This window comes from Rana temporaria, chromosome 3 (assembly GCF_905171775.1).
Source record: "Rana temporaria chromosome 3, aRanTem1.1, whole genome shotgun sequence".
Lineage (NCBI taxonomy): Eukaryota > Metazoa > Chordata > Amphibia > Anura > Ranidae > Rana > Rana temporaria.
In genome coordinates, this window is record NC_053491.1 from 492,599,513 (window position 1) to 492,669,863 (window position 70,351).

General features: G+C 48.7%; 1 long non-coding RNA gene and 1 pseudogene across 1 annotated transcript; both read left to right on the top strand.

Annotated features, from left to right (window-relative positions):
• Positions 1-431: 431 nt before the first annotated feature.
• On the top strand, positions 432-2,352 carry LOC120933809 (annotated as a pseudogene).
• A 24,184-nt stretch (positions 2,353-26,536) lies between these two features.
• LOC120933811 lies at positions 26,537-30,904 on the top strand. The gene is made up of 2 exons (XR_005748128.1): positions 26,537-26,825; positions 30,526-30,904. It is a non-coding gene; the product is annotated as an uncharacterized LOC120933811 (long non-coding RNA).
• Positions 30,905-70,351: the final 39,447 nt, after the last annotated feature.

The window sequence follows — 70,351 nt, forward strand, 5'->3', positions numbered from 1 at the left end:
CATGTGCTGTGGGTTTTTGGCTGGAGAGCGGGGTCCCGGAGGGAGGGGACGGCTGCCCCTTTTCTGTACGGTCTGCCATGTGGCCTTAGTAAGTGAGTGAGTAACTTGTATAGCGAAACAAATGCGAACTTAATCGCCTCAAGGCGCTTGCATCCAGGTAGTTGATCCGAGGGCCTGAATCCGAGTAAAGCTGCAACCCAGATGTCCTGCAGAGCTGACTGGAGCGCACCAAGAAAGATCTGTCTCTGCTTACCGTACAGACCAGTGCCCAGGGCATGTCCTGTGAGGGCTATCCCTTCAAGCTAGGAGAGTTAGTGGATGGGTGTCAGCCAAATGGGATGTTAGTGAGTGTCCTGAAGATAAAATTGTTGCATCAATTCTGCTGCCAGTACAAGCAAAGGACTTATTTCTCGGGCTCCTGTGTCAGTATGCAAGCAGCTAGAACCATGGCAAAATCCCGCCTGGGCCTAGTTCAGCTCTTTGTGTCTCCTGTAAAAGCAGATAATCTGAAGAAGGCATCCGAGCTGGTAAAACAGGCGGCCCAGCAAGGAGCTCAGATTGTAGCTCTGCCCGCTCTATACCAGAGGAGGATTCTGGGAAATTGTACAACACCTGCACTGTGTATGGTCCTGATGGAACATTGCTGGTAAAGCACAGAAAGGTGCACCTCTTTAACCACTTCCATACCGGGGGGCACGTATACACCTTCCCGCCCAGACCAATTTTTAGCTTTCAGCGCTGTTGCACTTTGAATGACAATTGCGCGGTCATGCTACACTGTACCCAAACTACATTTTTATCATTTTGTACCCACAAATAGAGCTTTATTTTGGTGGTATTTGATCACCTCTGGGATATTTATTTTCTGCAAAAAAAATAAAAAAATTACCGAAAATTTAGAAAAAAAAAAGTATTTTTTTGTTTCTGTTATAAAACATTGTAAATAAGTACGTTTTCTCCTTCACTGATGGGCACTGATGGTACTGCACTGACAGGCACTGATAAGGCGGCACTGATGGGCACCGATGAGGTGGCACTGATGTGGTGGCGTTGATGGGCACTAATATGCGGCACTGACGGGCGGCACGGATGGGCACTGATAGGCGGCACGGATGGGCTTGGATAGGCGGCACGGATAGGTGGCACAGATGGGCACGGATAGGCGGCATGGACGGGCACGGATAGGCGGCATGGATGGGCACTGATAGGCGGCATGGATGGGCACTGATAGGTGGCACGGATGGGCATAGATGGGCACTATTGTATGTGTTGTACTAATGGATGCCAATCAGTGCCAAACAATGCCTGCCAATCAGTGATGCCCATTGTGGGCACTGAATGGCATCCATTGCGGCACTGATTGGCATCCATTTTGTGTGTCCTCCTCATCCCTGGTGGTCTAGGGTGGCATCCTTTTTTTTTTTTAACTGGTGGTCTATATGGCCATCCCTGGTGGTCCAGTGGGCATCCCTGGTGGTCCAGTGGGCATCCTCGGGGGGGCTGTGCTGATAATCGATCAGCACAAACCCCCCCCTGTCACAGGAGCAGCCGATCGTCTCTCCTCTACTCGCATCTGACAGACGCGAGTAAGGAAAAGCCGATTACCGGCTTTTCCTGTTTACATCGTGATCAGCCGTGATTGGACAAGGCTGATCACATGGTAAAGAGTCTCCGTGAGAGACTCTTTACCTTGATCGGTGTTGCAGGGTGTCAGACTGACACCCTGCAACAACGATCGCCGCGATGCGCGCCCCCGGGGGCGCGCAGCGGCTCAGGATCCTGAGGACGTCATATGACGTCCAGTCAGGATTCTACAACCACTTTGCCGACGTCAATATGTCATTGGCGGGCGGCAAGTGGTTAATATTGATGTTCCAGGGAAGATTCGATTCCAAGAATCAGAAACACTAACCCCTGGGGAAAGCTTTTCTGCGTTTGACACACCCTATTGCAAGATTGGAGTGGGCATCTGTTATGACATCAGGTTTGCTGAACTCGCCCAGATATACACAAAGAAAGGCTGTCAGTTATTGGTATATCCCGGAGCATGACAACAGGACCTGCACATTGGGAGCTGTTGCAGAGAGCACGGGCTTTGGACAACCAAGTCTATGTTGCCACCGTGTCTCCAGCCAGAGAGGAAAAAGCCTCCTATATAGCTTGGGGACACAGCACTGTGGTCAGTCCATGGGGGGAAGTCATTGCTAAGGCTGGGGCAGATGAAACCATCATTTCCACAGATATAGACTTGCAATACCTCGCTCATATCCGTCAGCAAATACCAATTCATAGCCAACGTCGCCATGATCTCTACAGTGTGGAAGAGAAGCCCAAATAAACTCCTTAGATGTCTTTTTTTCTTTACACAAATTGTATTCCTGATCAGAACAGTGATTATTTATAAGGACTTAATAAGGAGTATATAGGTTGTTGGAAAATATATCTGTAATTAAATGTAAATTCTCTCACCGAGTAAAGAGGAGCTCCAGAGTTTCCATACTTGCAGTTCCTTGATCATCCAGAGGAGGGCTACGATCATAATGCATCAGTGGTGGAAGATATCCAAATTCATCACTGTAATGTAGACTTCAGTTCGTTTATCGTGATTCGTAATGAGTCGTAATTTCGTAAGACGTTAGTTATCGTATTCGTACTCTTTAGTATTTTCGTAACACTCTTTTTTCCATTTCCGTTTTTTTCTGTTAGTTTATTTTTCGTTGAATCGAGATTAGTATTTTCGTTATATTCTGTATTCTGCCGCGTTCGTATTTTTAAAATGATTTTATTCGTTCCTTCGTTTTTACGTTAGTTTAATATTCGTTGTTTTGCTATTCGTATTTATATTCTATTTTCCATCATGACGCGTTCGTATTTTCGTAAGAAATATATTTTCGTTGCTTTATGATCATTCGTATTTTCGTGTCTAATTTCCTTTGATTGTAAAAACGTAATTTTGTAGATTTTATTTCATTCGTAATTCTGTTAGAATACATTTTACGTTTATTCGACACACTACTTCTGAATTTTGTAATTCGTACTTTACTGTGATTGACTTGACTGTCTAAGGCTGCATTCACACCTAGGCGATTTGCGGCGTTTTTTACCGCGATTTGCCGCGACAAATTGCAGCGTTTTTTACCGCGATTTGCCGTGACAAAACGCAGCGTTTTTTACCGCGATTTTCACTGGAGGGGTGATTACACAGTATATATTTTCCCTACTGTATGTGTGGTGCCCTTGATGTAAATGTTCAGAGAACTAAATCTACCACTAGATGGCAGCCTACAACTAGTCGGCCTTACAACAGTCTGTAGCTCCTCAACATTCTACAAACAGCTTACACAGCATATGGCTGCATACAGGGGCGGACTGACAACTCATAGGGCCCCCGGGCAATAGAAGATTATGGGGCCCCCGGGCTTACAGATGGCCACCACGCCAGGAGGCAGTGCAGAGGCGGGGCAGCTAAAATCTCAGGATTTTCACATCAAAAGCATGTCGGTTTTGGACATATCAGGGACATACTGTTCCTGGTTTTATTGAGCCTGGCAACCCTGATGGGGCCCCTAGTGGCATGGGGCCCTCGGGCAGTGCCCGAGAGTCCCAATGGTCAGTCCGCCCCTGGCTGCATATGACTTTTTTTGTATTGTTTTATTTCTATTACTATGTGCCGGTAATAGTGCTATAGTGTTCTTATTGGACGTGTGTTTGTAATGCTGGGTAATGAGATCTCAAACCAGCCCCATACTAACATGACCAAACCAGCCCCATACTAACATGACCAAACCAGCCCCATACTAACATGACCAAACCAGCCCCATACTAACATGACCAAACCAGCCCCATACTAACATGACCAAACCAGCCCCATACTAACATGACCAAACCAGCCCCGTACTAACATGGCCAAACCAGCCCCATACTAACATGACCAAACCAGCCCCATACTAACATGACCAAACCAGCCCCATACTAACATGACCAAACCAGCCCGATACTAACATGACCAAACCAGCCCCATACTAACATGACCAAACCAGCCCCATACTAACATGACCAAACCAGCCCCATACTAACATGACCAAACCAGCCCCATACTAACATGACCAAACCAGCCCCATACTAACATGACCAAACCAGCCCCATACTAACATGACCAAACCAGCCCCATACTAACATGACCAAACCAGCCCCGTACTAACATGGCCAAACCAGCCCCGTACTAACATGACCAAACCAGCCCCATACTAACATGACCAAACCAGCCCCATACTAACATGACCAAACCAGCCCCTTACTAACATGACCAAACCAGCCCCATACTAACATGACCAAACCAGCCCGATACTAACATGACCAAACCAGCCCCATACTAACATGACCAAACCAGCCCCATACTAACATGACCAAACCAGCCCCGTACTAACATGACCAAACCAGCCCCATACTAACATGGCCAAACCAGCCCCATACTAACATGACCAAACCAGCCCCGTACTAACATGACCAAACCAGCCCCATACTAACATGACCAAACCAGCCCCGTACTAACATGACCAAACCAGCCCCATACTAACATGACCAAACCAGCCCCGTACTAACATGACCAAACCAGCCCCATACTAACATGACCAAACCAGCCCGATACTAACATGACCAAACCAGCCCCATACTAACATGGCCAAACCAGCCCCATACTAACATGACCAAACCAGCCCCATACTAACATGACCAAACCAGCCCCATACTAACATGACCAAACCAGCCCCATACTAACATGACCAAACCAGCCCCATACTAACATGACCAAACCAGCCCCATACTAACATGACCAAACCAGCCCCATACTAACATGACCAAACCAGCCCCGTACTAACATGACCAAACCAGCCCCGTACTAACATGACCAAACCAGCCCCATACTAACATGACCAAACCAGCCCCATACTTACATGACCAAACCAGCCCCATACTAACATGGCCAAACCAGCCCCATACTAACATGACCAAACCAGCCCCATACTAACATGACCAAACCAGCCCCATACTAACATGGCCAAACCAGCCCCATACTAACATGACCAAACCAGCCCCATACTAACATGACCAAACCAGCCCCATACTAACATGACCAAACCAGCCCCATACTAACATGACCAAACCAACCCCCATACTAACATGTCCAAACCAGCCCGATACTAACATGACCAAACCAGCCCCATACTAACATGACCAAACCAGTCCCATAATAACATGACCTTACCGCAGCCTGAAAAAGGAGTACACATTCTCTGAACCCTCCCCCCCACTTCCGGTGACGTCACACTGACTGAAAAGCGATCACTATACTGAATCTGAGCCCTCAAATCCAAATTCAAGCCGAGAACCAGAATGGGGAAAGAATTGGGATTAAAGTGATTGGGCTGGTCTGAGTATTTCTGGGATTTTCTGGGATTTTCACACACAATCATCTCTCGGGGGTTTACAGAGATTGGTGGGGAAAAAGAGAAAATATCCAGTGAGCGGAGGTTGTGTGAAGGAAAATGACTCGTTGATGTCAGAGGAGAATGGGCAGATGATAGAAAGACAAGAGTAACTCAAATAACCCCTCGTTACATCCAAGGTATGTAGAATACCATCTCTGAATGCACAACACACCCAACCTTGAAGCACATGGGCTACAGCAGCAGAAGACCACACCGGGTGCCACTCCTGTCAGCTAAGAACAGGAAGCTGAGGCTACAATTGGCACAGGATCACCAAAATGTGACAATAGTGTAGCACCCTCTACCGTAGGTAGGTGCTAGAGTAGGATTTTTGCTAGGGCAACTGTCAGAGAAAGTAAATTTAGACAGGCCTATGCTTCAGGCTAGGCCTGCTTGTTTTGATCTGGGGGGCAGGGAGTGGCTAGTGTAGCAGTGGGTGTGACCACCTGTGCTCTAGTTCTGAGGCACCTCCCCTGCTTCCAGAGAGAATGTTCTGGAAGAGAGGCAGGGCCAAGGACTGGAGTGGCAGGCAGCTCATGTCAGGAGCCCTGACCAATCCCCACTTGGTATTGGCAAGGGACAGGCCTCCCATATAAGCTGAGGTCACATGCCATTCGGGAGAAGTTGTCGGCCGGGAGACTGGAGCATTAGACAGCAGCAGGAGGCCATCCCCATCTGGGGGGGGGGCTGCGCCAATAGCGGAGGAGCCCAGGAGAGCTGGGAGGGAGCTACATCTTTACACGGTCATGGATGGAGTGTCCTGGAACAGAGGGGCTGGAGAAGCTGTCGGAACATATGTCCAGTCAAAGTTCTTCATCATGGACTCGGGGCAGGAGAAGGTCCGTGAGTGTAACACAGTGGAGTTCTGGATAAGGCATGCCAGGGGAGCTGGGTGCAAGGCCAGAGGAGAGACTGTGGGGAGTGTGCAGGATTTGCAGACCGGACTAGCTGGGAGCAGTATTCCACCAACCAGCACATGCTATTAAATTACTAGGCTGCCGGGGGGAGGTACTGCAGACCTCTGGCTTAGTAACAGCATCTGGGATGTGGTGGAATGGGATGCCACGAAGAATGAAGGCAAAAGGGGGTCCAACCCGATACTAGCAAGGTGTACCTAATAAAGTGGGTCCAACCCGATACTAGCAAGGTGTACCTAATAAAGTGGGTCCAACCCGCTACTAGCAAGGTTCACCCAATAAAGTGGCCAGTGAGTGAATATTTTACTTTACTCAACTTACTACACTCAGATAGCGCTGTTGCGTCTCTCTGCCAACCGACATTTTTACTATGATGGTGCAGTGAACACGAGTGATATAATGTGAGGTGGATTAGGGGCCTGCTGTTCTTGCACCAAAGGGGTTTATTGCCCAAAGAGCTAGCACTCAGAATTAAAGTGCTGCTTCCTAACTGACCCTCATCTGTGGTTCTACCCCTCCATCTAAAATCTAATCTTATTTTCATACTGTCCTTTACTCCACAACTCAGGTTTAGTTTCACTTTCTGGTGATGGAAGAATGAGTCAGAGTTATGTTATCTGTCCATCTACAGAAATACCATACAGACGATGTACCAGGAAATGTTTATTTGAGGCCTCAGATCTCTGAAAGTATTTTCTGGTGATTATTGTATGATTTTCCCCTCTGTACACCCTTTACTTCTGCCAGATCGCCTCCAGACGAGGTTATAGAACATCATTGGTATGTGTTTGCCACCATTCCTATACATATCTGACATTCGTATCTCCCCTCTCATCATTCCGTGCGAGATAGGAAGGTGCGAGGCGGCTCTAACAACCAGTGGCCGGGAGTAGACTCAAGAGGTGGAGGAGGAGCCGGAGACAGCAATACTGGGGCTCGGTCTATACCTGTCCCCTGAATTCCCAGTGTCCATTTTTTTTAAATTGGGGTGGCACATGGGGGGAACAGTATAATGTTGGGGGGGCATGGCCCCCTCTGGCCCTTCCCTAGTGACACCACTGTTCTTCACTGTTGTTGGAGGTTTCCACGGAATTCTTTTCTGTCTGTTTACCGTCCTCCGTCGCCGGCCAAGGACCCTTTGTACACACTCAACCAGATTCCTTGGAGTTGCCCCCGAGTCAGTGTCAGGATGTCCTTGTTCCTGCCTTTAACCTTTCTTTTCTTCCTCCTTCCTCTCCAGTTTTTTAGTTATTTCATTCCACAATGAGAGTTCCTTGTTCCTATGACCCCTGTACAGACCTGTGACCCCCACAGCCTCCAGTGTACCCCAGCAAGTGCCCACAGCATCCCTGTACACATGTATCTTCACCATACCCTAGATCTTTAGTGACTCCTGTGCCATCCAGTGGCCCAGAGCATCTTGGTTCACCCAGTGACCCTAGTATTTTCTGTGGCATGTGGTGTTCGGGTTTCTTTCTCTCTGGTTATCAACCATGTTTTAGTATCTGACCTTGCTTGTTCACTGCCCACCCTGACCTCAGGTCTGTCTCCATTTACAAGATTGGCTATCAATTCTGTACTACACCCTGGTTCTTTTCTAGGTCAACTGCCACTTGCATGGGTGTTTCCAAGATCCGCAACCTGGAAACCATCCTACAGTAAAGTCCATCACCCCTTGTGGTGTGTGTCCGAGGGCTTCAACCTAGGAGTAGCCCTGCAGTAAAGCCCATCACCCCATGTGGTGTGTGTCTGAGGCCTTTAACCTAGGAGCAGCCCTGCAATAAAGCCCATCACTCCTTGCATGATTTTTTTCTGAGGGCTGCAATCTCGGAGCTGACCTGCAGTAAAGCCCATCGTCCCATGCAAGGTGTGTCTGAGGGCTGCAACCTGGGAGCTGCCCTGCAGTAAAGCCCAGCACCCTTTGTGGGGTGTGTTTGAAGGCTGCAACCTGGAAGCTGCCCTGCAGTAAAGCCCAGCACCCCTTGTAGGGTGTGTCCAAAGTCTGCAACCAGGGAACTGCCCTGCAGTAAAGCCTGTCACCCCTTGTAGGGTGTGTCCAAAGGCTGCAACCTTGGAACTGCCCAAAGGCTGCAACCCGGGAGCTGCCCTGCAGTAAAGCCCATCACTCCTTGTAGGGTGTGTCCAAAGGCTGCAACCTTGGAGCTGCCCTGCAGTAAAGCCTGTCACCCCTTGTAGGGTGTGTCCAAAGTCTGCAACCAGGGAGCTGCCCTGCAGTAAAGCCTGTCACCCCTTGTAGGGTGTGTCCAAAGGCTGCAACTTTGGAACTGCCCAAAGGCTGCAACCCGGGAGCTGCCCTGCAGTAAAGCCCATCACCACTTGCAGGATGCTCTGGTAAATACAAGGTTGTTCTTTAGACTCTGCTCCATGTCTCCTCCACCGACCATGCATATGGCACAGATGGTCCACCATAAACGGGTCCACAAGCAAACAAAGATAAGCTGGGTTCAAAGAATTGGATCAGAGACCAATGTCCCACAAAAAACAGGGGACGCTATCTGTCCTGGGTCAGTTCTAGAAGACAAAACTCCCCATACACATTACAGTATGACCTTTCAATGTCTGCTACAACCTGGGAGCCATCTGGCAGCAAAGCCCAACACCCCATGCATGCGTGGGGTGGAGCTGGTGAACACCAGGCAGCTCCTTAGACTCTGTGCCTTAGTTCATACATCCACCAAATATGCGGATGGCACAGGGGGTCTCAAATCCCTGCCCATACATGACAAGTACAGGTAGCAAACACACAAAGATAAGCCAGGGTCGGAGATTTGGAGAAGACAAGCAATGGAGTCACAAAATACCACGAGGAACCTCTTTGTTTTTGGTCTGTTCCAGAAGACTAAGGTTCACCATGCACGTTACAATCTGACCTTGCAGACAACCTTTAGATTTACCACAACTGTGTAATATGAAGCCCTACCAAAACAATCCCATCAATCTGTATCCAGTCCGGCAAATCCTTGCACTACATACTTGTTGGGAGAAGAATGCAGTCAGATTAGTATGTATGTGGTGAGCCTAAGTAGAAGTAACCGCCTGCCATCGTCTACAGAGGAGATGGAAAAAACATCTGTTCCCCGATCTCCTCTCTGATGAATAAGGCCAGAACGACGGGTTTTGTCACTTACGGTTTCAGAGCTGTCATTCCCTGGCTGGTACAGCCAATCTGTGCTTGGTTAGCTTTTTGGAGGGCAAGGGAGGCATCAGGGGTCTGATAGATCCCTGATGTCTCCATGGAGAGCTCCCAAAGTTATGGTTCTTGGCCCTCCCATTCCTTAGGCCCCGTACACACGAGAGGATCGATCCGCTGAAATTGATCCGCGGATCGGTTTCAGCGGATAGATCCGCTGGTGTGTACGATCCAGCGGATATTTATCCGCGGATATATTTCGGGCCGACCGATTTCCAGCGGATAAAAATTTCTTAGCATGCTAAGAAATCTATCCGCTGGAATCGGCTCCAGCGGATCGATCCGGTGGTCTGTACAGACTCACCGGATCGATCCGTCCGAACACATCCCTCGCATGCATCGTAATGATTCGACGCATGCGTGGATATCCTTATATGACAGCGTCGCGCACGTCGCCGCTTCATCACCGCGGCGACGGCGCGACACGTCACCGCGGACGGAATTCCGCAGGGATTTTGATCTCCTGGTTAGTACAACCAGGAGATCAAAATCCGCCAGAGGATTTATCCGCGAATACGGTCCGGAGGACCGTTTCCGCGGATAAATCCTCTTGTGTGTACCCGGCATTAGGGGTGCTGGGACTGCTGGAAACTGCTTCCATGTGAACACAGGAGGGAATTGGGGAATATCCTTTCCTCTCCTATGGCTAAAAATCCTGGAAACAATGTGTGGCATGTCACTTCTGGGGTCACAGCTGTCATTCCTAGGCTAGCATAGCTGAGTATGCAGCTATACAAGCACGATCTGTGCTTAAATATCTGCATTGGAGGGCAGGGGCGAGATTTGGGCATCTAATAAACCACATGATTGATCAATTATGCTATATCACCCAATAATATGATCAATAAAGCTGTATCACCCAATAATGTGATCAATGAAGCCATATCACCCAATAATGTCATCAACAAAGCCATATCACCCAATAATGTCATCAATGAAGCCGTATCACCTAATAATGTGATCAATGAAGCCGTATCACCCAATAAGGTCATTAACAAAGCCATATCACCCAATAATGTCATCAATGAAGCCGCATCACCCAATAATGTGATCAATGAAGCCTAATCACGTAATAATGTCATCAATGAAGCTGTATCACCCAATAATCTTCTGTAGAAGAGTGGTGGTGACGTGTTGAAGAACATTTCTCTGGAATCTTGGCTGAGATGTTGTGACTGAAAGTGGCTTCATTCCAGGAGATCAGAGACCTCCGAATAAAACAGGCAGGAACGAGGGCAGCCTCTTGTATTTGTGTTTCTCGTTAATACTTATAATAAAGAAAACTTAGATAACATAGAAAACACATGATAACATCTCCCAATAATGTCATCAATGAAGCCGTATCTCCCAATAATTTGATCAATGAAGCCGTATCTCCCAATAATGTGATCAATGATGCTGTATCTCCCAATAATGTCATCAATGAAGCCGTATCTCCCAATAATGTCATCAATGATGCCGTATCTCCCAATAATGTGATCAGTGAAGCCGTATCTCCCAATAATGTGATCAGTGAAGCCGTATATCCCAATAATGTGATCAGTGAAGCCGTATCTCCCAATAATGTGATCAGTGAAGCCGTATCTCCCAATAATGTGATCAATGAAGCCGTATCTCCCAATAATGTGATCAGTGAAGCCGTATCACCCAATAAAGTCATCAATGAAGCCGTATCACCCAATAATGTGATCAATGAAGTGAGTGAGTGAGTAACTTGTATAGCGCTACAAATGCAAACTAAATCGCCTCAAGGCGCTTTGTATCCAATGTCGTCGTCCAGCCACGCTTCAGAAGAGATGGGTCATACGTTTTTTTCTGAAGGCCCGATTGTTTTCTTCCCTCCGAATGTCTCTAGGTAGAGAGTTTCATAGCCACGGTCCTTGGATTGCGAATCTTCGTTCTCCCTTCGATTTGTAGCGGGACTTGAGGATGTGGAGGAGGTTCTGATTAGTTAATCGTAGAGCCCGATTAGGGGTGTAGTGCTTTATTTTCTCGCATAAGTATTGAGGCGCGTTTCCTTGTGTGCATTTGTGGGTGAGGCAGAGTTTCTTGAATGTCACCCGATCCTTTACGGCTAGCCAATGGAGAGTCCAAAAGACCGGGGAGATTGGTTCCCACAGTTACCAGTCTGGCTGCAGTGTTCTGGACGACTTGTAGACAAGAAATCTGGTATTTCGGTAGTCCTAGGTAGAGGGAGTTTGTATAGTCGAGTCTGGAATTGATGATTGTTCCAACTACTACTGCTGTGTCTTCTTCCGGGATGAAGGGGATAAGTCTACGCAGCAAGCGGAGAAGATAGTGAGATCCGCTGACTACTGATCCTATTTGTGTGTCCATAGACATGTCTGAGTCAAAGATGACTCTGAGGCTTTTTACTTTAGTGCTTGGGGTGATGGTTTGTCCAAAGATGGTGGGAGGAGTCCATGTCGTCCTACATTTTGTCTTCCGGTTTGCGTGAAGAAAGAGAAGTTCTGTTTTGGATCCATTGAGTTTGAGGGAGCTCTCTGTCATCCAATTATCTATCAATGTCGGGCATTTTTCTAATCCATGATATTGGTCTTTTTTGTTGGTAAGGCGAAGGTAAAGTTCAGTGTCGTAAAGATAAAGTTCAGTGTCATCTGCGTAGGAGTGGTAGAGCAGGTCTTGTTTGCTAATGATTGTGAGGAGTGCGTGGAGGTAGATGTTGAAGAGCACGGGCGACCGGGGGTGATCCTTGCGGGACTCCGCATGTGACGTGCAAGCCTCTGACGTAAGGGCTACTAGTTTCACTGTCTGGGATCGATTCTCTAGGAAGGATGCGAACCAGGGTAGATCTGAGTCTGCGACTCCACCTACTTCTGTGAGACGAGTGAGAAGAATTTTGTGGTCTACTGTGTCGAAAGCTGCACTTAGGTCCAGCAGCACCAGAAGACACGATTCTCCTTCGTCCACTGATTGGAGAGCATCATCCCATATTTTGAGAAGTGCCGTTTCTATCCCGTATCCTGGGCGGAAACCCGATTGTAGTGGGTCCAGGAGTTTGTGGGAGTCCAGATGGGGTTGTAGCTGTTGTACTACTGCTTTCTCCATGATCTTGGAGATGGTGCTAAGGCTTGTTATCGGTCTGCGGCAATTTGGGTCTTTGGGGTCGAGGTTGGGTTTCTTTAGGAGGGGTTTGATTATGCCTTGCTTGAGAGAAATTGGAACAATACCTGAATAACTGATTTATGAGATGTGTTATGGAGGGTGCCACGATTTCGTAACATTCTTTCAAGAGTTTTGTAGAAATGATGTCGTTTGGTGCTGTAGTGTCTCGGAGATTTTTGATGATGCTTTTGGTGGTGTCGATGGTAATTGGTAGCAGCGTGAATAGCATTGATTGAGGAATATTTATATTGATGTTTTTTTCTTGCTTTGGCTGGATGAGGTCGGTTTTTTGTTTTTTTTGTCAATAATGTCATCAATGAAGCCGTATCACCCAATAATGTCATCAATGAAGCCGTATCACCTCATAATGTGATCAATGAAGCCGTATCACCCAATAATGTGATCAATGAAGCCGTATCACCTCATAATGTGATCAATGAAGCCGTATCACCCAATAATGTCATCAATGAAGCCGTATCACCTCATAATGTGATCAATGAAGCCGTATCACCCAATAATGTGATCAATGAAGCCGTATCACCCAATAATGTCATCAATGAAGCCGTATCACCCAATAATGTCATCAATGAAGCCGTATCTCCCAATAATGTCATCAATGAAGCCGTATCACCTCATAATGTCATCAATGAAGCCGTATCTCCCAATAATGTCATCAATGAAGCCGTATCTCCCAATAATGTGATCAATGAAGCCGTATCACCTCATAATGTCATCAATGAAGCCGTATCTCCCAATAATGTGATCTATGAAGCCGTATCTCCCAATAATCTTCTGTAGAAGAGTGGTGGTGGTGACGTGTTGAAGAACATTTCTCTGGAATCTTGGCTGAGATGTTGTGACTGAAGGTGGCTTCATTCCAGGAGATCAGAGGGCAACCTCTTGTATTTGTGTTTCTTGTTAATAATAAAAGAAAACACAGGAGGAGCCACTTATTTAATGAGGAAGTCACTAAGGAAATATTTTTAGCAAATATTGCATGAGTTTTTTTACTTTGATGTTTATTTAGGTGGAGATAAGGAAATAGAGGTTGGAAGGTTACATGGAAGGGGTCAGACAGAATTCCTGATGCTACAATTTTAGCACTAGGGAACAGGGCTGGACTGGGACAAAAATTTGGCCCTGGACTTCATCCAGACTGGCCCACTTTGACAGGTGACAGGTCTCTCCCATGCCGGCCGGACAAAGCTTCCCCCCCCCCATGCTGCTCTGGTCCCCTATATGCTCCTCTCTTCTCTCCCAATGCTGCTCTGTCCCCCCATATGCTCCTCACTCCCCCAGGCTTCTCTGGTCCTCCATGCTGCTCTGGTCCCCCATATGCTCTTCCCCCTAGGATTCTCTGGTCCCCTATGTGCTCATCTCCCCCCTCCATGCTGCTCTGGTTCCCCATATGCTTCTCTCTTCCCCTCCAATGCTGCTCTGGTCCACCATGTGCTCATCTCCCCCTCATGCTGCTCTGGTCCCCCATATGCTAATCCCTGTTATTTTGCACATTGTCTTTGTTTGCACCTTTACTGACCACCGTGGTGGTGCTCACCTCTACTGACCACCGTGGTGGTGCTCACCTCTACTGACCACCGTGGTGGTGCTCACCTCTACTAACCACCGTGATGGTGCTCACCTCTACTGACCACCATGGTGGTGCACATTTCTACTGACCATCATGATGGTGCTCACCTCTACTGACCACCATGGTGGTGCACACCTCCACTGACCACCATGATGGTGCTCACCTTCACTGACCACCATGATGGTGTTCACCTCTACTGACCACCGTGATGGTGCTCACCTCTACTGACCACCATGGTGATGCTCACCTCTACTGACCACCATGATGGTGCTCACCTCTACTGACCACCATGATGGTGCTCACCTCTACTGACCACCATGATGGTGCTCGCCTCTACTGACCACCATGGTGGTGCACATTTCTACTGACCATCATGATGGTGCTCACCTCTACTGACCACCATGGTGGTGCACACCTCCACTGACCACCATGATGGTGCTCACCTTCACTGACCACCATGATGGTGTTCACCTCTACTGACCACCGCGATGGTGCTCACCTCTACTGACCACCATGGTGATGCTCACCTCTACTGACCACCATGATGGTGCTCATCTCTACTGACCACCATGATGGTGCTCACCTCTACTGACCACCATGATGGTGCTCACCTCTACTGACCACCATGCACAAGCCTCATCTGGAAGCTCCTCGCTAACTGAGATGGGCCATTCCAGAGTCTCAAATACTTCCCCCCAACCTCAGTCATTGTCCATCACCCAAAAGTTTGCCACCAGTTCTTCACATAGACTGTAGTTACTTCGTCGCTTTGTTCTGCAAAATATAGAAGAGTTATAGACTGGTGAAGTGAATGTCTTTGTTTGCACTTCATGTATTGATTATAGTGAAAGGTTTCTTTTTAAAAGGACAGGGCACAATTTTTTTGGAGGAAAGTAGACAGAGATAGTAGGTAAGTGTTGGGATTGCTGCAAGGCACCATGAAGGATCAACCAGGCATAACACAAATCACATGGTCTACTGAAAATCCTCAAATCGGCCAATCTGGATCAAATCTTCACCACCATGATGGTGCTCACCTCTACTGACCATCACGATGGTGCTCACCTCTACTGACCACCACGATGGTGCTCACTTCCACTGACCACCACGATGGTGCTCACCTCTACTGACCACCATGATGGTGCTCACCTCCACTGACCACACGATGGTGCTCACCTCCACTGACCACACAATGGTTCTCACCTCTACTGACCACCACGATGGTGCTCACCTCTACTGATCACCACGATGGTGCTCACCTCTACTGACCACCACGATGGTGCTCACCTCCACTGACCACCACGATGGTGCTCACCTCTACTGATCACCACAATGGTGCTCACCTCTACTGACCACCACAATGGTGCTCACCTCCACTGACCACCAAGATGGTGCTCACCTCTACTGACCACCACGGTGGTGCTCACCTCTACTGACCACCACGATGGTGCTCACCTCTACTGATCACCACAATGGTGCTCACCTCTACTGACCACCACGATGGTGCTCACCTCTACTGACCACCACGATGGTGCTTACCTCTACTGACTACCATGATGGTGCTCACCTCTACTGACCACCACAATGGTGCTCACCTCCACTGACCACCAAGATGGTGCTCACCTCCACTGACCACCACGATGGTGCTCACCTCCACTGACCACCACGATGGTTCTCACCTCTACTGATCACCACAATGGTGCTCACCTCTACTGACCACCACGATGGTGCTCACCTCTACTGACCACCACGATGGTGCTCACCTCTACTGACCACCAAGGTGGTGCTCACCTCTACTGACCACCACGATGGTGCTCACCTCTACTGACCACCGCGGTGGTGCTCACTTCTACTGACCACCACGGTGGTGCTCACCTCCACTGACCACCACGATGGTGCTCACCTCTACTGACCACCACGGTGGTGCTCACCTCTACTGACCACCACGGAGGTGCTCACCTCTACTGATCACCACGCACAAGCCTCATCTGGAATCTCCTCACTAACTGAGATGGGCCATTTGAGAGTGTCAAATACTTCCCCCCAACCTCAGTCATTGTCTATCACCCAAAAGTTTGCCACCAGACTGTAATGACTTCATCGCTTTGTTCTGCAAAATATAGAAGTGAATAGACTGTTAAAGTGAATTTCTCCGGAAACTTGGCTGACTTGCTACCTGATGATGGACTTTCTCCAGGAGATCAAAAAATAATCCGCCGTAATTACACCGCAGACAAGTATGAGTGATGGAGCTTCTCGTCCTTCTGTGATAAACACACAAGGAGCCCGTGAGGAGCCGCACGAGTACACGACCTTATTTATCTGGAAACTCCCCAAGGACACCTTATCAGTGACCTTTATATTTCTCTTATCATTATTATTATTATTTTGAAATAGTTGAAAGTATTTTGTGAAGTAACTTTTTTGTGTTTTTTATTTCTTTTACTTTCATATTTACACAATTATATTTCATATGGAGTATCTAACAAGAATACGAACAGCTTAGAAGTCCTTAGATGTGGTGGCTGCATTCGTTTTTTTTTAGGCTTTTCTCCCCTTTTATTTTCACCTGGCGATCCCGCCAGAAGCACACTTCCTGTTTTAGAATGACAACGCTCAATCACTTAGTTTATAGTATATATGGAGGAGTAGCATTGCCACCCAGGGCTTAGAGTTGCCACTTGCCCGGGATTCACCCGGACAATTCAGGTTTGGAATCATGTGTTTCAGGCAGACTGAAACCCGGACACATTATTCAGACCGGGCTGTGTCTCCCCTTATGTAACCAAGATAGTCACACACACATCTGTTGCTGTCCAGGAGTGGTGGGCGACTGTCTGGGGGTAGGTTCGGCATCACTGGGGGGCAGGGGGATGAAGTCAGCAAGAGCCATTTGGCCACACCTACTGTGATAGACAGAGATAGTAGGTAAGGGTACAATGATAGTAGACAGAGATAGTAGGTAAGAGTACAATGATAGTAGACAGAGTGTCAGGGCACTGCCCTTTACGGTAACATTCCCCAGTTGGCTCTGGGTGGGATTGAACCTAGGACCTATCCATTACAAGTCCAGCTCTTTGCTTTTGAGCCACTGCTCAAGTGTTACTTTGCTTGCTGTCCGTTGGAGCCTGGTGCTGAACCTATGTTACTTTGGACCAATCAGTGGCCTGAGCGGCCTATTTAAGCCAGCCCCTTCCTCCTTGCTAATTGCTGGTTCGTTGTCAGCTTTACCTGAAGTACCTTGGAAGATTACCTGTATCCTGACCTGTTTTGACCCGGATTTGGACTTGACTACTCTTTGCCTTCTCCTACGCTTTGACCTCCTGGCTTGTTTACTGGACCCGCTTCCGTCTCCATTCCTTTGATCCCTGGCTTCCCGTTTTGGACTCTCTACCTTCTGGAACCCCTGACCATTCCGCTTGTTTCCTGGACTTCCTGCTTGACCTGATCAGGCTCTCAAACCCGTGGACTCTGACTTGCACCGGCATCTTCACCTCATCTGCTACAGCTCCCTTGGTGTCTCCGAATCATAGCTTCAGTGACTTCCAGCTAATCATCTTCCGCTGCCGGCAGCCGGTGCCTCTTTGTGCCCCTCCTTGCTGTCTCCATCTCCAGAGGGTGAGGTGCACAGAGTCGCAAAGGTAGCCACCCTCGGCATCTCGGTCTCGGTGAGTACTTAACTTAACGGTCCTGACACAGAGATAGTAGGTAAGAGTACAATGATAGGAGACAGTGAGAGTAGGTAAGAGTACAATGATAGTAGACAGAGATAGTAGGTAAGAGTACAAAGAGAAGACAGTGAGAGTAGGTAAGTGTACAATGATAGTAGACAGAGATAGAAGGTAAGTGTACAATGATAGTAGATAGAGATAGTAGGTAAGAGTACAATGATAGTAGACAGTGAGAGTAGGTAAGAGTACAATGAGAGTAGAGACAGTAGGTAAGGGTACAATAATGAAAGACAGGGATACTGCAATAGGTAAAGGTATAATGATAAGTAGAAGGAGATCATAGAAGTCAGAGGTAGTAGGTAATGATAGTAGACAGATATTATTGTAGAATGCTGTACACAGAGCCCAGATTCCGCCTCCATCACTGCTCACCCCTCCCTTCCATAAAAAGAGGAGTTGTGTCAGCAGTCCTATCACACCTGTCCTACCTGCAGCTGCTACATCCCTAGCACACTGCACTCACCTCTACCTGCAGGGCATCGGTGTCACAAGGCTTCCCTGGATAGAAGGAACATTGGTACAGAGGCACTGAGAAGAGCTCATGTAACCTTGGAGGATCTGAAAGAAAACCAGGAGGACACCTTCCGTCGTCTCTTTGAATCTGGACCTTCTGAATGGTAAGTTTGTGTTTTCTTTTAGACAAAGTGGTGTCAAAATTACTATAGACTGTGCGTTATGGAGCTTCATGTTCAGCATTTCACCTTTTTTTTTTTTTTGTTTAAATATTTTTTTACTATACTTTTAACTATTCATTCTTTCCTTAATATGTTTACTGACATTATTCACACATGGGGAACTGCACCAAATTATTTTACCATATTATTGTATGTGGTCTCTTACTATTTCCCTCCGTGATCTCCTCTATAACAGAAGTTACACTTGTAGAGCTGTAGATATTGGGTGAAGACTTTGAATTTCTTTAAAACATAGGCAGCACAGATGTTAACATTCATTGGTACCAAGCCAGTCATTTCTGGGTCTTTAAAAATTAGAAACAATAGCTTTGATATAACTCAACTCAACTCTTTTAGGACTCTTGGGTGAAAGCCATCCGTTCCAGGTGCTTTATTCACATTTTTTTTGTGTTGTTGTTTCTGGTAAATAATAGATGTTGAGCCAGAAAGCCACATAGGTTCCTTGTGTTAATACATTTCCCATATTGTACATCAGCACCACCACTACACTATATAACTGAACTCAACTCTTTTAGGACTGGGTGAAAGCCATCTGGTCCAGGTGCTTTATTCACATTTTTGTTTTGTTTCTAGAACATATACATGGTGAGCCATTGAGCCACGGAGGTTCCTTGTGTTAATACTGTTCCCATATTGTACATAAGCACCACCACTACACTATATGACTGAAATAATCTTTTTTAGGACTCATGGGTGAAAGCCATTCGTTCCAGGTGCTTTATTCAATTTTTTTTGTTTCTGGAACATGTACATGGTGAGCCATTGAGCCACGGAGGTTCCTTGTGTTAATACCGTTCCCATATTGTACATCAGCACCACCACTACACTATATAACTGAACTCAACTATTTTAGGACTTATGGATGAAAGCCATCTGGTCCAGGTGCTTTATTCACATTTTTTTTATTTCTGGAACATATACATGGTGAGCAAATGAGCCACGGAAGTTCCTTGTGTTTATATGGTCCCCATATTGTACATCAGCACCACCACTTTCCCCTTGTAGCTCTATATAGTGTTACAGAACATGTGACTTCTATGGAAATGTGAGGAAAATATAACACCAGCTCACTCCTTCCATTATATTCAATCTCATAAATGTCTATTGCTCACTTCCCCCTGTCCTTCCCCATTGGAGATTGGAGCCTGGAGCATGAAGGTTTCGAAGTGTCTTGGTTGGGAAGGAACTTTCAAACCTGTGTCTGTGTTTTGCTGAATGCCTGCAGCCTGTGTGAGTACACAGGTGTATAGGGTCCTTATATGTCAGGTCTGATGAGAGCTCAGTTACTGGAATTCGTAGACACAGCCTTTGTGTGAAGATAGTGATGTGCTTCAGCCAGCAGGGGGTGACTTACTCGGGAGACGAGACCTCATGTTGGGGAGACTTCTTGCCCACAGAACTAGGAAAGTCAGGACAGCTACATGGGTCCGGAGAGACTGGGAAACCTGAGGTGACTAGGTGAGTCCAGGGGGGCTGGAGGGATTCTGAGTTTCTGAAAAGTGTCAGAGAATCTGGACTTGAAGAGACTGTGTCCACTCGGCGGCGGCCCGAGAAAGATGTGGAGAAACCCGCTACATGTAGAAACACAAATGTGGTGGGGAACAGCATAATGTTGGGGGGGTCAGGGCCCCCTCTGGCTCCCCCTTAGTGACGCCATTGATCTGGAGGCCAATAGTGTGCCTGTTCAGTAAGGTGCTGTGATAAAAGGTTAAATGAGCCTAAAGAACCCATCGTCTGGGAGACCAGTGCTAATAGCATTGTAGCTAGGTGGGCTAGCATTTCTTCATTATGCATGGCAGCTGGAGAAGAACCCATGCGTGGGCAACCAGTTTGAACTGAATTTTGTGTTGGACTTTGTGCTTCTATAAATGTGGATCACTGAGCCCCTAATTAGAGTTCCTTTCTTACGTGGGCTCACAGGTTACAGGTGTCACCCATATTGATCCTACCACATGGTCTGAGCCACAAAGACCGCACCACGTGACCTACACCGCTCTTCAGCAGCAATGCATCACATGTTTCTTGGTCATCCTCACTTACATCTTCCACTAATGTCTCTGCTCTTTACTACCAGTCCAGTGGTCAAATCCAATCATTCACTGAACCACCAATGTGATCTTAAAAAAAATAATAATATACAATACAATTTCGAACAAGAGCGTTTCAGGAGAAGGCCACCATAATCCACACCATTCATCATCTCCACCCAAACCATGAAATTTATGAGAGTCGTAGCTGAAAGCAACTCAGAAGAGACTAAACATTGCATTATTTTCTGCTTTTCTTTTTTTTTTAGATGTTTGTAGTAAGAAGACAAGACATCGATACACCATTTTATCAAGACTCAATGAATTCATCACCCTCTTCCCTGACTCCCACTTTCCTATCAGCTTCTACTTTATCGCCCTTTTCCACATCCCCTCTTTCCACATCCCCCCTTTCCACATCCCCTTCTACTATGTCACCTATTTCCACATGGCCCTCTGCCCTATCTCCTGCTTCCAAACCACCCTTAATCTCCATTTCACCAATTAGTCCTCGGGAAGACAGTGACTGCTCTCTGAAGTGTCTGATCAATGACCAAGACCTGAACCTATGGGAGCGTCTGGGGGGCGGTTTCTTTGGGGTGGTCAGGAGAGGAGAATGGAGGATTCCCAATGGAAGAACAGTGAGTATTCCCTTCATTTATCTTTTTCGGTTCTCTGAGTTCTGTGCCCTCCTATCATGTTCTGTCTCAATCATCTACTACATCTTTGCAGGTGAGTGTTGCTGTGAAAACCCTCCATGCGGATGCCAACTGTAATCCTGAAGCCCTTCAGGATTTTCTGCAGGAAGTGAATGCGATGTACTCCTTGGATCACCCACATCTCATCCGACTCTACGGCGTTGTTTTTACACAGCCAATGAAAATGGTAAGTGGCTTGCACTTGCCTAACTGGGAAAGACTTATGCCCTGTACACACGAGTGGAATTCCCCTCGGGAAAAAACTTGGATGGTTTTTCCGACGAAATTCCGCTCAAGCCTGCCTTGCATACACACGGTCACACAAGAGTTCGGTGAACTTTTGACTGCCAAGAACAAAGTGACGTAAAAGACTGCGACAAGCCCAGAAAATGAAGTTCTATGCTTCCGAGCATGCGTCGATTTGTTTCTGAGCATGCGTCGGAATTTGGCGTGTCGGGATTTGTACACACGATTGGAACCTGCTCTCTATCTTTTTCCCGCAGTTTTTCCGTTGGAAAAAGTCAGATGGAGCATACACACGGTCAAGATTACCGACCAAAAGCTCTCATTGGACGTTTTCCGATGGGAAAACAGATCATGTGTATGCTACACAAGAGGGCAAAGTGGCAGAAGGAAGCACCTCCTTCTGCAGGGTGACACAGAAGAAGGCTATGAGTTTGTCTTACCTTTGGGTTGGTTACAGAGGTATGATGTGTGTGACATTATAATAAAGACCTTTTGTCTTTCTTTCTTGTATCTCAGGTTACAGAGTTGGCACCTCTTGGATCCTTACTCAGTCATCTGCACTCCTATAACGGCGTGTATTCTCTGCAGCTTTTGTGGTCATATTCCATCCAGATCGCCTCTGGGATGAGATACCTTGAGAACCAAAAGTTCATCCACAGGGACCTGGCAACTCGGAATGTTTTGGTGATCAGTGAAAAGACGGTAAAGATCGGGGATTTTGGATTATCAAGGCTTTTGGCGACAAATGATGATCATTACACCATGTCTCCTCACCGAAAGATACCCTTTGCATGGTGAGGGTGGAATTCAGCACATTTTTGGGCCATAGAATGAAGGATCTATCCTTCATTGTAAGGAGTGAGATGCCAACCAAATCGAAGGTTGGGTTATGTTTGGAAAGTCTTAACCACTAATGACTCCATTATTTTCCCTCTGTGTTGTAGGTGTGCTCCAGAGAGCTTAAAGTTTGGCAACTTTTCACACTCAGGTGATGTCTGGATGTTCGGGGTCACCATGTGGGAGATGTTTACTTATGGACAGGACCCTTGGCTTGGCCTGACTGGGAGACAGGTAATGTATAGATCCTGTAGAGCAGGCCTCTCCATATTCTTTCGCTTGCCTTCATTCGACCCTTAGGGCACAATTCCTCCTACTGACACCAACAGTGACAGCATTAGGACTAGTCCTTCCACTAATGCCATTGATAGGTCTTTATTCTTCCTCCTGCTGACCACAAGTGTTATGTAATTTTATTTTTAATTTTTACTCCCACTGATTACCAAGCCTGAGACAAGTTTGGAGACCAAATACCTTCCCAGTCCTGAGATTTGTAACTGTCTTCATTTCTCCAGATTTTAGCTGCAATTGAAAGAGGTGCTGAACGGTTGGAGTGCCCCGAAGATTGTCCTCCTGCTTTGTACAATGTGATGATGAAATGTTGGGCATACATACCGAAAGAGCGACCAAATTTTACCTCTATCATCAGCCTTCTTCAAGAGGTGAGTGATCTGACAACTGTACCAAAGAGATCCATCTCACATATTGTCTTCTAATTATGATAGGACTGTCTCCAATATTGTCCTCTAGAGTGCCCTTTAATGGATCCAGGAGGAGCCTCTTTTTGAATTCAGGACATCCATCCCTGATATTGCCCTCTACCCTAATGTGCAAAGGACTAGGAAGACCGTGGGCAGGTGTAGTCTATGCTCCCCAATGTAGGTGGCATTCGACTGAAGTGGCAATGCAGAAGGGGAAGGAAGTTGTAAGGAACTTGGTTCCTCTATAAATTCCTGTGGTCACCAGGACAACAGCTGTCCGATTGGTCGCTGCTAGTCCTCATGAAATCCGTAGGGCCATCTTCGGTGGCAGGAGAGTATATTTTAGCCTCTGACCCCCTGACTTAGTGCACTTACTGATTGTCAGAGAGGTACTCACTGAGGCCAAGATGCTGAGAGCGGTTCTCTCTTGTGACTAAATGCACTCCACCCCTGGTGGTGGTACACAGGGTGAAGGGCACAAAGAGGCACAAACCACCAGCAGGATGGGCAGGTCTTGCTTGAAGGTCACAGAGAAGCTGGTAGCTGTGCAGTGACTGGTAGACACCGGAGCCCAATGGGGTAGATGAAAGTCAGAGTCCAAAAGCAGGCTGAGGGTCAAACACAGGTGACTGGTAGCAAGTCTTTACACAGGCTGAGGGTCACACACAGGAGACTGATAACAAGTCCATAAACAGGTTGGGGGTCAAGTAAAGGTGACTGGTAGCAAAGTCCATTAGCAGGCTGAGGGTCAAGCAAAGGAGATTGGTAACAGGTCCCTAAACAGGCTAAGGGTCAAGTACAGGAGACTGGTAGCAAAGGTCAGAAGGCAAGCCGAGGGTCTGGTGCAGGAGGAGATAAGAGCAGGTCAAGGTCAATCCGGGTCAAAACGGGTAATCACAAGGCAGGATACAGAGGCAAGGAACACAGGAAGCTGAGAGATAAACCAGCAACTTGAACATGGAGCTAAGCAGCCTTTTATAGGCCGGCTTCACGTGTACCAGTGCATATGCACCGTTCCGTTGAATTGCGTACACCTATGTGCAAAAGCACTGCGCTGCCGTGCATGCATGCAGGAAAGCGGTGATACTGGCAAGGCTGGTTCCTATTTCTTCCCTGACACTGATAGTGGTTAGTGTAGAGAGAGGTTCCAGAGGAGTAGGGAAAGCACAAGGACTACACCACCTCACCTTGGAAGTCTCCCAGTTGGGTTGGACGGGCCAGGCCATATTCCCACTCCTCATTATATCAGCATTGTTTCAAGCTACAGAACCACTGCTACTGACTCTGTAAGTGGTCCCCATGGTTGTGCTCACCTGCCGGGCTTAGTTGTGACCTGTTAAATCATTCTACAATATAGCGTCAATTTAATTCATCCTCTGTGTGTTTTCTGCAGCCCGCATGCCACACTGCACCTTGCTTACAAGACTATTGCCATTTTTGCCCTCTACTCTTATCTTTCTCGGATCCTGGAGGTCTGTCATCAACTTTGACCCCCACTTTGATATAAATGAATGTGGGACATCTATCTCCTATATCGCCATCTAATTTGGTCTGTAATGGATCTAGGAAGTGATTTCCTAGATCCTGGTGGTCTTTCTTCTCTAAAATACATCCAGGAGATCTATTTTTGATGTTTCTGTAAAACCAATCTCAAATGAGTCTGGGATATTTCTAACCTCTTTCTCTGTTCTAATTTGGGAGGTACATATATCTCAATATTACCTTTTATACTATAATACTTTCAGGAGATTTTATCACCAGTATTTCCTCATATTCAGATTTTTTAGGAAGAGACTTTGTCAGGAACTTGGTAGAATGCCGAGATGCTAGGAGGGCTCCCCTTGTGGCCGAGCGCAGCACACCACTAAAGGTGATACAGCAGGTGTGGTGCCCACAGAAGCATGGGTGTCAGGAAGCTGGAACTGTAGACTGATGTGCTTGGGTGGTCCAGGAAGCAGGAACCGGAGGGCAGACTACATAGCGGAGTAGGGAGCCAAGCCAGGGGTCAACACAGGAAATCAGTCCAGAATCAGAGTCAAGTTCAGGGAGCAAGATAAACGAGTCCAGTAGCCAGGCCAGGATCAGATGCAGGAAGCAGGCAGAGAGAAGTCAGGTGCAAGCCAAGGATCAAGCCAGAAGGTCAGAAGGATCAGGTCAGGGCAAGCCGGGTTGGTACACAGATCAGGAATAGCAGATACACAGAACTCGGGAATGCAGGACAAGCTGAAGATACACCAGCGATGCGCCAGTGTCAGTAGCGGGTTTAAATAGGCCGGGCAATCATCACGCCGGGCGTGCGCCATTTCGCACACGCGTGCGCCTATTCATGACATGCCGCATCCTTGTGCACTCATGTGCATCAGTGCGTCTATTTCCCTGATAGACTTTTTACTAAACATGATAATGTGAGATGTTGCTTACTATTGAAATAGATCAGACCAATCGTCTGGTGAGTATATGCCCCCGTCCAGTGAGGCACGGAGCCAACTGCAAGTAAGCGTAGGGCCGGCATGACAGGGTTAACAGAACCCTGGTAGCTGGGGGGGAGGAGGAGCAGGAGCGGTGGGAGGGGAGTTTACATATATCTCCCACCAGCCAGTTTCCCGGGCAGACAGGCGTGGGGGAGCAAAGTTGGGGGAGCAAAGTTGCAAGGTCTGTACAGCCTGCAACTGAGATTTTTCTGCACAGCAAGCGTTGGGACACAGGTAGGGGCGGCGAGATGGCAGGGATTGAAGCCCTGTTTGCACAGCTTAGGGCTGAGGCGGCGGTGCGGGGGGAGGACTGGCTGCAGCGTCAGCTGGGGACACTTCTCCCTCAGAACGGGGCAGCAAGCGGCGCGGCGCCGTCGGGGCCTAATCACACGGGCCAGGACATTATTCAGAGCGGTGGGGAAGCAGCGCTATCGGGGCCCAGTCACACCGGCCGGGGGACCGCGCGGTCGCGCTCGTCGCGCCCCCCCGCAGATATTCACCCAGCCCATCCCCTTGTCAGCAGCGGTCGGAAGGCGGCAGGAACAGGGCCCCATCGGGCCCCCCCGCAAAGCGTGCGGCGGCGGCGGCTACGGGGGTCATTGAGGGCCCGGCAGGGGGGACCAGAAGCACCCAAGGACAGAGGGGGGGACGGCCGGGGGGCTCAGGTACGGCGGCCGTGCCCGCCCGACGTGTGGAGCAGGTGGAGACGGGCCCGGTCAGCAGGCCTCGGCGAGAGGGATCCCAGATTACGGTGGCTAGCCCCTCAGCTGCTACGGCTAGCCACTTGCAGGAGGCCCAGACGGCGAGGGGGAGCAGGCAAGAGGAAGACCGCAGCAGAGTTACGCCTGGCAGGAAAGCGCCGGCAAAATCCGCTCACGGGTCCAGGGCCCGCAGGGAGAGCGAATCCGGCCCTGGGCCTTCGGCCGCTGGGACCGAGCTGCCCGGGGGGTCATCATCGGGGGAAGAGGGGTTGTGCGAGGACCAGTCGGATGGGGAGCTGTCCGGTTCGGAGGAGGAGGTCGTGCCCAGGACGGTGCCTACAGCGAGGGATTCCAGACGATCGGCTGATGGGATTGCTTCCACGCAGCCCGGTAAGTCCTTTTCCACATATGTTTCAAATTTACGGTGTGATGATGTGGTTGTGGGGGACCGGGTGGGGGGGGCCCGGGATAGGTTGGTGGTGCCCGCGGTGGCTGGGGGCAGTGCGACATCTTCCCAGGTTACGGACGCACAGGTGGGGAATCCTGGGGTGGATGCGGGGTTGCAGAGATTTTTGTCGGGGCTAGAGGCGTTGGTTAGCCAGCTAAAAGGGGGGGACAGACCCCCCGCGGGCCCGACCGCGGCTTGGGGGCCGGGAGGGGGGGCTGCGGCGGCTGCGGCAGCTGCCCCAACGGCGGTAGTGGTGACTGAGAAGGAGGCGAATGGGGGTGGCTTGGGGTCAGGACCGGCGGCGCAGACGGCTGGGACTGCCGAGCCGGCAGGGGCCGCAGGCAAGAAGCGGGATTTGGTGCGGTTAGCGGATGAAGCAAAGGGGCAAGTGTACACTTGTTATGATGCGCCGCTGGGGGCACATTTGAAACAAGAGGTTCGGGAAAAAATCTGGAAGAGCGAATATGTGGAGATATTCGCTTTGTTACCGTTGGAGAAATTCAACTTGGATAGGGTGAAGCCAGAGGACTCCAAAAAGGAGGACGAGGAAAAGCGGAGGTATCGGCTCATACCTCGCACGTTTGCAAATTGGTCGCAGGCTTATTCTATTTTGGCCAGCGTGATTGGCGAGAAGAACCCCGAACACTGTTCGGCGCTCTTCAGCTACCAGGAGGCGATTAGCGAGGCCTATCGTTGTTATGGGGGCACGGGTTGGCTTCGTTATGACGAGCAATTTAGGCAACGTCGGGCGATTAGGCCGGACATTCGGTGGGACGCGAAGGACATTAGCCTTTGGATGCGGCTTATGACGGCTCCGAGGACGTCGGCGCCGTTTTTTCAGGGGGGGGGGCGGCGGGGCCTCTTCCCTGGGACAGTCGGCCGGAAAGAAAAAGGGGGTTTGTTGGCAGTTCAACGAGGGAAACTGCAAATTCGGAGGGTCGTGCCGGTACAAGCATGAGTGCTCCGGGTGTGGGGGTAATCACCCCTCTTCCCGCTGCTTCAAGCAGGGCAAGGGCCGTTCCGGAGATCCTTCAGGCAAGAGGGAGCACGCCGGTGATGGTGAAAAGGATGCTGCCGTTTCTCGGTAGGTATCCGGACAGGGCGGCTGCCCAGCTCCTGGAGGAGGGTTTTACAGTTGGTTTTCGTATCCCTGCTAATTTGACCGTGATTCCGCCAATGTCCGAAAATTTACGTTCAGCTAGGCAACACTCGGAAGTGGTTTCCGAGAAGCTCCGTAAGGAGGTCGGGCTGGGCCGAATGGGTGGCCCGTTTGAGTCCCCTCCGTTAGCAGGCCTGGTGGTTTCCCCGTTGGGGGTGGTACCGAAGAAAGAACCAAACAAGTTCAGGCTCATACACCACCTCTCCTTCCCAAAAGGGGGGTCGGTGAACGATGCGATTAATGCGGAGGATTGTTCAGTGTGCTACACTTCGTTCGACGCGGCGGTGAGTTGGGTTAGGCGGTACGGCCGGGGGGCGTTGATGGCCAAGTCGGACATCGAGGCGGCTTTCCGGCTGTTGCCGGTGCACCCGGACAGCTTTCGGTTGTTGGGGTGTCACTGGGAGGGCGAATTCTATGTGGACAAGTGCCTGCCCATGGGTTGCTCAGTGTCCTGCGCATTATTCGAACAGTTCAGTTCTTTCTTGGAGTGGGTGGTACGAGACGTGGCGGGGGTGGATTCGGTTATCCATTATCTGGATGACTTTCTCTGCATTGGACCGGCGGGGTCAAAGGTGTGCGCGGTTTTGTTGGCCACGCTGGAGCACATAGCTGAGCGTTTTGGGGTGCCACTGGCGCCCGACAAAACGGAGGGGCCTAGGTCGGTCATTCAGTTCTTGGGCATAGTTATCGATTCCGAGGCTATGGAATGCAGGCTGCCGGCGGACAAGTTGGAAGGCCTCAAGGCGGAGGTCAGGGGGATGATTGGCATGCGTAAGGTACAACTGAGAGCGCTGCAGTCGCTCTTGGGGAAGCTCAACTTTGCCTGCAGGATCCTCCCGATGGGGAGAATTTTTTGTCGGCGTCTGTCGGCCAGCACGGCGGGGGTTAGGTTGCCTAATCACTATGTAAGGCTGGTGAAGGAACACAGGGAGGACCTGTGGGTCTGGCACTCTTTTTTAGAGGCCTTTAACGGAAGGGCCTTGTGGATGTCGGGCCCGGTCAGCAATTTTGACCTAGAGCTGTACACAGACGCGGCCGGGGGATCAGGCTTTGGGGCCTTTTTTCAAGGACAGTGGAGTGCGGGCCCCTGGCCTCAGTCCTGGCTGTCTGCGGGTTTTACAAAAAATTTGGTGCTGCTGGAGCTGTTTCCAGTGGTGCTGGCGGTTGAGTTGTGGGGCACGTCTTTCCGGGATCGGAAGGTGCGCTTCCATGGGGATAACCTGGGGGTCGTGCAGGTGATAAATCGCGTGACCGCGTCTTCTCCCCCAGTGATTCGGCTCCTGAGACACTTGGTACTTCGGTGTCTGCAGCTGAATGTGTTTGTTTATGCGGTGCATTTACCGGGGGTTGAAAATGTCGTGGCTGATGCTTTGTCTCGGTTCCAGTGGGACAGGTTCCGGGAGTTGGTGCCGGAAGCAGAGGAGCGAGGGGTCCCCTGTCCGGAGTGGCTGTGGCAGATTCCATTGGAATCATCTCCACCTGGATTAAAAAATCGGTGAGTGCGGGTACTTGGGCGGCCTATGAAAAAGTATGGGTAGAATGGAGTAGCTTGGTAATGGAATCTGAGGTGCACCTTTCGGGACCGGAGGTGAGGACATTGGTGTGGTACTTTTTGTCCAGAAATATCGAGGCAGGAGTGTCTCAGTCGGTATTGGATAAGAAGTTGGCCGGTTTGGCGTTTTTATTCAAGTGGCAGGGGTTGCCAGATTTTACAAAGGATTTCTGGGTGCGCCAGGCTCTGAAAGGGTACAGGAAGCAAGGGCGGCGGCTGGACACGCGCCGCCCGGTGTCTTTCGACATTTTAAAAGGGTTGATGGATAGGATGGGTACAGTGGGGTCGTCCGGTTTTGAAGTTACGTTGTTTCGTGCGGCATTCGCGCTGGCATTTTTCGGGGCGTTTAGGATAGGCGAGCTGGTGAGCCCGTCGAAAATGGTCCAAGGGGGCATGGGGGCATCGGACGTTAGTTGGGCCCCGGAGGGGGTCACGTTGTGGCTCAGAAGGTCCAAAACGGACCAGAGTGGCAAGGGCAGAGCGGTCCATGTGTTCCCGATCGAAGGATCGGAACTTTGCCCAGTGGGGCTGGTCCGGAAATATCTGGACATCCGCCCGGCGGTTGGGGGCACTTTTTTGGTACACGAAAATGGGGCCCCGCTGTCGAGATATCAGTTTGTGGCGGTGTTTAGGAGGTGTTTGGGGGAATTGGGCCTGGTTGCAAGGGAGTTCTCGGCTCATTCATTTAGGATTGGGGCTGCTACGGAGGTGGCAAGGAATGGACTAGGGGAGGACGCAATAAAGAGGATAGGAAGGTGGGAATCGAGGAGGTTTCGTTCATATGTTAGGCCGCAGCTGGTGGCAAATTTGTGTTGAGGGATTGGGAGATGATGTTGGGATAAGGGGAAATGAGTTGGATGACTGTTTTGAAACGTGGGTGTCGCTGTATTGGGGGATGTGTTAGTTATTGTTGTTGCTTACTGTCTTTCAGGTACTGGACCTTTGTTGGTCTGGATTTTGGGCCACTCTTACGTGGTTCGGGGGGAAAAACGGGCGGAGGCGCGCCCGTCCGGTCGGCAACTGGGGATTTCGAGACAGGAGGCGAGGGTACGGTGGTTGGGGGTCCCCGGGATGTTATGGAGCAGAGTTGTGCCGGAGGTACACAAATGGGCACGTTTGGACAGACCTCCGGAGGTGCTAGTGATTCATGCTGGGGGCAATGATCTTGGGGTGAGATCTATGCTGGAGATAGCGCGGGATATTAAATTCGATTTTCAGCGGCTCCGGTTGTCTTTCCCGGAGACGGTAGTGGTGTGGTCGGACATGGTGGCTAGGACATCGTGGAGGATGGCGAGGTCGGTAGACGCGGTGAATCGTGCGCGCAGGAAGCTCAACAGGAATGTGGGGCGTTTTGTGCTAAGGAACGGGGGGCTGGTGGTTCGGCACCCGGAATTGGAGGTTGACCCTTGGCGTTACCTCAGGAGTGATGGTGTTCACCTCACGGACGTGGGGATTGACATGTGGGCGTTGCGCCTAGAGGAGGTGGTACAACAAGCAATGAGGGTGTGGAGGTGCGCCCGAAGGTAAGGTGTTACCTTCGGGTGCTGGTGGCGGGTGTTTTTCGGACTTTGCAGGAGAAGATATTACCCCAAAGATGGACACCAGTACCCAGTGGTGGATGGTTTCTGAAGGGGTTTCTAGTTCCCAGTCTACTAATGTAGCTGGAAGGTTGGTGAATTGGGGGCACTGCGGTCAACGGACGTCTTTTAGCCAGTTTCGGCTTGAGGCCTATGACCAGAGGTTAGGACACCGCAGTGCCAAATAAAGAGTTACAAGTTTAAAAAGTTAAAGTGTGAACAAGTTTAGTGGTTAGTGGGTCCTGCAAAGTCCAACACCATTTAGGAGAGGTATTATCTCAGGAATTTTACGTGTTTGTTGTTATGTTATTGGTTATTTATTATTTAAAGAGTATTTAAAATAAAGGAGGCTGCTACGGCCAGTTTTTACTCCAACATTAAGTGGTGGTCTCATTATTTATTAAGGGGGGTTAATGTGGGGTATTAACTGTAAAAGGGTCTTAGCGGTCAGGGTGTATTCTGGTATACCATAGTCATGATTAAGCCTATATAATTTAGTGCACGCGCAAGAAGAACCACACTGAGGCCGTGCTCAGATAGATGATACTTCCTTTATTGCTACTGGGTGCATGGGCTTACATAGGCGAACGGCTAGTGTCTTGGGCAAGTGCGTCATAAGCATAGTGTCATTTGGATACTTGTAAGCGTCTGATTGGTCATGTCCATGTAAAGGTAAAACTTCCTCTGGGATCTAGGTGTCATCATCTTGGGTGTAGTCCCGATTCGAGGCACCATCTTAGTTACACGCGCTTCACTTGATGGGAGGGGGAGCTGCTAGCGGCCATTTTAAATAAGGAATGAAAGCATATTGACACGTACACATATACATAGAAAAATAGGCATTTTACCTAATCCATCACATGATAAAGTCTCAGTTACTGTCATTTCCTTGGGTGCTGCGCTTTGATACTACTCCTTCCTTACTCATTATATGACCTCTCTTGATAGTTCTTTATTCAATAGAAATCTTCTTCCTTTTCCAGTTGAAACCACTAGAGGTACGGCTTCATCAGGAGGTTAACGATTCCCCCTTTCTGCCCCTGGATGCTGGGGATGTTGTCACTGTCATTAATGCCGGGTAAGGAAATTATTATTTGTTCCCTGTATCCAATTACCTCCATCCCCCATTCATCTCCCATAATACACAGTTCATAACTGGCCATCATTCATCTTCTACAGAGAATTCATTTTTTCTTGCTGATTATTCTTTATCCATCCATTGTTCACTATCTTCCATTTATCGTCCACTATCCATGATCTGGAGAAGGTCATGTTGGCAGCAGACCAACTGGCATTAGGCTTCCATTTATGTTGCTATAGACGCAACTTTTCCCAGTGGGGTTTCCTCCCCGGCCACTTGGAAGATATACTCTGGGGGCTGGTGTCACATACCTGATAGGAGACTGATATGATGAGGTTGACCCCTCTTATATCTCCAGCCCTAGACCCAATGAGAGTGGAACAGGGGGTACCAAGGCATAGGAGGAACATATGTGCCAGCAGTTGTTGATAGGAGAACTTGTAGCTGGAGTAGGAGATCCTGGGAAGCAGGTGGACCATCAGGACAGGAACAGTAGTTGTGCCCATGAAACTATCCGAGATTAAGCTATGCAGTGGAATAATGTTCTTACAGGATGTCTCCAACTTACAATCTGACCTAAATGCTATGTCTAATTTGGTGACTATGTGGCAAATGAGGTTTAATGTTGATAAATGTAAAGTTATGCACTTGGGGGTAAGAATATTCATGGATCATACATACTAGGAGGAGTACAACTGGGGGGGATCCATAGTGGAGAAGGATCTGGGGGGATCCGTAGTGGAGAAGGATCTGGGGGGATTCGTAGTGGAGAAGGATCTCTCGGGATCCGAAGTGGAGAAGGATCTGGGGGGATCCATAGTGGTGAAGGATCTGGGGGGGATCCATAGTGGAGAAGGAGCTGTAGGGGATCCGTAAAGGAGAAGGATCTGGGGGATCTGTAATGGAAAAGGATCTAGGGGATCCATAGTGAAGGATCTGGGGGGATCCGTAGTGAAGAAGGATCTAAGGGGGTTTTGGTAGATCATAAGCTCAATAATGGCATGCAATGCCAAGCTGGGGTTTCCAAAGCAAGCAAAGTCCTTTCTTGTATTAGGAGAGGTATGGACTCCAGAGAGAGAGATATCATCTGTACAAATCATTAGTAAGACCAGGGTTCAAGTCCTGGGGAAAAAAGTGTGGGAACTCCCACCCAAGATCCACTCCCCTACCAAAAAAAGCTTAGTGAAGGATTGGCTTGGCTGCTCTAGTCCTGCAAAGGGAACTGCGTTCCTGCTGTGAAAAAAGTGCATGAACTCCATTCCCACGCGTTCCTGCAGGACTAGAGCCCTAAGTAAGACCTAATCTGGAATATGCAGTTTTGGGCTCCAGTTCTCAAAAAGGATATCAGGGAACTGGAGAAAGTGCAGAGAAGGTCAACCAAACTGATAAGAGGCATGGAGGAGCTCAGCTATGAGGAAAGATTAGAGGAACTGAATTTATTCTTTATTGAGAAGAGGACAAGGGGGGATATGATCACCATGTACAAATATATAAGGGGTCCATATAGTGAACTTGGTGTTGAGTTATTCACTTTACTGTCAACACTGAGGACAAGGGGGCACTCTTTACATCTAGAGGAAAAGAGATTTCATCTCCAAATACGGAAAGGTTGTGAAAATGTGGAATAGACTCCCTCCAGAGGTGGTTCTGGCCAGCTCAGTAGATTGAGGTCTGGATACTTTCCTAAATGTACAGAATATAACTGGGTACTGATATTTATAGGTAAAGTTGATCCGGGGAAAATCCGATTGCCTCTCGGGGGATCGGGAAGGATTTTTTTTCCCTGCTGTAGTAAATTGGATCATGCTTTGCTGTTTTTTTTTTTTTGCCTTCCTCTGGATCAACTGTGGGTATAGAATTGGGTATATGGGATTGTACGATAATTTTTATATTTTATTTATTTATTTTTTATGGTTGATGGACTTGTGTCTTTTTTCAACCTGACTAACTATGTAACTATGTAAAAGGGACACCCCAGTGCTGCAGGTTCAGGACACGTGGCTTGTCAGAAATCTCAGTGAAGTTCAAGGCAGGTGCGGTGGACAGCCAGGTAAGCACTCGAGCAGGAAGGAGAGCCAGAATTGGATGTAGAAGCGCGGTCACAGAAATAGCCAGGGTCATCAACAGGTGGGCAGCGTGGCACCCGAATCGTAAGCAGAGCCAAAATCAGGAACAGAACAGGGGTCAGGAATTAAGCGACAAATCAGAAGCCGGATCCAAGATCAGGTCAGGGGCAAGCTGGGTCATCAACAAGGTAAACACACAAGAAGAATGCATGATGCAGGGAACAGCAGAAAGATCAATCAGCACTTAGGCATGAGCAGAATCATCCTTAAATAGCCCGTCTGGCGCCAGCATGCACTGTGTGCACCCTTGCACATTCCTGCATGCTTGCATGTGCCTGGTCATTATTCTGCTAATAATTCCGCATTGGAATGGTGGGTTGACAAGCCCAGATTGTGGGTTGCCGACCCGCCATCCCAGAGTATCAGGCCCCATACACACGAGAGGATTTATCCACGAATACGGTCCAGCGGACCGTTTCCGCGGATAAATCCTCTCGAGGATTTCAGCGGATTTCCATGCGATGGAGTGTACTCACCATCGCATTGAAATCTGCGCCGAAATCCTCTGGCGATGACGTGGCGCGCCGTCGCCGCGATTATGACGCAGCGACGTGCGGGACGCTGTCAAATAAGGAATTCCACGCATGCGTCGAATCATTACGACGCATGCGGGGGATCCCTTCGGACGGATGGATCCGGTGAGTCTATACAGACCAGTGGATCCATCCGTTGGGATGGATTCCAGCAGATAGATTTGTTTAGCATGTCAGCAAATATTTGATCTGCTGGAATCCATCCCAGGGGATAAATATCCGCAGAAACAGATCCGCTGGAGTGTACACGCCATAGGATCTATCCGCTGAAACCCATTCGCTGGGATTTTTCAGCGGATGGATTCTATCGTGTGTATGGGGCCTCAGTGTTGTTAATCAAGCTGGCGGTAGAGAAGGCAAGCGGCTACAGAGCTGCATAAGCCGATGCTTCATGTATAGCGCCGCCTCTTGTCACAGGCGGAGTGATACCAAATGCACTCTGCCTGGGACAGCAACAGCCGGCGATACCTAAATGGAAGACTATTATTAAAGGTCAGCTTATTACTAAAATCACAGTGTATATATGGGCATATCTCTTCTGCAGGTAAACCACAGTGCGCCAGTGTGAAAGCAGCCTTAGTCCCCTTTGGCATGATCAATCCAAACGAATCGGACCCTCCATTCACCTCTATTGAGCCACAGATGTAAACGGACTTGTGGCCATATGCACCCACCTACCTCTAATCTGATCCACCAAAAAAAAACAGAAGGGAGGGGGTCCGTCCTATTCCATCTAGGCAGATCAGATCTGAGGGCCCATAGAGTAGAGCGAGCCATATCCGTGTCCGCTCTGCATATGCAGGGTGGACATGGATCTGTCACCCGCCTGCTCTACTCATTGTGGCCCGCAACCAGGGATGGACTGGCCATCGGGACTACCGGGAATTTCCCGGTGGACTGATGGCTCAGTGGGCCAGCTTCAGTGACAGCGGACAGAAGATCAGGAGAGGAATGCAAAAGCATGTGGGGGACCAGAGAAGCAGAGGGGTTACCAATTGAGCACAGGAGCAGGAGAGTAACAGAGAAGCATGTGGGGGAATAGAGAAGCATGTGGGGGACCAGAGAAGCAAGTGGGGGACCAGAGAAGCAGGGGGGTACCAGTGGAGCATTGGGGGGACCAGAGAAGCACGGGGTTACAGAGGAGCATGGGGGGGACAGAGAAGCATGTGGGGGAACAGAGAAGCAGGGGGAAGACCGGAGGAGCCGGGGACGACGTCAGAAGAGCATGGGGAGGACCAGAAGTGACGCGGGGGAGGGGACAGACAGCTGACTCAACAGCTATGGCCTGGGAGTTTCTTCTGACTAATCTTGTCCCATAAGGGGGGGGCACCGAACTGATTCTTTGACCCGGGTGAAATAATGTCTAGCTTCCCCACTGGTACTGCCTATAAGAGTACCAGTACCAGCCGTTCTACTCTAATAAAGTAGAACGTCCAGTGAAGGGGAGGGGGTGCTTGGATGGTCATCGGGGTTGGCCGGTCGGGGGGGGGGGGGGGGGCTTTGTCCGGCTGCCATGGGAGAGACCTGTCAAAGTGGGCCAGTCTGGATGAAGTCCAGGGCCAAATTTGTTTCCTAGTCCAGCCCTGCCCACAACTGGTTACTAGTCGCTTAAGTGGCCCTCCCTTTTTTAAAGGTTGGGCACCCCTGCCCTAGACTGTTCCAGCTTTAGCTTCTCAGGTGGCAACTAAATGAATAAAAAAAAAACAACCCAGGCAGATGTTACTTTCCAAAAAAAAAAATCTTTTTAATTTGTGCTAGTACTTATATGTTCCTTGTATTGCTGGATAAGACCTTTGTAAACTCCTTCCCACAGGTTAGACTCTAAGCTCTGGAGAGGACAGAATCAGCGGACTCTTAAGATTGTAGCTTTTCCCGCTGCCGCCATCTATTCAGAGGACTTTGGCAATGCCTGTAACTCTTTGCACTTGTCCAAGGGTCTGGAGAAGCTTTCTCTTAGGAATGATGACCTACATAAAGAGTATGTTTCTTGTCACCTCTGAGTAAATGAAGTAACGGTACTTCTCGCATACTCATGAGTTCTTGTTTCTTTCAGTATGAGAGCCAAAGCAAAGGAGGATCCAAGAAGATGTGGTGAAAGTCATGTTGGAAATAGATTGTTGCGTCGACGTAAGTGTCTCCATGTGGTGAGCATTAACCCACCTCACCTCTTCCTTTCTATTATCCCTTTTCTTTCTCCTTGCCTTAAATTCCTCACGTCTAATACATTTTCATCTTCCAAGCTTCATCATTTATTCTGTTTATCTTGGTCTGTTTCTCCAATTCTTCTCATGTCTTTTCTCTCACATTCATCTGAATTGCCTCTTCAGGTATGTCTAGAAGTCTGGAGAGCTTCCCTGACTGGTATACAAAGGACAAGCCTCATCGCCGGCCCTCGCCTAAGCCCTGCAGAAGGGAGATTAATTGCACAGCAGCTCTGCCCCATCAACTGTTTGACCAGCCCCCACGGAATTTGGTGGACAATCTCGGTCGCCTAACTCCTCCCAAAACAACATCCTCCAAGGATGTGTTTCTGGTTGCGCCCACTATGAATTGCCCCAGTCGGTCCTTGAGCTTCAATAAGAAAGATACATCGATGACACACAGTGAATTGCTGAAAAAGATCAGAGAGGTGAGGACACTGGGTGGTCTACATTTTATTATAACACTTTTGCAAAGATTTTGGGTTTAGATTAGGAAGGGAGTTGGTTGAGGGGTTGATGCCCATTTGCCAATCTCTAGCTCCAGTGATTCCCCATAGTCTTCAGTCTGGCACAAAGAGTGACGGGAGGAGATCAAAACCAGGAAATTCTGTGTGTGGATCCTTCAACGTGGCAGAAAGGAGGACAGCCAGATGGAGCAGAGGAGCACCCCTACTCTCCTCAGCCAATCCACATGGAGTAGGCCTTCAGGGACTGTGGCTTCCTTTTCAGATGCAACACCATCTTTTATCTCCTTCATCTAGATCAGTAGTCTCCAAATTTCCTGAACAAAGAGCCAGTTTACTGTCCTTCTGATTTTTAGGAGGGCCAGACTGTGGTCTGTGGAAGTAGCAAATGTTCTGGTCTTGGTGGTCAGCGAGAGTAAACTATGCCTGTGGTCAGTAGGAGAAGGAATATGGTCCCAACATTGGTGTCAGTAACAGGAATAATGCCCCATCATTGGTATCAGTGGGAGGAATAGTGCCCCATCACTGGTGTCAGTGGGAGAAATAGTGTCCCATCATTGGGCCCCTTTACCAGTTCACTTGCATGCTGACAGATCCATAAATAATCCATCCAATGAAATATGTGGAGTCATCAGATCAACAGTAAAGTGAATTTATTGACCACTGACTCACCTTTCATGCCAGGTACACTTCAACATAAACAATTCACAGATAACTCTGGCCACCTGCCTGGAGGAAATTCAAGCCTGGATGGGGGCCAATTATCTTATGCTCAATGGCTCCAAGACTGAGTGCATGGTTTTATGCAATCAGCCATGGTCGGGCGGTTTCCCTACCTGGCCGGACTCGTTTTCATCGGTCCCAGTGCCAGTCACCCAGGTCAGGGATTTGGGAATCATCTTGGATGAGAGATTGACGCTACGACCACAGGTAAACCAGGTGGTGAGTTCTTGTCACTTCCACTTGAAACTCCTGAGGTCGACTTTTCGCTTCATTGAAGAATCGCATAAGATCTCCATGGTCAATGCCATTATTGGAAGTCGATTAGATTATTGTAATGCTTTGTACCTGGGTTTACCTAATAACATCATGCACAAATTACAGCTTATTCAGAATGCCGCTGCGAGGCTACTCACGGGTGTTGGTCGTCGTGACCACATCACGCCATCGCTGAGAGCCCTGCATTGGCTACCCGTGAAGGAACGGGTTCTGTTTAAGACTGGATGCATGGTGCACAGGGCTACCCATGGCAAGGGGCCAGTGTACCTGCAGGAAAAATTCACCAAGTATGTGCCCAACCGTACCTTAAGGTCGGCTAATTTGGAAACTTTGGTGATTCCTAAATTTCGTAAGAAAAAATGCGGAGGGAGGACGAGTGCGGTCCAGGGAGCACAGTTTTGGAACTCCCTGCCTCTAAAATTAAGGCTTGAGAATGATCTTTTTAAGTTCAGGAAGCTTTTAAAAACTGAGCTTTTCAGTCTAGCCTATGGAATTACATAGGTTTTTATAGTTCTTTGATCTGCTACTATTTTAAATTTGATCTGTTCCGCTGCCTGTGTGTGTTTTTTTGGTTGTTGCTGTATTGTTGTTCTCGGCGCATCGAGGCCTACGGGTAACTGACTGCGTTTTGTACTTTTTTGTACTTTTAAGAATTTTAATAAATAAATAAATAAATAATTAATTTTACAGGCACCACTGAAATCCTGGCCGATGTGGATACTCTGTATAATGTCTACTTTTGTGCAGGTGGAGGATCAGATCCATGGCGTGACACCAAGGAAGTGCCATGAAGCCCTGCGTTTCTTCGGAGGGGATGTGACACAAGCCATCCACTATTTGAAAGGTGATAAGCCAACAAACTGCTCATTGCAGAGGTCAATGTAAACTGGGAGTCACTAACTGTAGCTGTGTGATAAGATCTTCATGGGGCATAAAACCTTTGTATTAATTACTGAGGTCAATTGTAGCCTGGATGCCGGCACCGTAACATCTGGGACAGGAGGGAGATCCACACCATACACAGCAGCACCTAAATGTCTATACAATATCACACCTGCTATTTTAAAGAGCCTCATTTTAAGTACCCAAAGATTGGAACCATCCATGGCCGGAATAGTTTGGAGGTTTGAGTACAATTTTGAGAAATTATCCCCTGGTGGCCATAGAGGACCTTCTGAGGATACTAGTTCCCTAGCTGGCTGCATTACTGACCTAGAACAGGCCTGGAGATCAGGAAAGTCCTTATCCCTCATCGGTATATATATATATATATATATATATATATATATATATCGTTCCAGGTCAATGCCTCAGTCAGAACTAAAGCCTGTGGATCAGCATTACAGCCCAGAAGTTAGCACTTTCAAAATATGAGTGTCACAAGGGCCACGTACCTGAGGTGAGACCGAAGTAGTGGGGAGGCCTCCCTTGCACCTCGGGTCCTTGAAGCCTCTGGAGATGGAGACAGAGACTTGGTGGACACCGAGTGGCATGGGTGCCAGGGGTGTGGAGCACAGTGAAAGCCTTAGTCCGGGATCCAAGTTGAGGTCAAGTCCACTCTGGCAACAAAGTACAGATGGGTTAATAAGAAGAAGAATGGCTGAGATCCAAGCTGGGGTTGGTTCCAATCTGGCATCTGAGTACAAAGGGGGCAAAGAAGTAGAATGGTTAAGGTACAAATCCGAGGTCAAATGGCAAGCAGCAATCAAGTGTAGTCAAATAGGTTTCCAGGTCACAACAAGTTCAGACAGATCACACACCAGCCCAGAAATTTGGCAGCGTCTGGGCTGGGCTTATATAGGGAAGTTTGAGGTCACTTCCTGTGCGCCTCCTGGGCATTTTCCTGCCTTTTTCCATCAGGTTGAGGTCACTTCCTGTGTGCCTCCAGGGCATGTTCCTGCCTTTTTCCATCAGGTTGAGGTCACTTCCTGTGTGCCTCCAGGGCATTTTCCTGCCTTTTTCCATCAGGTTGAGGTCACTTCCTGTGTGCCTCCTTGGCATTTTCCTGCCATTTTTTCCATCAGGTTGAGGTCACTTCTTGTGTGCCTCCTGGGCATTTTCCCTCCTTTTTTCCATCAGGTTGAGGTCAATTCCTGTGCGTCTCCTGGGTATTTTCCTGCCTTTTTCCATCAGCTCTTTTGTAAAGGTGCGGGTTGGCGCACTGAGGCATCTTTGGTGCATGCTCAGTTGGCAAGGATTTCCTCTTGTGGAAACGCACCATTGGTGCATGCATAGTAAGCCCTGGACTCCTACAATGAGGTTAGCAATGCAAACTATTGGAAATATGCCAAAAGAGACCCGAAGAGATAATTTGGGTTGGGGGTTTACACTTTCTAGGAAGGCTTGCTGGCTGCTACAGTCTTTCACCATACTGTGTGGCTTGGAGATAAGATGTCATAAGCCCTCAGGACCATCACAGTGAACTTCAAGGTATTATCTTTATATAAATATGTAATTCATATCATGACATTCCAGCGCAAAATAAATATTCAATGCTTTGAAGTTATTGTATAGATAGGCAACTATTGTAACTTAGGAAACAAGAGTTTCCTAGCGAGGAGTTTCACAATTAGGGGCGGAAGAGAATCTTTCCACAAAAGGTAAGGTGATCATAAGGTGGGGGAGTGATCAGAAGGTGGAGGAGTCAGGAGCTAGAGCCGTCAAAAGGTGGGGAGTGTCAGAAGGTGGGGTGGTCAGGAGGTAGGGTAGCTATGATTAAGCATTGAAAGGCAATGCGAAACGCGTCAGCTATTTTCCCGTTTGTTTGCTGAATGTATGCTGTGCATTTTTCCATTAATAAAGAGCACATTTTTTGGAGTGCGGCTGTCCATCGTTTTCCCTATTCGCATGTCCTGTGCATTGCCAGCACCCACTTGGTTCCTGATCAGACAGTGATTGCCTGGAGGTGCTCACCTGGAGCGGCGGCTTTCTCACCTGGTCAGGAGGTAGGGTCGTCAAAATGTGGGGGTTTTCAGAAGATAGGGTGGTCAGAAAGGGGGTTTGTCAGGAGGTAGGTTTTTTTTAGAAGGTGGGGTTGTCAGAAGATGGGGTGGTAAGAAGATTGAGATTGTCAGAAGGTGGGATTGTCAGGAGGTAGAGTCATAAGGGGAGGGTTGTCAGAAGGTGGGGTGGTCAGAAGGTGGGATTGTCAGGAGGCAGAGTCATCGGAAAGGTGAGGGTTGTCAGAAGGTGGGGTGGTCAAAAGGTGAAGATTGTCAGAAGGTAGAGTGGTCAGAATGTGGGGTCGTCAGGAGGTAGGGTCATCAGAAGGTGTTGTGTTCAGAAGGTTAGATTGTTAGAAGGTGTGATGGTCAGGAGGTGGGTTTTGTCAGGAGGTAGGTTCCTCAGAAAGTGAGGATGTCAGGAGGTAGGGTCGTCAGAAAGTGAGGGTTGTCAGAAGGTGTTGTGGTCAGAGGGTAGGGTGGTCAGGAGGTGGGGTTGTCAGAAGATAGGGATTGTCAGAGGGTGTGGTGATCACAAGGTGAGTTGTCAGAAGGTGGGGTTATCAGAAGGTGGGGTGGTTTAAAGGTGGGGATGTCAGGAGGTAGGGTCGTCAGAAGGTGGTTAAGCGGTACAGTATGGTTGTTAGGAGGTAATGTTATCAGAAGGCAGGGTGGTCAGAAGGTGAAGTTGTTAGAAGATAGGCATTGTCAGAGGGTGGGGTGGTCAAAAGGTAGGTAGTCAGAAGGTGGGGTGGTCAGAAGGTAGAGTTGTCAGGAGGTAGGTTTGTCAGATAGTGGGGATTGGCAGAAGGTGGAGTGGTCAGAAGGTGGGGAAATTAGAAGGTGAGGTTGTTCCGGAAGTAGGGTCACCGAAGGATGGGGGTGTCAGACGGTTTGGTGGTCAGAAGGTAGGGATTGTCAGACGGTGGGGTGGTCAGAAAGTGGGGGAGTCAGAAGGTAGGGTGGTCACAAGGTGAGGGTGGTCAGAAGGTGGGAGGATCATTAGGTAGGGATTTCAGCAGTTAGGGTGGTCAGAAGGTGGGTTTGTCAGAAGGTTGGGTTGTCAGCAGGTGGGATGGTCAGAAGGTGGGGTTGTCAGGATGTAGGGATGCCAAAAGGTGGGGTTGTCATAAGAATTCAAATTGGAGTCATCCTAAATTACGAATACAGTGGGACTGATAGAACAAGTTGGAGGGAATTGTCAACTTCCAGTCATGGGGAATAGAGATGTAAACGTTATTTAAAGCCCTGGTTCCTTATTCAGGATACATCCCACAGGAGACATACGTTGCATTTTGATCAGCTGGCTTATTACTTAGCCTATTTCATGGATTTAGATTGTATGCAGCATCATGATCATATTTTTGTGAAATAAACTTCTTGAGAGTACATCAGTAGAATTGACAGGCTCTTTTGTCATGCAGTTCTTTCTTCTCTCTCTTCAGGTGGTCCATCTGAGCCAGTACAGTAAGGAGGAGTGCCGCCGAATCCTAGAGAACTTCAACTGGAACCTGGAAGCGGCTTCAAGCTATGTCCTGCGACATAGAAACCCTCACTAATGGGACTGAACAAAGGTTCTCCCCTTTTTTCAGAGCTATTCAGAATTCCTGATTGCCTAGAGAGGTGCCGGGGAACATGGCTCTACGTATTCGGGTTTACAATCACAGTTCTGACTCTACACACAGAGGACGTCTTAAACTGGTGTCCAGGTAGAGATGGTAGAAGCTTCTGGATGCACTGGTTGACTTTTCTTCTGAATTATGAGCCTAGTACGTTCTTAGCATCCCATCTGCCATTAAATTTACTTCTCAGATCAACACAGAACCGAGTGCCGATAATGGAGGAATTTCACTGGAGGAATTTCTATGGCCAAACAGTTTAGTAAAAAATGGCAGCACCAAGCTAAATGTATTGCCTCTGCATCATCGGAAGGATGTGTTAAAAAACCGAGAATGACCACACTGTGTTTTCTGGCGTCCAACTTAGAACCGGCATGTGCTAGTGTTCAAAGTGGTGCTGTTGCATTAGGACATCACTGATGGATCATCGATGGTCAGCTACCACAGAGGGGTCTCCAGCCATAGAATGCTTTACTGCACAAAGATCAACTACCACCGCCATGTTGAGCTTGGTGTATTTCTCCACCCGGGGGCTTTGGATTGTTTCTGCTGTATAGAGAGATAATATTAATGTCCGTTATATTAAACTTTGCCATAAATGATTATTTAAAGGGAACTCGACCAGGCCTGATAAGACGGGATGTGGGGTGCTAAGTGCGCGGGGCTGAGATGGCAATGCCAATAATGGTATCCAACTCAGTGGTCATGAATACTCGGAGCCCAACAAACCCGTAGACTGTACTATCAGTGACCGGGACTCATGGTGGCCACCATTGTGGGAAATCTTCTGGACATAGTCCTCTCCTCTCAAGGCAAGGTGTGTCCAGTGTAATGTTTTACTTTGTAAAATTCCAGGAAATTCATTGGATATTTTTTCTTACAAAGCTTCTGTTTATGATAAACAAGGCAGGATTGGTGACGATGGGTTGGGGTAGGGTGACATAACGCCAGAAATTTAACATCAACCTTGACAAATTGTAATCTACAAAGGATCTAGACTTAGGAAACCGTGGAATAATGCCGCGTACACACGATTGGAAACCTTTTTTTTTTTTTTCTCGATGTGTTGCATACACGCGGTCACACAAAATTCCAACCGTCAAGAACGCGGTGACGTACAACACTACAACGAGCTGAGAAAAATTAAGTTCAATGATTCTGAGCATGCATGCAAGCAGGTGCTTCCAATGGTTTTTACTGTATTATGTTTATTTTTGTATGACTATTGTTTTAATTGCTTCGTTTGTATTTCTTTGTAAAACCGTATATTGTAATATGAGTTAACTGCACTGTTTTGTTATGTTACATTCTGAGAAGCAAGGGCTAACACTGCTGACTAGGTTTTCCCGGGCTTTTTGGGAGGTACTGCCCTCTGCAAGGGAAAACTGTTAAAAGGGGAACTGCCTTTTGGGCAGGGGTTCAGTTCAGTTCTGCTCCATGATGGGAAAGATATAGGAGCTGTTCCAGGATGTAATGGCTTTTTCTTTTGAAACCCCTCCTCCCTTGTGGGAACCCAGTCGGGGTTCCAGGAATATGAAATTGTGCCACTGCTAAATGGACTAATGGACCCCAAAATGACTTTATCACTTATCTGAGGTATGACCACCTCATAGGGAAGGGGCACCAGAAAACATCTAAGGGGCACAAAGAAGCCCTTTGTAGCAGGAAAGAGGTTTATGAACAATTCCCTTTATATTATATTCTGTATATTTTAACACATTTTTAGTAAAGAACTTTATTGTTACACAAATTTCCTGGTCTGAAGTCACTTCAGTATGACTGTAAGAGGTGCATGTGTTTACAACCAGGGACAAGATGATTTAAAGAAGATGCAGTGCAGATGTCTTGCAGTGAAGCTATTAAGAGGAGACTTTATTGTCTTTGCTAATGACTACAGTACTACTGTTGCATGCATAAGCAGCCATGACCAGCGTAGTCAAGATAGTAGTCAAGCTATCTCTAATTTTGTTACCACCCCTTAAACCCCACGCTCACCTTACCATACCCCCATTCAATGATAAGACCAGACAAGAGTTTTGGAGTATAAATGGCCATAACAGCCTTTTATTAATAACCAAAATATTTGAATAATTTCCAAATAATTTTAAAATAACCTTTGTAACAACACTTTTAAACCCACAGCCTGTTGGTCTTTGACGGCACCCCGAACTTCACATTTTCCACCACCACACTGCGGGACCTTTTTACCATACCAGGCCTCCAGCCGAACCAGCTCGGAGACAACCCCTTTTCCGCAGTGCAACCAATACCGTATTCCAGCAGACACCGTTCCACTGGAATAACCCAGAGGGGCCCATACCACGGATGAGCCCCCCACCACTTCCATCACATCTGTTTTCTGCCACCATCAAAGACCAAAGACACTGCCACAGCCGCAAGGATAACACCTTAACCTTAAGGGCCCCTCCACACCTGCAGGGCCCGCTGACTTTCATCCAGGAGACCCAGCGCCCCTGGCTCTAACCCCCAACCTAGAGTTAAACTCTATAAAGCCGCAGATACAAATCTCACAGTAAACTCCAACTCTGTCTGTCTAATAACCCAAACCCCCATTACGGGAAACAAATCCACCCACCACCTTGTTCACTTCAAGTCGAGCCTAATAATCCTCACCTCACCTTGCAACACACCATCTCTGTAATGTTTAGCCACCAATTACCCACCTCCCTCCTGAGAGATGCCCCAACTGTCCATCAAAGGTCCAGCCTCGGTACTCCTAGCCCCCCCCCCAAAACCATAAACATGCCCCAATATCCAGACAAGGCGTTTGTAACCTACATCTGGAATGACATAAACAAACAGACAAACAATTAAGGGGAAGCACCAGCACCAACACAATACCCATAACATAACTGCAGTAAAACTACCCAGTGGAACCACCCCCTTTCCACCTGTATCCCCCCACCAAAACTCGAACTGTTGACGAATAACATGGCCACAACAGCCTATTTTTTTTTTTTAAACTCAAAATTACATATTTAAATAAAATTACATAATTCCACATCATCCACAACTGTATTCATTACATTTTTTTAACCAAAACAATTTTTATTAACACCCGTCTAATTGGTCTATTCCAGCAACCCCCACTTAACCTTTCTTTCCACCATTACACTGCGGTACCATTACCATACCCGGCCTCCAGCCGACTCCAGCTCAGAGACACCCCCTTTTCCCCGCAGTACACCAAAACTCGATCTGTTAACCAGTGTGGTCCCCGGAAACAAAAATATCCTGAATTCCCACCACCCAAGAACTCGTTCAACCGCCGCCTCATCCTACCCACACCTGGCCACACCTGTGGCCACCATGATGCGGAAGGAGTGTGAGGCCAATGCCCCTCACTTAAAGGTACTCCCTGAAAAACCGCCACTAAGTAGAACCTGTGCCAACCAGGCCCTGTCCCCCCACCAAGAGAACGGCCCCCACTCTCACCCAAACAAACCCCCAGAAAAGTCCCATACCCTTCGCCCGGGCTGTAAAAGCCGACGAAACACTCACCCCCTTTTTTTATTTGTAACCTGTGCCTACACAGCCCCACCTGATCTCCCGAAGCCCACACACATCCTGGGCCAGCAACCCCCTTCTCAACTCGCCTGGATAAATCCATCTACTCCACTCTAAAAGCCCCCCCCAAAAAAAACATGAAAACAGCTGTAAAACAAATTACCTCGTAAGCCCATGCCACATACCGACCCCAAGATTTTAACAAATTACCCGAAAAGTTTAAAAAATAGGCCTGCCTCCCAAACAACATTAGTAGGTTGCACGTGCGATACCTGTATATCCCTTGTTTACCCCAAAATTATGTTCGTCTTGATTTACCTCCCCGCCACGGACCCCTATTCATCCATGCCCCCTTTACACAATATACCATCAACTACCTTGCCTCGGATCCCCTAGCTCAGCACCAGCCAGCCGTGTGAACAAACAGACCGCACCCTCCATACTTAGCTTGACCCATCTCCTGGTCCTTTCCCCTCTGCCGACTGCACCAGCTCCCTAAACTTGACCCTTTAAAAACTAGGCCGAACATCCGCCAACATGACTTCAGTGCCCGGGAGCTGCGCGGCCTACGGAAAGAATTGACCCATTTAAACAATGCCAACTAAATGGCGCAGCAACCATACCATCGTCCATGACAACACAAAAAACTGGTTATATAACTTAAACCACCCCCCGTTGTCACGGTACCCCCCAAACCTCAAGTCCCAACATGCCTCCCCCACAGCTCCATTGCCAGGACCACTGGAACAATCCCCACAGTACCTGTACTGAGGTAACCCCGCCTTAACCCAGTCACTAGGTAAAGATTCCGCACTCCCTAGCCCTCGCCAGAACGCCCCATACGCACAGACCCTGCCGCCTGCGTGATCCACTCTAAAACAACATTACACCCTGGTCCCGCCATCCAAGGCGATAGCCCGTTGTATATCCCCAGACAAGTGCCCAAATCCCCTTCAGCTCATTGTGCAATATGATGAGGTATATTGGGGCACAGAACTCAGCGGTAGCCGCCGCAGAAAGACCCCACTGACAAAATTAATTCAACAGGCAAATGTACTTACTTACCAATCCCATAACATCCATAGCAGGCTAATATCTGCCTATTCCCAGTAATCCCACATCTGAAACACTGTACCCTGGCTCTTGGCAGTATACCTTCCGTTCCTCCCCCTCAACGATGCTAGAAAACCCTGTACCGTAGTCGGGCCCCCAGTCTTGCCAGCTGCCAACCAACCCTAAAATTTACCATCTATGCGCTCCCACGAGGACAGTAATAGTACTCACCTCATAGGACGAGCCCCCCCCCCTCTGGAAAATCCAACTAGCAGATGCCGGACTCCCGGCCAGCCACATCCCTAACAACCATTCCGTTGAACAAAAACATTATCACATGGTGCAGAAATGGGGCGACACAGGGCAGACCTTGAGCCCTGAACCCCTCCTATCAACCGCATCCCGACAGCCTAAAGCTGTCCAGGTGACCTGACAGCACACACCCCTTGTGCATAGCACCTAACCCACCCACCAGAAATGTCAAAGAAGCATAAGACACCGTACACTCCCCGTGTCTATGCCACAATAACCGACCACCCCGTCACAAATTGCGAGGTGGTGAGTAAGTCAAAAGAATTCCATTCTTCCTCCGGTACCACCCCCCAGCGTTGAGCCCCTGAACCCCCACTGGCATAGCCGTAAGTGACCCCCCCTTTCGCTACGTCCTGTCCAAACGTAACCGCAACCACCCCCGGATATTGTAGAAACAGACCGTAAATCCCTCGCAATAGGCGGCACCTCAGTCAAGGAACCCGGTGTCCCATCCCCCCCCTCCTTGACCCATAACCCTCCAAACAAACCCCGAGGCCCAGCATACTAGCCGCCCCCTGCTGCTCCCTACCTAGGAAAGGCTGAATCCCCCCCACCGGATTCGTCCCGCTTACTAGCAAACTCCCCCAGCACACTGCCCTGTTATAACCGTGACCGTAGAACCCCCCAAAACCTAGAGCAGCCCCCTGGTAAAATGTCAAGCACAACCCCCCCCCCCCGCGCGTAGTTGGTAATCCAGGGGGGGGGGCGTTCCTCCCCCTGAAGAAACTGCTCTGATGCCCGCGTAGAAGACCTACCAGTGCATCCCAAGCCATATGCCCGTTTCTATCCCACCAGAACAACTGTCAACCGCCCCCTAGTGCATAGCAAAACAGAACAAAGTCAATCAACGCTCTGGTTGTACTCACCTATGACCCTGGGCATGATAGCGAATGACGAGAAACCTCTACCATACTCACCCATACCAAACTCGCACTCACGGTACCGCTTCCGGTGCACCAACAGTCCCTAAACAAATGCCTCAACCGAATGCCCACTTCCCACTCATTAGCATCCGCAAATCTTGCCACTTCTGACCTTGCCGCAGCCCCCCCTGCTGTCTCCTGCCTCCATACTCAGCATCACTACTCCCGACTTAGTGGTGGAGATGTCCACCAGATCCGCGGGGACCCCCCCTAAGCGTTACTCCGTACACAATGTTACCCATGTCACGTGGACCCCACACCCCTCATAAAATGCACAGTGCCTTATTTTTAAAAATGTGTGAACAGAGACAGATGTACCGGACTGACCGGTCATGTCTCCCACAGCTGTCGCCTCTACATCCACCGCTGGCGCCCGAGCTTGGCGTTCTCCTTCCCCCGGATCAAGCCTCACCGTGCCGACTGCGCCGCAGGACCACCGGCAGCCTCGGCGTCAGTAGCCCCCCAGGCGAAGCAGGCCTGGAGGCCGTGGATCCCTCAACCGCAGGTCCGCCAACCCCGGTGTAAACAGCCCCCCAGGTGAAGCCGTCCCCGGGGGCCGCAGATCCCTGCAGCATCGTGGACCGCCGTCTCCTGCGTGACCCCACCACCCGCCCCTAAAATAGATGCGAGGCCGCGCATGTAGTCCCCCTCCCATCCCCCGCCACCCTCGGCGTGTTGCATGCTGCATGAGGCCCCCCCCCCGGCTGCCGGCCGCGAAAAAAAAAAACGGCCCGACAGCCAAAACGCTACTTCTACCCACCGCTGCTCCCCTATTGATGGGACAGGTGAGGGGCCGCCTCTGTAAGTTCCCTGCATGTGGCGAGGGTGAGCACCATAATGGCGCATAGCCCCGCCCCCCGTTATCCGCCGGCCACCAGGAATCCGCCCGCCCAGACCCCCCCCCTTACCAGCCCAGAGTGGGTGCCCATCTAAGCTGGGAGAAATGTGTCCCCCCCCCCGCATACCGGGACAAAAACGATCACTGACAGGGCTAGGGGAAAAGCACGGCAGAGGCCTGTGGGCAAGGGAGAAAACCCCCCCTCCCCCCGGAGGTAGACCCCCCCGGACCCCACAGAGAAACTACCTGAATCTGCCCTCGAGTACCCTCGTCGCCGCCGCCGCCTTTAATCGCAGGAGGAAAATAAAAATGTCCCTGGCAGCCATGACAGAGGAGCAGCGTGGAAAACTGCTTCCTTCTGTCTCCCTCACCAACTGAAAATGTCCCCGGAAATTCCCGCCTCCACATTTTATACAGCTCCTCCCCCTCTCCAGCACTTTACTCCTGAATCCTCCCCTTACATTCTTACCAACTCAACCCTTTTGTTGACTCTCCTTTACACCTTGTCATGCCCGGCCCTTCACTATTTTTTCCTTTGTCTTTTTCCATTCCGGGCCTCCCTGCTGGTCTGGAAGTGGTGGTGACCTGACATAGGTGATAGAAGGCCCTGGTAGTGAATGAGCTTGTGTGCATAGACTTCTTCCCTAGTGACTGGAACCCCAACACTGCGTCCAACGCAAGGCACGGTAGGAGTTAGATGCAGTAACAAGGTTCCTCTACTCTCTCCTCTTCCCTCTCCTCTTCCCTCTCCTCTCCTCTTCCCTCTCCTCTTCCCTCTTCTCTCTCCTCATCTCTCTTCCCTCTCCTCTTCCCTCTAAGCAGCCAGCTGGTCGGGAAGCGGTGGTGACTTGACAGGTGATAGAAGGCCCTGGTAGTGAATGAGCTTGTGTGCATAGACTTCTTCACTAGTGACTGGAACCCCAACACTGCGTCCAACTCATGGCACTGTAGGAGTTAGATGCAGTAACAAGGTTCCTCTACTATCTCCTCTTCTCTCTCCTCTTCTCTCTCCTCTCCTTTCTCGTCTTCTCTCTTCCCTCTCCTCTCTCCTCTTCTCTCTCCTCTCCTTTCTCCTCTTCCCTCTCCTCTTTCCTCTCCTCTTCTCTCTAAGCAGCCATCTGGTCGGGAAGCGGTGGTGATTTGACATAGGTGATTGAAGGCCCTGGTAGTGAAAGAGCTTGTGTGCATAGACTTTGTGATACATTTGCCTATATGTCTCAGTGTACTGCTCCCTGCTAGCCATGTCTGTAGAGGTAGAAAGGAATTTCATGTGTGATTCATTCCTCTAACAGGTTATTGAAGTGCTAATGTCCCCTCACTATTCTAAAGGTTAATTGATCTATTGTGTTGTGTGAAGAAGATCTGTGTTTACCCTTAAAAGATGTGTATTGTATCATCAGGCTAAATGATTAGAGAAGTGGTATGTTAATTATTCTGATTGCTTCAGTGTGGTAATTAACTCCATTGATGTCTTTATCTAAAGAAATGTGTCTGCAGGGTCGGCTCCGACTTGTCTCCTATAATCTGTATGGGAAACCCCACTGTGTGAGGGGGGCGTTCCTAACAGGCTGTAACCACATATAAGCTGAGTTTTTGTGTCATTAAAGTCTCTTGTTCCAGCATTAAGCCTTGGCATGTGTGGCTTATTATGGCGATTCCAGGAGGGGATGTTCTTGTATGGGGAGAAGGGAATGCTTGACGGGGATATCATTTTAATACCGTCACAGACTTCTTCCCTAGTGACTGGAACCCCAACACTGCGTCCAACTCAAGGCACGATAAGAGTTAGATGCAGTAACAAGGTTCCTCTACTATCTCCTCTTCTCTCTCCTCTCTCCTCTTCTCTCTCCTCTTCTCTCTCCTCTCCTCTCTCCTCTCTCCTCTCCTCTTCCCTCTCCTCTTCCCTCTCCTCTTCCCTCTCCTCTTCTCTCTAAGCAGCCAGCTGGTCTGGAAGTGGTGGTGACCTGACATAGGTGATAGAAGGCCCTGGTAGTGAATGAGCTTGTGTGCATAGACTTCTTCCCTAGTGACTGGAACCCCAACACTGCATCCAACTCAAGGCACGGTAAGAGTTAGATGCAGTAACAAGGTTCCTCTACTCTCTCCTCGCTCCTCTTTTTGCTCCTCTCTCCTCTTCTCTCTCCTCTTCTTTCCCCTCTCTCCTCTCCCCTTTCTCCTCTCCTGCCCACTGGTCCCCCCAGCTTTTTCTTCATCCCCAAGCCTGACTTTCATCTAAACGTCTTTCCTGCAGTTCTTCCCCTATTAAGGGGTAACCAGCAAGCTTCCCCATCAGCAGTCCCCAAGAACAATGAGTGACCCAGCCCCCGTGGCACTTACTGGCCCACCACCATAATCGAATTCCTCCCAAACACTAAGATTCAGCTCTTCAGCTTTGCTCACCATGGATCCCTCCAGAGAGGACCTGAGCTACAATTTTATTGTTAAGTAACTTGCCTTCTTCCTTCATCCCCCCCCCCCCCCTTAGAAGCCCCTCCACTTTTTTCATAGATCAGGCTTTCCTCGTAACATAAAATGTCTCCCTCCAGGGGGAGCAACTACACAACAGAAGCTTCTATAATATAGACAAGTGGCTTTGAAATGTAGGGAAACCTAAATAACACAAGGAGGTCACTTTTTGCTATTTGCTACATATTGCTGCATACACTCCATTACTGAGGACACCGAGGTTCTTCAAGGAGTGTGTATGAAACATCATTAGATAGAACCTTAAAGGGGTGGTTCCCCCTAAAACACATTGCTAACAATAGATTCGTAAGACCCGTTACACTGCGGGTAGGCTGGCTTTTTTTTTTTTTTTTTTTTAGTACATACCGAGATCTCCCCGTCTCGTTCCTTGTCGGTGGGCGTTCCTAGTTGATTGACGTTCCTCGGACGGGCGCGTACGTGACGTCACGACTTTCCGAAAGAAGCCGAACGTCGCTGCGCATGCGCCGTATAGAGCCGACTCTATACGGCGCATGCGCAGCGACGTTCGGCTTCTTTCAGAAAGTCGTGACGTCACGTACGCGCCCGTCCGAGGAACGTCAATCAACTAGGAACGCCCACCGCCAAGGGACGAGACGGGGAGATCTCGGTATGTACGAAAAAAAAAAAAAAAAAGCCAGCCTACCCGCAGTGTAACGGGTCTTACGAATCTATTGTTAGAAATTAGTTTTAGAGGGAACCACCGCTTTAAGGGGGAACTAAAGTTCCACTTTAATCACACCTTACCTCTGCAATTTGTGTGTTAAGAGTGTGAAACATATTGCAGACAGGTCAATAACAATCTACATCATGGACACTAGATGGCAGCAGACAGATAAATGACAATCTACAATATGGACACTAGATGGCAGCAGACAGATAAATGACAATCTACAACATGGACACTAGATGGCGGCAGACAGATAAATGACAATCTACAACATGGACGCTAGATGGCGGCAGACAGATAAATGACAATCTACAACATGGACACTAGATGGCGGCAGACAGATAAATGACAATCTACAACATGGACACGAGATGGCAGCAGAAATATTATTATTATTAAACAGGATTTATATAGCGCCAATAGGTTGCGCAACGCTTTACAATATAAAAGTGAGACAATACAGTTACAATACCATAAAATACAAGAGGGTTAAAAAGGACCTGCTCAGAAGAGCTTATAATTTAATAGGGTGGGGCAAGTGGTACAAAAGATTGTAACTGTGGGGGATGAGCTGATAAAAGTGAAAAAAAGATTAGTTGGAGGTGTGATAGGCTTCCCTGAAGAGATGAGTTTTCAGGAATCCCCTATAGACAGTCAGAGTAGGAGACAGCCACACAGATAGAGGTAGACAGTTCCAGAGGATGGGAGAGGCTCTGGAGAAGTTCTGGAGATGAGCTTGGGAGAAGGAGACGAGAGAGCTAGAGAGAAAGAGGTCTTGGGAGTAGCGGGGAGGACTGTTTGTGTGATATTTGGAAACAAATGTAATTATGTAGCTTTGTATGTTGTAGTTAGTATTTTGAATTTAATTCACTGGGCAATTGGAAGCCAGTGGAGGGATTGGCAGAGAGGGGTGGCGGACACAAAATTGAGACCATGGGAGGGATTGGCAGAGAGGGGTGGAGGACACTGAATGGAGGCCAGTGGAGGGATTATCGGAGATGGGTGGAGGACACTATGGCCTCGTACACACGATCAGTCCAAACCGATGAAAACGGACTGAAGTTCAGTTTCATCGGTTCACCGATGAAGCAGACTGATGGTCTAATGTGCCTACACACCATCAGTTCAAAAACCGATCGAGTCCAAGGCGGTGACATAAAACACAATGATGTGCTGAGAAAATGAAGTTCAATGCTTCCAAGCATGCGTCGACTTGATTCTGAGCATGCCCGGGTTTGGAACCGATGCTTTTGCGTACTAACCAATAGTTTTGACCTATCGGTCAGGCGTCCATCGGTCCGATTTTAAAGCAAGTTCTCTGTTTCTGGACTGAAGGACTACAGACTGATGGGCCATACACATGGTCAGTTTGGACCGATGAAACTGAACTTCGGTTTGGACTGATCGTGTGTACGAGGCCTGAGGTGAGGCAAATGGAGGGATTGGCAGAGAGGGGTGGAGGACACTGAATGGAGGCCAGTGGAGGGATTGGCAGAGAGGGGTAGAGGACACTGAGGGGAGGTAAATGGAGGGATTGGCAGAGAAGGGTGGAGGACACTGAATGGAGGCCAGTGGTGGGATTGGCAGAGAAGGGTGGAGGACACTGAATGGAGGCCAGTGGATAAATTGGCAGAGAGGGGTAGAGGACACTAAGGGGAGGCAAATGGAGTAATTGGCAGAGAAGGGTGGCGGACACTGAATGGAGGGCCATTGGAGGGATTGGCGGAGAGGGTTGGCGGACATTGAACAGTTGGTAAGGTGGATAAGTCTGGCAGCAGCATTCATGATGGACTGAAGAGGGGAGGAGCCTATGGAGAGATAGGCCTATGAGAAGGGAGTTGCTATAGTCAAGGCGAGAGATAACATGGGAGTAAATGAGGAGTGTGACGGTATTGGTATGATATCCCCGTCAAAGATTTTTTTTTTTTTGAAAAGCCTATGGCGTGTGAACACACCCAAAAAACTCCACCCGGTGCAGAAAAAATGTGCACACACATAAAGAGTGTTCACAAAAACGTGCAGACGGGTGCAACGTCAAGTGGTCCTCCTGTGAAGAGGGACCCAAAACCCTGATCCCCCGGGGCGTTAGGCTCCAGACGGGGACTGAGGTACTGTGGTCCGAGCAACCGAAGCCGACACGGACCCAACTTCCTCGGAGGGACTGCCGAAACAGAACCTTCCCAGTACTAGGTGGAGCTCCCCCGAAGGAAGACCCCATGAGAGCAGGCGAACTAAGCCAGAAGGCCATGTCCACCCACTCCCAAGACGTTCAGGGCTGGCCCGAGGACCCGCACCCTACTAATCACACAGTGACAAAACGTGCACAACAAAAAAAGACAAAAAAAGTGACAAACACAGGCTTAAATAAAATAAAGTGGGGGAAGGGATAGTGGAGAGGAGAGTGAAAGAAGTGGCCATTGTGGTGAAACAATGACCAGGCCCTCCGGCCAGGAATAAAAAATTCCTCCGGTCCTAGCCAAAAGGCCCGGCCCAGGAGGCAGGTGCTAAAAAAAGCGTGTATCTGGTGCAGTGACCGTGGTATCTTAAATCAATGTGTCCCTCACACACAGTGATCTTCAGATACCCCTGGACTGCCACTCCAGGGGCACATGCACCATAGGCTTTTCGTTCCATATCCGACCTCCCGACCGGCCAGTGCAGCCCTCCACCCCTGCCAGCTAGACAGCCCTTCAAGGTTTTCTTGGGGAGAACTGCCGCTCAGGTAACAGCCTCCACCAATACTAGCCCCTCCAGACCCTCCGTCAACCCAGCGGATTTGCATGGCTCTGCCCCGTCCTACCACAGGGCATTACCAGCTCCTCCAACCGGATCGCTGACAGAGATAGCGCTTACACCAGCCAGCCAGAAGGCCAGACTAGAACTCGGCAAAAAGACCAAGACCAAGCGCAGCACCCATCCTCACCAGGAGCACCCTTCCAGATGGCTCAGACTCAACCATGGGCCGGCCACCAGTATTCTGTCGGGCAGCACAGCGTAGTCCCTGCTGAAACCATCCTTCCAGGTGCAATGACGTCATTGGATTGCATCCACCCTCCCCATGTAGGAGGTGCTTCAGCGCTCCGCTGACAACTGATAAGGACAGATACCACACCCAGTCCCAGCCAAAAGGCCGAGAAGCGGCAGGAAAGACAACCACGATCAGCACGGCCTAGAGTGTGCAATAGCCGTGCCTCGCCCTGGGAGAACCACCTTCATGATCATGGTGTCTCCCCTGCAGGCTCTCCACGTGGTCCTTCATCATCAGGAACTGGGTGGTGGTGTAAGGGGCCACCGGTGGGCCCTTGGTGAACATCTCGGCCCGCATCTGGGATGCCCGCTGCGACTCCCTCTCCTCCAGTCGCTTCTTCTCCTCCCAGGTCAGCTTGTTATACGGCTTCCAGGACCTCTTCTTCTTGGGGGGTAGCCGGCGGTGCCTCTTTCTGCCCAGCTCCCTCCAGGGCCCCTCTGTCTCATGGCTGTCGCCCATGACCAGCTGACAATGGTGTTCCCTGTTGTCCGTAATACCAGATTGTACCGTGAGGACTTCGTAAATGGTGTCCAATGGTTCTTCCGGACCCAGCTCCTGGGGTTCCCAAGCTGAGTCTACACAATGGGCTGCTGCTGGTGGGCGGTACCCAGGTTGAGACCAATTTGACCTGGTGTTGTCGTTCATGGGGCAATTCTGCTTGAAGTGACCCAGCTGTTTGCATGTATACACCCCAGTTTGTATGTATACACCCCAGTAGAAGTCCTTATAGCGACAAAACCGGTAGGGTACACAGGTCATACCGCCATCACCTGCATTATCTGTGGGTATATTTTCTGTCCTGTTCATTGGATTGGAAAGTTTTTTGTTTGCTGCATGGTTTCTTTGGATTTTTTTGGATTTATTTGATTTTCTGTTGGATTTCTGATTTTTACTGCTGAACACTTTTTTTGAAAATCCTGTTCAAAGTGTTGTTTTTATCCAGAGTGTTCACCTTTCAAGTGACACAAGTTTGAAGTTTTTATTAAAACTGTAACTTTTTTACACTATGTGGAGCCCTTCTCCTTTTTTGTTTTTTTCACATACTCTGTTGTGATCAACTATTGACTCCACCACCTGCCTTTTTTGGAGAACACCTGCATCCTTTTGACTGTGAGTATAATCTTGCACCAACCACTATCCGGAGACTACATAAGGTTGGAGAGGCCTTGAGAGAACAACATCGCAAGGGTAACCAGAGAGGGCAATCGGCCCATACAAGCTTTGGAGACCCACCCATCGTACGATGAGCAGTGGGTCATCGTGTTCTAGTAAGAGTACCCAGTTATTTTTTTCTCTCGCAAAAGTCTGATTGGAGTGTGTTGCTGAGGTTATACATCGCATCTATACAATCAAAAGGATCTTATATATGTATTATTCCAAACAGGGGAACGGACTATATAGAATCTATGTGGATTTAACATCATCCCAAATGATTTAAGATGTTTTCCTAAAAGGACTTGTTTTGAACCCATAGCTTACCTGCTCTTGCAGGTTAATTGCTTTAGTGTGTGTTTATTGAATGCATTGATACCTCTCTTTAAAGTTCCTAACAGGACTTAACTGGCAACAGGTGTATGTTGATCCTCTGGGGTTCACATCAATATTCACACAGGAACACTTGTCTCACAGACTTTTTTGTCTTGTAGGTGTATATTCCCATCTTATAAGTTTATTTTTTATTTTGGGATATCACAAAATTCTCAATTACACATAATTGTCACCACACTTCACGGTGTTAAGTACACATTTGGATTACTTCCAATTTTACATTATCTCTCTCCTTTTGGGCTCTCACCTAAGTGGAGCTGAGTTATATTGGCGCTACACTTTTCTCTACATATTATCTTTACAAATACTTTTTGTGTGTTGGCTGCCCACCTTTTCACTTTTTTTCATTACAAGTTTGCGCAATATTTTCACATATACTGCTGTTAGGAGGTTGGTATCTAGCGGCTGGTGGGTGTGAGGGCATCGTTGGTTGTGGAGGTTGTACCCGTGGTGTGACCTGGTTTGTCTTGCGAGTATCCGCATATTCATCCGCCAACTTTGCGGCCTCTGGTAGAGTCATGGGCCTGCGATCTCTCACCCAGTCTTTGACGTCCGTCTGGATGTGATTGTAAAATTTCTCCAGGAGCATTAGTTGCAAAATGTCCTCTGCGGTGGTGGCCTGGCTGCTGTTAACCCAGTTAGAGGCCGACAGGGACAACTGGCATGCCCATTCCGCATAAGAGTCTTCCGTGGTTTTGCGTGAGTCCCTGAACTTCTGTCGGTGGGACTCTGGGGTTACTGCATAACGAGCCAGGAGCGCTTCTTTAACCCGGGCGTAGCTATGGATATCCTGATCTGGCACGGTCCGGAAAGCATCAGAAGCTTTGCCTGACAGTTTGCCTGACAATATTGCGACCCAGTCTCTTCTAGCTATTCGGTGCAGGTTACATTGTCGCTCAAAGTCTGCCAGGTAGTTATCAATCTCACAGTCCTTTTCATCAAAAGCTTTAAAAGCGCTAAACGGAATCTTCCTTGCGTCTGCTGTGCTGTACTCACTGTTCGGAGAATGTGCGGCTGCTTGTTGGACTGCTGCCAGTTTTAACTGTAGCTCTGCGTTTACTAACAGGTCCATCACTTTCAGCACCATATCCGGCGTTGGGTTCGGCCCGAACCACGCTAGCTTCTCTCTCATTAGCTTGTTGGCTGGCGATTCCTCTTCCTGAATCACTGGTGTCTCCATCTCTTGTACTGCTGGCGTTGCTGCAATCCCGTCCTCCTGGTCCATCTCCATTAATTCTGCTATGATGACCCGCTTGGTTTTGTTGCTAGCAATCCTTCCACGAACTTCCAGTAGTTCTTCCAGTGTCTGCTTGGAATCCGGATGTAAAGGGGAATAGAAGGGAAAATCCCACTGCTGCCAACCAATTGTGACGGTATTGGTATGATATCCCCGTCAAAGATTCCCTTCTTCCATAAGAACATCACCCAATATTCCACTAGGAGGAATATTCCTGAGATCGCCCATTAAGCCACACATGAGTCCAGGCTTACTGCTAGAACAAGACAGAGTTTAATGTTATAACACACAGCTTATATGTAATTTCCAAAACTGTTACAATGACAAATCTCCGCCCCCTCACACACTGGGGCTTCCATACAGATGATTAGGCAGACACGACGGAGCCGATGCTGAAAACACATTTTCTTTAGACAATGACATCAATGACGCTGATTACTAGTTGTACTGAATACATTAACTAGACAGCTCGACCCCGCATATAGAGAGATAATTACCACAATGGAGCAATCAGAATAATTAACACAAGCCACTTAAACACAGATCTCCTTCACACAACACAATAGATCAATTAACCTTTAGAAATAGTGAGGGGACATTAGCACGTCAATAACCTGTTAGCCGAGGACTGAATCACACAGGGCTAGCAGGGAGAATTAAACTGAGACATATAGGCAAATGCATCACAATGAGTTTGGTGGTTTTGTTAGTTAAATAGGGGTGCATTTTGGAGATGTTATGGAGGTGAAGTCTACAAGCTTCTGACAATGATTGGATTTGGGGCTGAAAGGACAAGTCAGAGTCTAAGATTACACCTAGTTGCCTGGCGTGATGGGAGGGATTGGTGATTGACCTTGATGGAAGAGTCATGGAGGGGGGCACGGGAGGGGGGTATTATCAGCTCGGTTTTGGAGAGATTTAGTTTAAGGAAGTGGTGTGACATCCATACAAAATATGTTTTGGCTTAGAACTATAACACCACACAAGACCGTCTCTGCAGGGACGGCAGAAAGTTCTAAAATCAAGTTAGGTCTGATGTGAGGAGGTCGCCTCTTAGGAGGTGTTTGTAGTCAAATTAAGCCAAATACCCCAGACCTTAGAGCTTTTCCTGGGGCATCCCCTAGAGCGGTCATCACTAAATGGCGGCCCGCGGTCCGCGTCCGGCCCGAGCTGCTGCTCTTCACGGACCGCGGTGATCGCGCCATTTAGTCGCCGCTTTTGTCCCCAGCCTCCTGCGCTATCATGAGTAGAGGAGCGGATGGCGGGAGGCGGGACAATTATGGACTGGGGGCTAGACCAGAGAGGTAGCTGCCTGTCACATTAATCAGGATATGATTGGCTGTTAGGAGGCGGTCCTAGCAGCCAATCACCAGTTCACAGAAAATTCAACCCGGCAGCTCCCGCGCCCCTCCCAGTGCTGTTGTGCCTTCAGTTCACGATTGTCCCGCCTCCTGCTCTCCGCTCTGTGAAAGGTAGGAGTGGAGAGGGAACGGAGGAAAATATATGGAAATGTGATGGATGGGGTGTGGGGGGCAGTGCTGGGTGTGGGGGGCAGTGCTGTGTGTGGGGGGGGCAGTGCTGTGTGTGGGGGGGGGGCAATGCTGTGTGTGGGGGGGCAGTGCTGTGTGTGGGGGGTAGTGCTGTGGGGGGACAGTGCTGTGTGTGTGTGGGGGCAGTGCAGTGTGTGGGGGGCAGTGCTGTGTGTGTGGGGGCAGTGCTGTGGGGGGGGGTAGTGCTGTGTGGGGGGGGGATGTGTGATAGGGCAATACTGTGTGGGGTGATATGTGAAGGGGGGTAATACTGTGTGGGGGGATATGTGAAGGGGGGTAATACTGTGTGGGGGGGATATGTGAAGGGGGACAGGGCTGTGGTGGGGAAGATGTGAAGGGGACAAGCAGCTGCGCACAAAATGAGGTGCTGCACAGAAAACGTGAAGGGGTTCCATTGACTCCTAAATGCACTGAAATGCAAGGTGCAATTTCCCGCACATGTAAATTGCATGGTACAAACGCATCATGCAGTTTCCATGCGGCTGCATTTTTTAAAAGATGCCAGGACCTTTTCCCAGCAGAAAACTCAGGCACAGCATCCCATTCAAACGAATTGTGTGTCGCGCCTGGGCTGTGATGTAAAGAATCGGAGTAATTGCACAAAACTGCGATTCGGACCTCAGCTGGAAGAAAATTTTACTAATCGGACCTCCGTCAATTTTAATTCAATACCCCTGCCCTAGAGACATATGTGAGTGGAATAGCTGAGTTGACTAGGTGCTTCTAACAATGGGGGCCACGGGGGACTTCCATTTCAATATTATGGCTTAAAATAGAAGTTAATAGAATAGTATTAGAACTCTAAGCACTCTAGTAGGTGGCAAAGGTTGGACCAGGCCCAATATACTGTATATATGTCAATACTCAGTTTCTCGGGTCAGCGCCGTCCTTCTCCACACTCCCTCCGAGTCCTCGATGTCATCTCTGCTCTCCTGTCGCTTCAGCCAATCAGGTGACCGGTAACCAGACCCGGTGCACCTGATTGGCTGAGAGGCGGTTCAGTGTTAGGGAAGCAATTCCCTAACACAGCACTGTTTAACCAGGGAATGCACAGTAGTGCGCCCTCTGTTTAACCATTTGGAAGCCTATTAGGGCCCACAGGCTGTAATCGGAAAGCCTATTAGAGCCTCTCGCTCTAATCAGGCACTTCCAAAACACCCCCACCGCTGTAATTCAGATGGCCGGTGCTCAACAGGGGGCCGGATGCCTGAATAGTGGGCGGCATCGGTGACAATACATATATTCATGCATTGCATGAATCTATTTATTGGAGATTTACGGGTGCAGGAGAGAGGGGGGCGCTCCTGCGCCCTCTATGGACGCACTGCCACTGATTGGGGGTGAGAAATATCCTATGAAGGATTCTAAATTGTATTGGATGGTCTCCAGCAAAACTAATTGTGATATGGGTAATTCCATCCATTACAGTAGGTCCTCCCAGTCTTCCCCGTCCACGACGGACCTTTCTTTGTACAATACACCTGGTAGTGCCAGATAAATACCACTCCTCCATCCTACAATGTAGCACCAACCAACTTATGAGCCTATGGCAATTACAAAAGTACTATCACCTGTTATTGATGTACCTAGGCCAGGGGTGGGCTGACCATTCAGGCACTCGGGCACTGCCTGAGGGCCCTGAGCCACTAGGGGGCCCCATCAGGGTTGCAAGCCTCTGTAAAACCAGAGACAGTATGTAAAAATCTGTGTTTTTTTTTTAAATCCCAAGATTATAGCTGCCCCGCCTCTCCAGTACCTTTTCAGTGTGTGTATGTATAGTGTGTGTGTATACTGTGTATGTATACTGTATGTGTATACTGTGTATGTATACTGTATGTGTATACTGTGTGTATATATTGTGTGTCTGTGTGTGTATACTGTGTATGTATACTGTATGTGTATACTGTGTGTATATATTGTGTGTCTGTGTGTGTATACTGTGTATGTATACTGTATGTATACTGTGTATGTACACTGTGTATGTATACTGTGTGTATATATTTTGTGTCTGTGTGTGTATACTATGTATGTATACTGTATGTATACAGTGTGCCGCATTAATTGCCGCCAGTTTGCCCCATCAATTGCCACCAGTTTGCCATATCAATTGCCGCCAGTTTGCCCCATCAATCGCCACCAGTGTGCCCTATCGATGGCCGCCAGTTTGCCCCATCAATTGCCGCCAGTTTGCCCCATCAATTGCCGCCAGTTTGCCCCATCAATCGCCACCAGTGTGCCCTATCGATGGCCGCCAGTTTGCCCCATCAATTGCCACCAGTTTGCCCCATCAATTGCCGCCAGTGTGCCCTATCAACTGTCACCAGTGTGCCCCATTAATTGCCACCAGTGTGCCCCATGAATTGCCGCCAATGGGGAGGATACAATGATAGTAGACAGAGATAGTAGGTAAGGGTACACTGATAGTAGACAGACATAGTAGGTAAGAGTACAATGATAGTAGACAGAGATAGTAGGTGAGGATACAATGATAGTAGACAGCGATAGGCCGAGATTCACAGAGAGCAAGGCGCACATTACGCCACGGTAGAGCAAACACTATACGCCACGCCAATGTAGCGCGGAGTTTTCTTTATTTTCGTGACTATGAAAATTGTAGATTCACACTGAAGGCATGAAAACTATGAAGTAACACATGTGGAATTATACAGAACAAAAAAGTGTGAAACAACTGAAAATCTATTTCATATTCTAGGTTCTTCCACCTTTTGCAGCAGACACATCTCTAGAACTGATAAGAGGAGACGGTGTGAATCCGGCCTTCATGGTAGAATATTTGCTAGGAAACCACTGCTAAAGAAAGGCAACAAGCAGAAGAGACTTGTTTGGGCTAAACACAAGGGATGGATATTAGACCAGTGGAAATCTGTGCTTTGGTCTGATGAGTCCAAACTTGAGATCTTTGGTTCCAACCCCCGTGTCTTTGTGCGACGCAGAAAAGGTGAACGGATGGACTCTACATGCCTGGTTCCCACCGTGAAGCATGGAGGAGGAGGTGTGATGGTGTGGGGGTGCTTTGCTGGTGACACTGTTGGGGATTTATTCAAAATTGAAGGCATACTGAACCAGCATGGCTACCACAGCATCTTGCAGCGGCATGCTATTCCATCCATCAGGACAATGACCCCAAACACACCTCCAGGCGGGGGAAGGGCTATTTGACCAAGAAGGAGAGTGATGGGGTGCTGCGCCAGGTGACTACCTTTTGAAGCTCATCAAGAGAATGCCAAGAGTGTGCCAAGCCGTAATCAAAGCAAAAGGTGGCTACTTTGAAGACCCTAGAATATGAAATCTATTTTCAGTTGTGTCACACTTTTTTGTTATGTGTAATTCCACATGTGTTCCTTCATAGTTTTCATGCCTTCAGTGTGACTCTACAATCTTCATAGTCATGGAAATAAAGAAAACTCTTTGAATGAGAAGGTGTGTCCAAACTTTTGGTCTGTATTGAATGTGGAAGTGGGCGTGAACCCATGCAAATGAGGCGTGACTCCATGCAAATGATGGGCCAAGCGCCAGACAGGTACGTATCACGAACTGCGCATGCGCCGTGACGTGGACGCATGCACAGCACCCCCCTGTGCCTGCTCATAACCACCCGGAACAACTGCCTAAGCTATGCCGGATCACCGCGTATGCCGTGAACATAATGTACGCCCAGCCAGACACACGTCCAACGTAAAATACGCCGGCTTGTGTTCCCTGGTGCAGACTTGTGCATGTCTGTTGCCGGGTTGCAGCTCCTTTATGGGGAATAACTTTACGCCGGACGTACAACTTACGCGAATTCCCTCATTTGCATGTTTGAATGGCTAAACAATGGGAGCGGCACCATGCGCCCAGCCCACCATATGTGCGCCCACCCTACGCCGGCGTGTGCAAGCTACGTTGGCGGGGTGTAGCCTGTTTTTAGGCGCATATTGGTTCGTGGGTCTGCCGCACACATACACCGGCGCACATTTGCACTTACGTCGGCGTAACGTGTTATACGTCGGCGTAAGTGCTTTGTGATTCTGGGAAATTGTAGGTAAGAGTACAATGATAGTGGACAGAGATAGTAGGTAAGAGTACAATGATAGTGGACAGAGATAGTAGGTAAGAGTACAATAATAGTGGGCAGGGATAGTAGGTAAGAGTACAATGATAGTGGACAGCGATAGAAGGTAAGGGTACAATAATAGTGGGCAGGGATAGTAGGTAAGGGTACAATGATAGTGGGCAGGTATAGTAGGTAAGGGTACAATGATAGTGGGCAGGGATAGTAGGTAAGAGTACAATGATAGTGGGCAGGGATAGTAGGTAAGGGTACAATGATAGTGGACAGGGACAGTAGGTAAGAGTACAATGATAGTAGACAAAGATAGTAGGTAAGGGTAGAATGATAGTGGACAGAGATGTAAGGGTTGGGATTGCTGCAAGGCACCATGAAGGATCAACCAGGTTTTTCGCAAACCACATGGTCTACTGAATATTCTCAAATCGGCCAATCTGGATCAAATTTTCACCATGTTGGTGGAACCGCCTGCTCCCCTCTGCAGACCACCATGCACAAGACTCATGGGGAAGCTCCTCTCTACCTCCCTGAGATGAGACTTTTATAGAGTTTCAAAAACTTCTTCCCAACCTCAATCATCGTTTATCACTCAACATTTTGCCACCAGTTCTTCACATATGGTAATAATTATAATTACTTCATTAATTTGTTCTGCAGAAGAGTCAAAGTGTTAAAGTGAATTTCTCTGGAAGCTTGGCTGAGATGCTATCTGATGACTAATATGCCGTAAAGACATTGCAAACAGGTACGAGTAAAGGAGCTTTTCTTCCGCCTGTGATAATAATAATAATAAAAAAGTAAACACGTGAGGAGCCACACGAGGACACGACCTTAATAATGGGAAACTCACCAACATCAGCTTATCAGCAAATATTCTAGTCAGCCTCCTAACATGATGTCACAATAAGTAATCACGTACATCAGATAACGTTCGTTATGGAATGTCCAATAGTGACAGATTACGCTCCTCTTATAGCTACTCGGCTCCGTTGTTGCAAAATACTGACAAGTAAATATTTAGAAATAGCGGGCAGCCCCTAACCCAAAACCGAAAAAACAAAAAAGAATTATTAGGCCTCAGGCCCACGGACATTTAAAAAAAACGGGCTGTAAAGCTTGTACAGACGCCAGAAAAAAAGCGGTGTTTTTAACACTATTTTTTCCGCGTTTTGCATTAAATTCAATGCATGTTTCGCCGCGCTAGCTTTCAGCCACGTTTTTCTTTCTCTATTCAAAATCAATGGTTCCCTATGGGAGCCCATTGATTTGAATAGAGGTCGCACCAGAAGTCGGATCAAGATGATCCGAGTTGCGGGGCGACTCGTGTGCGGAGAATCTTGAAGGGGAAAATTTAAAAAAAATTGCGTGAGGTTTCCCCCCAGGATGATACCAGACCCTTCGGTCTGGTATGGATCTTAAGGGGAATCCCCCACACTGGAAAAAACTGGCGTGGGGGTTCCCCCAGGTTCCATACCAGACCCTTATCCGAGCACACAGCCCGGCAGGTCAGGAAGGGGGGCCAACCCAAAGCACCTTGTCCCCATGTTGATGAGGCCAAGGGCCTCTTCCCGACAACCCTGGCCGTTGGTTGTCGGGGTCTGTGGGCGGGGGGCTTATCAGAATCTGGGAGCCCCCTTTAATAAGGGGGCTCCCAGATCCTGGCCCACCACCCTACGTGAATGAGTATGGGGTATCGTACCCCTACCCATTCACAGGGAGGAAAAGTGTCAAAAAAATAAACACACTACACAGGTTTTTAAAATCATTTATTAGTCAGTTCTTCCGACTTCTCCGCTCTCCGTGGGTCTCTGTCTGACTTTGGTTGTCTTCTCCGCTCTCTTCTTCTGCTCTCCGCGCTCCCCGGTTCTTCTCCCGCTCTCCGGTGCCTTCTTCGGGACTGCCCGCCGCTATCTTCTTGCAGCTCTATTACTAGCGGCGGCGGGCAGCCCGGTCTTCCTCGTCGGTTTCTGCCTTCTTCCCTCTTCTTTTCTTCCGATGTTGCCACGACTCTCCCTCCCGCTGTAATGCCGGGTGTGCTGTGCGCGATGATTTATATAGGCCTCTTATGACGTCGCAGTCCCAGCATGCTCCGGGTGGTGACGACATAAGGTAGCGGGGTAATGGAGAGCCATTTTTAAGCTGCAAAAAACGCTCAGAAATGTGGCTGTAAAAACGTCTGTGGGCATGAGGCCTTATAGTTAAAGAAAATGGAACGTATAAATAAAAAAAAAAGGGGGAGGGGGGAGAAGGGGAAGGGGGGGTTGGTACAAGGTCCAGGGCCGGTCTGACTGTCGGCAGGGGAGGTGGAGGGCCCACTAGTCCTCCTTAATCCACTATATTCAAATGACCTCAGGGTCCAAAAAAGAACTTCCCTTCCTCCGAGAATTTAAATGCGTTCCATTGGGCCCAAGTTTCGGAGTAGGTCTCATGCCGGTTTTCAGCCGATAATAATGGATCGGCTAACAATTATATTTCATTTCATACTAAGAAAAAAACAGATACATATCTAAACCCAAGAAGAGAAAAAACAGTTCTATAATCAATTACCCATCGTCTTATCAGCCTATGGCAACGACCAAGTACTGTCACCTGTTGTTGGCGTGCCTAGGCCAGTGGTTTTCAACTTGCAGGGTAAAGGGAGCCTAAAATGTGGCCCCCGATGTCTCCGAAGGGGCCGCATATAGTATTTATTTCATGTAATGCTACAGAAAACTGTCACAACTTGAAAAGGTAACCCCTATGTATACTGTCTTATATTTTACCACTAATACCCATAATTTTACCCATATTGTAGCCCCTTATTATTGCTACTAAAATTAGTCTGACACCAAAGACTGGGATAAAACTGGCCATTTACAGCCCCCTTATTAAATAAAATAATTAACAGTGTAAACCAAAACAAAGCTTAAACGTTTTGGCTGCCGATCCTTGGAGGCACTACGTATCCAACTCTTTACTTTATATCTGCTTAACCATTTTATGGTCCCTGTTGCTTTGCATCCCACTCTGGGACGAACCACCTTCAGCAGATAACCATAAACTCCCAGTTAACCACGTAACTGGCATTCACCGGGGACTCATACCTCAGATGTGTCCCAACCATAAACTCCCCACGTAACTGGCATTCACCGGGGACCCATACCTCAGATGTGTCCCAACCATAAACTCCCCACGTAACTGGCATTCACCGGGGGCCCATACCTCAGATGTGTCCCAACCATAAACTCCCCACGTAACTGGCATTCACCGGGGACCCATACCTCAGATGTTTGTCAACCATAAACTCCCAGTTAACCACGTAACTGGCATTCACCGGGGACCCATACCTCAGATGTGTCCCAACCATAAACTCCCCACGTAACTGGAATTCACCGGGGACCCATACCTCAGATGTGTCCCAACCATAAACTCCCCACGTAACTGGTATTCACCGGGGACCCATACCTCAGATGTGTCTCAAACCTTTAATATCATCATTTTACTTCCAAATGCTTCCAGAAACCCAACAGCCTTCCTAAAAAAAAAAAAATAAACACAAAAAACAAACCAACATTATCAATTTTCCATGCAACCAATCTCAAATAATTAGGGCGGGAGCTTTTCCTATCTTCGTGTGCTGACATGAAGTCTGTACCTCTGACCTCCTCTCTGCACTCCTCTCTGCACTACCTCCCCCTCCCACCGCTCTTACCAATAACCTGTGAGCTCAAGTTAACTTCAGGAAATAATTTAACCCTCACTAGCCCAGCCTACAGGGTCCCATTTCATATAGCCCTGCGCTTATTTCTTCTTTTCTTTTTGCTACAGGCTTTTCTGAAGAGCTTGCTAGAGGAAATGATCAGAGATTGTTTTTTAGGAGTGGTTAGAGATATAAGTCATGCTATAGGAGACCGTCAGAGACTAGGGACGCGTTTCATAAAAAAGCACTAGATTTTACTACTATAAAGGGACCCTTTACAAATCAATCCTCCCTCTAGAGACTGCCAGGGTACAAGGGCCGCACTTCACATATCAAAGGGTTTCAGGTTGGGCACCAAGGGCCTAGGCTGATATTTGTATAGAATCTTGGGTGGTTCCACTGGGATAATCAGCAATGAGGAAGGTAACATCTGACATGTTGTGATGCCCACCATCCTGGAAATGACTTTGTAGGCACAGCATGGTGCGGCAGAGTCATTACACAGAGTCCAGTTTTAAAGAACAAGAATTTGTAATAAAGGGAAGGCCCAACTCAACAGACAGCCCAGCGGGAGAGCGCCATGCCAGGAAACACTCACAGCTATGATCGTTACTGTAGACTGCAGTCAAATAAAGTGTAGCGCCCTGCTCCTGTTGAACCGGCGCTGCTCTAAATTTAGTGGGGTCTGAGTCGTCATTTGGCTCAGGCAACTGTAATTATGGGCAATTTAGCCTCTGTTCCAGCCATGGCTGTGCTGAGAGTTCCCACCATTGTTTGCCTGGGGTTGTCGTTACCACTCCAGGCCAAGGGTGGCAGCAGCAAAGTCAGGGTGTATTGGGTGTACCCCTCGGCAGCGAGTCACTTGGGAGTGGTCGTCCCGCTGTGCATGCTGGGGAGGGGTACTTAAGGGAAAGACGCCATTGGAGGTGGTCCACCTCGTGGCCCACCTGGCCTGGGGTGCATGCTCCTGAGTCCTGACTCCGGGACCACGTTGTTCCCGGGGTTGCGGTTTCACTGGTAGGGCCAGTAGTTAGACTGGGTCTACATTTTCAAGGTGATCCTGTGCTGTCTGTCCTGCGGGAGGAAGCCACTTGATGAAGGGAGCCAGGGGAGTACCTATCCTGGAGGGGGCCATGCAAAAGGCTGGTACCTTGGGAGAAGGCCTGGAAACTTCATCGAAGGATGCACCACACACTGAGAGGCTTGATGGTGGTCGCCTGTCAGATTTAAGCTCGATAATGTTAATCTGGAGAGATCCGGGTGCTGAATCCTGTGTCAGGGGATTCTGGACTGAAAGTGTCTCCTCATAAAGGAAAGTCTGTGGCAGAGACTGTACTTTATTCCGTGCGCCATCCTGGCTGCTAGGTTGGTGAGAGGGACCTACCCAGGTAAGCAATACTCAGGGATGGACTGGCCATTGGGACTACAGGGAGTTTCCCGGTGGGCCGATGGCTCAGTGGGCCGGCTTCAGTGACAGCAGACCGCCGCCCCCCTCCGCTCCTTTGTCTCTCCCTTCCCGCAGCGCTCACCTCCTCTCCCTCCCCGCAGCGCTCTCCTGGGGGGAGCAGAGAAGCAGGGGAGGACCAGAGGAGCAGGGGGGACAACAGAGGAACATGGGGGAGGGGATAGACAGCTGACTCAACAGCTATGGCCTGAGAGTTTCTCACTTCTGCCTAATCTTGTCCCATAAGGGGGACACCGAACTGATTCTTCGCCCCAGGTGAAATAATGTCTAGCTTTCCCGCTGCACAAAAATCCGGCAGGTCATCTGGTTCGCACAGGATGTGCTGGTGACCATTTAAGTTCACTTTTAGAGCAAATGGAAACCTCCATGTATACTTCATCTCGCGCTCCCGCAATTTCTCCAGGGGGTGCAGAGCTCTTCGGTTCCTTAGCGTGATCTGTGAGAGATCTTGGAACAGCATGATGTTTGCCCCATTAAAAATAATCTGCAAATTTTTCCTGGCCTTGCGCATGATTTCTTCCTTGAGAGTAAAGCTCTGCAGACAGCATACAATGTCATGAGGGGGTGCAGTGTCAGGACCCTTTGGTCTCAGTGCTGTATGTGCTCTGACAAAATCGATCTCCATATCTTCCTGTCTCTCTAGCAAACTGCTAAACACTCTCTGTAGGGCTGGAATGATCTGAACAGATTCTACAGTCTCTGGAATTCCTCTCACACATATATTGTTTCTCCTTCCCCTGTTGTCCAAATCTTCCAAGTGTCTGTTCATGTCAATACAATGGTGATTGTGTGAGGCAGACACCCTCTCAAGCCTGCGGATAGCTTTAT